General features: G+C 36.3%; 1 protein-coding gene and 1 long non-coding RNA gene across 2 annotated transcripts; one reads left to right on the top strand and one right to left on the bottom strand.

Annotated features, from left to right (window-relative positions):
• Nucleotides 1-776: 776 nt before the first annotated feature.
• LOC134473220 (uncharacterized) lies at nt 777-8,122 on the bottom strand. The gene is made up of 3 exons (XR_010043366.1): nt 8,005-8,122; nt 7,507-7,652; nt 777-2,108 (listed from the first exon to the last, which is right to left on the bottom strand). It is a non-coding gene; the product is annotated as an uncharacterized LOC134473220 (long non-coding RNA).
• Nucleotides 8,123-26,570: 18,448 nt separating this feature from the next.
• LOC100727821 (calcium-activated chloride channel regulator 4) lies at nt 26,571-52,250 on the top strand. The gene is made up of 14 exons (XM_003479056.2): nt 26,571-26,729; nt 30,161-30,301; nt 30,441-30,588; nt 34,113-34,221; nt 35,644-35,821; nt 36,256-36,474; nt 41,096-41,323; nt 42,909-43,086; nt 43,726-43,832; nt 46,740-46,955; nt 47,468-47,735; nt 49,569-49,739; nt 50,618-50,851; nt 51,349-52,250. Exons 1-14 carry the CDS (start codon nt 26,571-26,573, stop codon nt 51,759-51,761), a joined length of 2,769 nt encoding a protein of 922 aa, XP_003479104.1. The 3' UTR covers nt 51,762-52,250.
• Nucleotides 52,251-62,041: the final 9,791 nt, after the last annotated feature.

Genomic DNA, 62,041 nt, shown 5'->3' with positions numbered 1-62,041 from the left:
TTAAGCTGACAAGCTCATGATATTCACAAATATACTTTCATACTGACCTGGAAAGCTAGACTCATATTTAAAATTCTTAGAAAATTCTCAGTGTTGTACTGGAACATGGCAGCTCTGGAGATGAACAGGAGGTACCCTGTTGCCTTCCTACTCCTCTCCATCTGCTGTCCAAATCCCAAGGGCCTCATGCCCATGACTGCAGCCCCTCTGGTCCACACGCCATACCAACTGCTGCCCTTTGGCCATCTTTCCAGCCTGAAGCTGCACATACCCTCGACTTTGTCTGCCCTTGGGAGAACCAAACCTAGGATCCTGGTCAGCTCCAGCCCATGCAGAACACAGAATGAAGATCAGTTACCTGTGCAGGGATTTCAGTTCAAGCATGTGAATTATGTTCTATCAGGGGAGAGGGTCACTCAAAGGATTAACACAACTCCTTGGCCCTGTGCATTAGAGGACATAACCTGGGGGGCCTTATGCAAAATGGAACTGCAAGACCTCTGCTTGGTAGGGTAATAGTATCATGAAGGCTAATATGGTATAGAATCTTTTATTTCTTCCATAATGCTTTTCTTGTTGTGTTTTTATTTTGTTAGCTATCTAATATTTTCCTAAATAAAGAAAAAATTATAATTTTAAAGAAACATAAAAATTTTACCATTCATTTTTATGTTATGCAATGACAATTTTAAATATAGATATATTGTAGTCAGGGGTTATGAGGAGAACAATTAGAATCAGGACACAGAATTTATAATATTATTTTATTATGGTCACCCAGAGTTAAACAAAAGAAATTGCAGGAAATCTGTCCCCAACACTAAAGACATAGAACATTCAGCCAAGGGCCTGGATCCCACAGCAATGTCCTGCATGAATCCAAATGAAAACCTAGAGCCCATGACAATACCTCCCACAAGGTCATTGGAAGTCTAAAGCCCACAAGAAGGATTCATGCCAGTCTGTTTTATGGATCTGCACTGGGAAGGCCCAAAGGTCAGTGGTGGAAGCTAGAAAGTCTATGCCAGTGGGGAGAAGGAGCTGTGCTGGTAGGTTGAGGGTTCTACCCTGGAGCTGAAAAGTCACACTGAAAATAGGAACCGGGGCTTTCTTGAAGAGTACCACAGCCATCCTCAGTGACACGGAGTTTCCAAGCTACCCTGATGATAATAGTCAAGTAAATGCCAGAAAGTCAGCATGACAAACTTCTCCTGGAGATAAAATAGCACACATCTTCCTCTCTGGAGCCAGGAAGCATGTAATGCTCCATGTAAGGACCAGAGCTCCCCGAAAGTGAACCACAGCCACTCTCACCAACAAGGTCCCAAGCTCCTCCAATGACGATGGTCAAACTCACACTGGGGAAGCTAGTTATGATGAGCTCCTCCAGGAGAACAAACAGCTCAAAACAGCAACATTTAGGAGAACCCACAATGCCTAGCTCTTCTCCACGTCTCTATTTATGCTGACAATTTTCCTCAGGTGTACCATCTACACTCAGTAGCATGCTGATTTAATTCAGTGGGTGTTAAGTTGACTGTCAATTTTTAATCCATAACAAGATATAAGAGCACTTAAGTTGTGTAATGAATATACAAACACATGTACTTTGAGGATTGCACATGCCTGTGTGCTTTGCTTGGCCAGAGCATGAAAGGATAGCATAAAACTGGCAAGTGTTTTCATTGCATTTGCTCTCATTCTGCCAATTCTCTCTTCTTTTGGCTTACTGATGAGTTAGGAAGGGCTGACCATAAAGGGAACTATGATTTATTCTACCTTTCTCTTTCCTTTCATGTCTTAATTTTTATAGGTAGCTGGCTGGTATAAAGGAGTAACAACAATAAAAGAGAAATATTTGTTGTTTGTGGTTCTCAGAATGTCATTGCATTCTTTCTGTATTTGAAGAAAGTTCCTGCTTGAACTGAGAGTGCAGCATCTCTGGCTGTCAGGGAGCCTGCTTTTCTGTCCAGAATATGTTGTGCTCACCTAGTCCTGTTCAAGTCTCTGAGCTCCCACACACTGTGGAGTCTCCTGAATTCTGGGCACAACAGGAAACATGCATGTATCTTCTCCACTTCCATCCTCCATGGTCCCATAGCACTTCCCTTACAAAATAAAAGTTCAACAATAAAGTAATTAAGAACTTCAAGAAAACCACAGTAGAGCATTAAAACAAGCACAGAACCCCTCTTGGTAGAGGGCCACATGTGACTGTCCAGGTCTGTTGTCCACAAAGCAAGTCCTGGAGGAAGCAGAGCCAGCGAAGGGGCAGAGCAAGGCTCTCTAAAGGGAAGGAGTGGCCTATCCAAAAGCTGCAGACTTGGGCAACTAAGCTTAGATCTAAATAATCTGCCTGCAGTCTCCGCTGGTAAGTGATGGAGCTGTATTATCTCTGGAAACAGAAGCCCAGTCACGTGGCCTGGGCCTGCACTGTACACAGCTCAGCTTCTCAGTTGTTCTATTCCTCATAGCCAAGAAACATTTTCAGGTTAATTCACTGACAGGCTTGTTCCAGAAGCACAGTTACCATTATGCTAATGCCATTCACAAGACAGGTTAAGTGAAGTCAGCAACTACATTAGTAATAATTATAATATTTAGAATAAAAATACTTATTAGCAATAAGAATAGCTAATGTTTACTGGGCATCTACTAAATCCCTGGTGATCCCCTATGAGTTTCTATTAGAGTATTATATTTTTCTTCACAGAAACTCTGAGCTCAGCAATATTTTTATGCACCTTTAACAAATCAGGAAAATGAGGCACAAAGTTATTCAACAAATTGAGTAAGGCTGTGCAACTTGGCTAGTGACAGAGTCAATTTATTCAACCCAGGCAGTTGTGCTACTTTGAATGACCTCTTTACCTGGATGATTTCTGTGCTAGCAAGGCCTGCCAGTAGGCAGGTAGAATTAAAGTAACTGATCCAGAAAGGATAATCAATATTTATTTCTAGAATACTATAACTGGGAACTTTAATAACATTTTAATACATCTGACATAAATAACTAAACTCGTATTAAAACATAAATAACTAAACATACTTTTTCTTGCATTTTCCTCTTCAGAAAAGACTTTTTAAATACTCTTACTATAGATCTAATTCTTTATTGTGTAGCCAAAATTCCATATGCAGGAAATACTTTATGCAGTTCCATAGGAGGAAATATTTTGTATTTACCTGGATATCCTGTGTACCTTTCTTATCTACACTTAAGACACAACCAGGAATCAGGAAATAAAGGGGAAACCCCACTGACTCACTGAAGGGATTGTTCTCCACGGAGCTATTGACCTTAGCATTGTGTGCAATCAGATTTTCTAACTTACACATGGTTAGTTGCATAGCTTGCTTGCTTTTGTTTTCTGTATGTGTGCTGGATAACGCACTCGTGAAACTTTTTGATTTAGCATAACGTAGTTATGCTAGTTAGTTAATCTAGTTTGCTTTGTTACTCTGTTTCATTTCTGGATTGGATCAGCTCTATGAGGAAGCTCACGTATCAAATATACAGATACCTAGTAGTGAATCAGTGGTCCTGAGTAATAAACAGTGACAAAGGTAACCAAGAAAAACAAACAGAAAATCCTAAGCACTAGGATAGGTGCTTATCAGCTTTTCATATGAGTATGAGAGTGTCTTTCAGTCTTAATTTATTGTACTCTATGAGAAACCTCAATGATTGGGAACAATGCCAACAAAATCCATGTTACCAAAATAAATTATATTTTCCAACAAAAAGTACCTTTAAAATTTAGTACTAATAAGTGCAGTGAGGTACATGTTATCACATGCTATCTTATGGACTGTAAATACGCACTGTCTTTCTGTAAAGAAAACTGATAATTGTAAGAGCCATAAAAATGCTTAGCTCTTGATATGTCAGTTTGTTTTGAGACACATTCAAGAAGAAATAACTAAATTTGCTAACAAAGCTTATTCTTAGCATTATTTTAAATATACTAAATTTAAGATTATCTTAATATTTGATAAGAGTAAATAATGTATTATGTGATGAAATTATGCATATCATTTTAAATGGATTTAATTAACTATAATAAACTGTTTAAAAATACACATCCACTCACTAGTCATGTAATATTAGAGAAGTAATTTCTCTATATAACTTAGTTCTCTGTGGTTGGTACAGAAGAAATACTAAGTTAATGTTGATTATTTTATTACCTCTTTTATCATCTTCATTCTCATTTCAAAATAACTTTTGGTGTGCTTTTTAAAATATCCAATTTTAAAATTTTTGAATAGTAGTTTGATCTTAATGGTTTAACAAATATTATGTAGGTATGTGTGTATCTATAAAATAACAGGTAATTAAAATTTCTTCTTTAAAGCTTAAAATATTTCTGTTTATTAACAACAAACATATTATTTATTATCAGAACAAATATTTTCAATATGAAGACACAAAGCATACAATGCAAAAGCCAAACTACATTGAGAAAGGATTTATTCTACTCATTATATACTCTTTTAGAAAGATAGCCATGAAAATAGTTAAAATTAGGCTTTCGGGTCAAATGAGTTACACTTCACTAGCTGGAATAGTCAGTGATATTGTTTATTCCTGATTAATGCTAGACAATGAGAGACAAACAGTAACAAGAAAAACCAGATTGTCTGAGACCACTTGATCTTGAACATTATATAACAGCCTCATTTCTAGGTGTGTTCACCATACTGAACTTCAGGAAATTACCTCTTGGAATTTACCAGAATTTTGTCTAGATTAAAAGAGTTGCCACAGGAAAAGAAATCCTGATTCTATATTGGTTCCTGAATGATCTGTAGTCTGGGCTGGTTCTGAGTTTCTTAGGGACTTACTTCTTGAAAGAGAAATAATTTAGCTACTTTCTGTATATCTTTGGACTAATAAAGAGGGCCCTTGACTACTCTAATTTCATTACAATTCAAATGCATAATTTGTACTTTGGAAACAATCCCACCATATATTCTGAAAGAAAAATGGAAATGCTTCAATAAACATAAGCTTAACAAGCTATATCCCTTTAAATTACTGTATGAGATGACAGGTCACATAACAATTCAATCAATCTCAGTAGTATTCATTTTTCCAGTCCATCTGTTGCAAGATGGTTCCTTTTTCTTTCATTTCTTACTTTCTAGGGGATGTACTATAGGTCATAGACTCAATCGCACCCAAGAAAAGGTGAATCTGTTGGGACTCACTGGACAGGACTGATGACCTTTCCACACGTGTTAGCATTGCTTTCCTAAAGCATTTTGTTAGCACAAAATGAGAAACCCAAAGTATAAATAATTTAAAAAACAAAAGAGCAGATAGAAGATAGAAAACAGAGAAGTAGATCTTGTAGAGATGAGAAAGGGATCTGGGGGTGCAAAGGGGGAGCCAAGCAGGGGAGAGAAAAGGGAGATTAAAGGAAAAATATAAGAGCTCAAGATGTGATATACATATGTACAATTTCTCCATGGTTACTGTAGGAACTATGCATCACAAATACACTGTGTATCACAAACATGACACAAAGTAATAAAGTGGCATAAAACATCTGGTATTTGTAAGAGCTTTCAATAGGGCAAATGTACACTCATATGCCAGTAGAGACGTTTTCTTGACATTTAAAAAAAAAGTCTCGGTTCTCTATTTCCTTTGTATATAAATGAATCCTCCAAAAAGTCCTTTGTATTTGAAGTTTATTAGCCAAATTGGTTCTATTTTCTTCTGTATGAAGATATTAATTAAGTTTATCTTAAAGAAATGATTCTTAAATCATGAGACCTAGTGTCTTGCTAAATCCTTATCAGTATGGGAATAAATGTTTTAAGAAGCAAATGAGACTTTGAATCTGAATCCTGAAGGAGATTTTAAGATACTTTAAATTTTTATGCCTGTCTTAAAAGAAAAATTCTAAAATAATTTAAAACATTAGCTTAAAAAGTAACACTACTTTCATTGCTGAAACAAAATACTGACATCCAAAATTAAGGAAATAAAGGTTTATTTTGTTCACAGTTTGTGGAAGTTTCATCCATAATCTGCTGGGTCCAAAATAGGGATGGCTCAGGGCAGAGAACAACAGTTAATGGTGGCAGAAGACAGGAAAGCAACAAGAACAAAGAGGAAGAAGCACAAGAAAAACTCTTCCTCTCCCTTATATTGTAGTTAGGCTACTCACATTAAGGTGGATTTACACTCATAATCCCAGCATTGGACCATGAATCAATCACAAACTCTAGAAGCTTGCCCCCTTGACTGTATGAGGCTTTGGGGGACATCCAGACACAAAACAAATAATTACTAAAAAAAAATCATGTTTTAGTTTAATCCATCAATAATAAGTAACATAAACAACCACTCTGTAAAAACTCAATGTTTCATCGAAATTGTCTTTCAATCATTTGGAAGTTCAGTAATCAATCATTGTTTTGACGAGTAACAGCCTGATGTTTTAAAAAGTCTTGATATGAAAAAAGATAAAAAGAATGATTAATTCTTGGAAATATTTCTTCCACTCCATTAAAGAAGAAATTCTTTGGTGTCACAAAGCAGTTTTCTAGATCTCACCTGGAATTCAATGGAAGAGAAACTTGGCAAATATGATAAAACTATTACTGACTTGAAATGCAAATAAAATCTTTCCTTTGTTCTTTTCAGGAAAAGCTAATATGATATTGAGAGCAACCTATTACAGAGCAGCCAGCACCTCACACATTCTGACAGGTTGACACAGGTTTTTCTAATGGAAGTACAGATGTTTAAGAACTCCCACAGGACCATTCCAAGAGTTTTCATGGTTAATGTCCAACTGTTATAACAGGTTCATCCAGGGAGAACATAATGAGAGTGAAGCCCAGGGGAAATGAGACACTGGCATAGAAATGGGGACGTCCAGACTTCTAGGTGCTAGTACTAAATCTCTGATGTTTGAGATAAGAGAAAGTGTATTGGTCATAAAAACACAAAGCAAGTTGAAATGTGTATTTCTTTGCATATATGACAAACTGTCGCAGAGAAAAATAGTGACTATTTCTTTTCTCTTTTTGTATCAGGGTTTGAACTCATGACCTTGTGCTTGCCATGCAGGCACTTGTACCACTGAGCTAAATCCCTAACCCCATAGTGACTATTTCTTTGTGAAATTTTCTTGAAAAGAAAATTATAGAAATTTTCATAATTTTGTATATAAGATCATCTTGCAAGTATGTTTTTAAAATACATCTTGCTATAACTTAAAACTAGTGGTAATTTTACCAGAATCAGAAGAAACAAGAGAATAGTTATTTTTGGTTAATGTGTCCAGTCCTTCGCAAACTTGAATATGCACACAAAAATCACTTGGGGAACTAGTTAAAATGTACTTTCTAGTTCAGTAGATTCAGGGTGCTAGGATTTTTCATTTTAAAGGAACTTCCACAGAGAATGCCCAGGACTTCACTTGGAGAAACAAGGATTGAGACCATCCCCAGCTCCAGTCCATTTCCCCGTCTGACGTTACTTACCTTCCGTGCTGCACTTGATTCACCTAGGGTAGATACCTGATGCAGGAGGATTGGAGTCTTCTCCTGATTACAGTTGATTCATTCCCTGAGGGTGGCATCTGACTCAGAACAGGTTTGTCAGGTGCTCTTGTCCAGGACCTTTTGAACTGTAAACAGAGCATATCAGTGTCTCTGTGGCAACAAAGCTACGTGTTATGATGATCAGGTCTAGAGGTTGTACATTTTCCTCCTGAAAAAGGAAAATTGTTGTAGAAGAAGAGGCCAGTAAATCAAGAGATGGGCAGAAACCAAGCTACAGAATGTTCTTAGTTTTCACTGAACGTGAGCTCTAGGGGCAGCCTTACCTTTACAGTGCCATGTAAGACTTGCTCCATATTCTTTATGTACAGGTATGGTTGAAAAACTCCAGTGAACGTTTAAATCTTTTTAAAAAATTATTACAAAAAAGCCAGGCTGCCGTTAATTCCCCTCAAAGACGCCCCCTTTAAACACACTTACGCCGTCATTCTTGCCACTTTTTGAAGCGTTCAGGAAGTCTCCCTTACATGTCTCTAGTCATACTTTCGTGATTACTTGATGCTCCAAATCTACCTATGATGGTTATTTTGACTTTGGGAAAGAGCCAGAAAGTGTATAGTGTCAGATTTGGTGAGTAACGTGGATGACGACCTGCTGTAATGTTTTTACAAGCTGACCTCTCTGCTAGATGACACTCAGCAACAGCATTTGCTCTATTTTTTTTTATCACGTCTTGTAAAAACATAAAAGAGAACTTGACAGCCTCAGAAAATGGCAAAAACAATGGGATAAGTATGTTCAAAGTTCGGGAAGTATTTTGAGGAGGATTAGTGGCAATGCTGCATTTACTATAATGGGTTCTTTAAATTTGAGCATTCATATATATTTTAATCATACCTTGTATGTATAAACTTACTGGAATTAGTTTTCTGTCACGTACAATGAAAAATGTGCTCCCTAAATACAACACTCATACAATACACTTATTATTTTATAAAATAGTTTCATTCCTTTCTTCCTTGGACTAAATCATTCACTGAAACTTATACACAGAATCTATCTTCTAAATTTTTATTTGTTACCTCTTTGACTGAGTTCAGTATGGTTTAGAGTACTTGAAACACGATAATTGTGGACAAATTTATTTTTCATTGAGCACAATTTGTACTGCACAGGAGATTCCACTTGGAGGCAAGTGTCATATGATCACTGCTCTTCCGGTGGCTCATGGTTTAGTAGGGAAGACAAACAAATAGGCAAAGTACTTTAATATGATGTGATATGTCACAGAAATATAAAGGAGAAAGCACCATTGAAGAAGCAGCATCTTATCCCTAAGTTTTAAAGGATAAACAGAGAACAAAGAAACTCCAAGCAGAGAGAACCAAAGAGGCAAAGGTATAGAAATAAAAAGAAGAAATTTTCCATTTAGAAAATTGTAAATATTTTAGTGTAAATGTAATACGAGTATAAATGCAATATGAATAAGATGCCAGAAAGCCTGTAGGCAGTATGTAATGATCATGGGAAACAGAACAAGACCATGTTTGTTTTTAGACACTGTGCTGAAAAATGTATTGTGAAAAATCAGGATAGTGACAAAAAGTTCTGTTAGGACAGATAGTGAATGTCTGTGTAAAAGTAATAATAAAAATGAAAATTTTCAGGATCAACTGTTATTGCCTGTTACAAATAGCCCACCTTTCTTAATTTATTTTAGACATATATAATTTTGGAATTGTTATAACATTATCATTTTACATGCATATATATGGACAACATATTTTTGCACCTTTTAAAAATCTAAAGTATCTTTTAGAGAATTTCTCTAAAAGTCAATTTAAATAAATTCATGTAGATTTAATTGATAAGCATTATTTTTGTCATCTTCTTTCATATTTGTCATTTTATGGATCCCTGTTTTGGTTTTTCCATTGTCCTACTTTCCTAACTTCTGTTAGATAACGTGCATTTTACTCTGCTGGTTTGAAACTCAGACAATATAATTTTATTCTTCTATTTCAATCTATAGCCTGTTCTTATATTTATAATTCATTCATTTATTTTTATCCTAACAGAATTATAGTATTTGCCAAAGGCTGTATTTTACTTACCTCATTCAGTTCTAACAGAAGTGCTTTAGTAGACTCTTGTTTCCCTGTAGACATCAGTACTCACCTGTCTCATGTTGATTTGTTTTCTACAGCTTAAACCATTCACAGAATAGATTTTTGTTGTCACTAGTTGCTTCTTTTGACAATACATTTTAAAAATAATGACAGGAATATTTTAAAATTATTTACTGATATTTGTTTCCCATATTTTCTTAGTGCTTCAATTTATATTGCTTCTTTCTGGAAAATTCCTCCAACCATACTTTCAACGTGTGTGTCTAATGGTTTGAATCCTAGCGTTTCTGACATTATTTGCACCTTACTCTAATATAGATGTCTCATTTAACAAGTGAATTTATGACAAAGGTATGCTGTTCAGACATACAATCCACCACTTGAATTTGCGACCTATCTTTTTTTGAGTACAGTTCTGTATATCTTGTTAATAAGGCCTCAATATCTTCTTTGTACAGCACATCTTGTTTATATAGTACCTGTACTTTTGCTGACTGTACTGTACAAAACAGTAATATAGTTTTATGTTCTGTTATATATTACAGTACTGCATGTAAGAAGTATGCAAATAAAGGCAAAGTCTTTAAGTGGAAGTTTCCCTTGACTATTTCTTTGTTCTGCATACTATAGTGAACATGCTATATGCAAGTGTTTATTTAGTGACATATTTACTTCATGGCCCAGAAGCAGAAGAAAGCCCAGTCATTAAATGAAGAATTTCTATAGTTAAGTTATAATGGAAAATACCAAGATTCAGTTTTTCTTCTTGTACCTAAGGATGTGAGCGAGACATGTGCTTGGTTGTCTTCAGCATCCAGAGGATAAATGAAGCCATGTGTAAGAGTGAGATCACCAACTGGAGCAGGAAGAGGGAGAAAACAAGGAGCCAAGAATAAGCTGTTAAAAACAAACAAACAAAGAATAAGCTGTTGAGAAGAACCAGCATTTAAGGTGGGGATAAGGAGATGTTGTGAGCCAGACTGGAAAGAAACCGCCAGAGGTTTGCAAATATAATCAGGAGTGTGTCATGGCAACCAAATAAGAAGGCAATTCCAAAAGAGAAGTAATCTCAGCACCAAATATTACAAGGAAGTTAAATAGGGTAAGTGTGCCAAACTGTTCATCACATGAAACAATGCATTATGATTACTAGGTTTTTTTTTTTCTTTTTAAAATGAGAAAACATGTTGTTTTCCGATGCTGGTGAAGTAGGAAGTCAGGAGAGAACAGGATACAAAAAGATGAGGAACAATTAATGTGTCTTCTAGGTATTGGATAAAAATGGAGGATAAAGACCACAAGTACATGGAGACTAGCCTTTAAAATGGTAATATGAACAGGTGTGGTGACACAAATCTCTAATTTCAGCACTCAGGAAGATTGAGACAGAAGGATCCAAAGTTTGAGCTCAATCTGGACAATTTAATGACTTAGAGAGACCCTGTCTCAAAAATAAAAATCACAAAGGAGGAGAGGGTAGAGTTCAGAGCAAAGGTTTAATCCCCAGTACTGAAAAAAGTAGTATAGTCATATTTGGGGAAAGAACCAATACATATAAAGACATTTGTAGATGGAAATTAAAGTATTTGGAGGGGAGTTCATATCTAGAAGCTTCCTAGAGTTCATATCTAAGAGCGTCAGCTTCTAGGACTTGTGATGATAGGTAAGAAGTGAGGTGAGTTAATACTGTAGTAACCATGGTATTATAACTATTAATAATACCAGTCAATAGTAGTAATAACAGTGATCCACTTGCACCAGTAATATTGGATATTCTTTCAGAGTAAATCAAATAACAGAAATATTTGCCTGAAGAAAATAATTGGATGTGTTCAGTTATTCCCCTGCCAAAACAAAAACAGATTTAAGAGAAGAAATTCCTTTCCATAGTTATTTATATAAATGAATATACTGCTTCTAGTGTACTTTTTAGAAAATTTTTTATTCAAAGGGAAAAAAGAAAGAAAAAAAAACAGTATAAGGGTACAAGTAATACAGACTTACAAAAAACGGTAAGCAATCACTAGTTAATAGATTACATATTGTCATCTTAGAAATAGTTTGTTCAAGTTACAGGATTAAAGTATACAAAGTGGGCATTCAAACAGTGAAACTGCAAAAACAGTTGTGTTCAATGATCCAACAAAAATTCAGTAATATGGTCATCTATCTTAACACACTTAAACACACTTACAGTTGTATCCTTTAGAGCACTTTTTTTTCACTCTTTTTTACAACAAAATTTACACATTTTGGGTTTTATTACTCCCATAGTTCTTATTATTTTTTTGGAAGAGAATAAAACCAAATATGACAAAACAAAGCAGTCAGTCAAAACAAAGGATAGACACAGCACATGATATAAAAACAGAATACAAGGTTTTCAACAATGGTTACCATAATGCCTCTTGCTTCCTTAAAAAGAATTGCCTATATCATCAGGTATAATAAAATTGAACAAAACAGAACAAGACCAATAAAACCTAAACATTGGAAACATTACAGGACTTCAAAAGAAGATAATAGTCAAACCAGAATGGGCATCATAGTGAATCTTATTCAAAGTAGTTGCCTATACCCTCAAACTTGATACTATCAAACAGAATGGAACACAATCTAATCAGTCAAAACAAGATAGTAGGGGTAATACAGGGCTTCAAATCAAATTAATAGGAAATAAAAAAGTTACTATAATATATACTGCTAATTTTTTATTTTTCCCCTTAATTAAAAAATAATAATAAAATTAAAAAATAAATAATTTTTAATGAATAAGGGGGAGATTGAGATAAAAGAGGACATAGCAACATAACAATACAGGTCAAAGCATGACAATTTCAGCAATCTAGTGCTTCACCACCAAATAGCCCAACTTAATACTAATTTGCATAGTGTCTCTTTCCTTGAAATATTTGAATATAACTTCATATACTATAGCATCAAACATATCAAGACAGTGTAAACCATGCAAGAGGATGAAAGTATTACAGGGTATTTAGAACCAGCTAACAGAAAATGAACAATGGTTTCTACATTATCTCTTTGCCTATAAAAATTTTTGTTTATACTATCACATAAAATAAAATCCAGTAAGATACAACATGATAAAACCAATGGAGACAGAAGAGCAACAGTTTCGGGGGACTTCAAAACAAAGTGATATTAAAATCAGCACTAGCTATTATAATGTCTTGTTTTCTTCAAAATAGCTGTTCATGTCATCACAGGCAATAATATCAAGCATTCCAGAATAATGGGATTATTACTCATTCCAATTAATGAGTGAAAACTTTGTAAGGCTTCAAAGCCACATAATGGGGAATCATGATTACCACATACTTTTATATATTTGGATCATTTCTTACACTAGGGAAACTATTTGGTATTCATACATGTGAGTTTGATATATTTCACTTATGAGTATGGTCTCAAGCTGCGTCCATTTATTTATAAATATTTCAATGTGATCCTTCTTTATAACTGAGTAGTACTCCATTGTATAAAAATACCACAATTTTTTTTATCCATTCCTCAGTTGATGGACATTTGGGTTGTTTCCAAGATCTGGAGATTACAAATTCTGCGGCTATAAACATTGGTGCACATATATCACTGTGGTATGATGCTTTCAGTTCTTCTGGGAATATGCCTAGAAGTGGAATAGCTGGAACAAATGGGACTTCCAATCCCAGCTTTTTGAGAAGTCTCCAGACTGACGTCCACAATAGTTGTACCAGTCTACACTCCCACCAACAGTGCCAGAGAGTTCCTTCTTCCCTGCAGCCTCTCCAGCATTTTTTGGTGGTGGTTTTCTTGATCCTGGCCATTCTTTCAGGAGTGAGATGGAATCTCAGTGTGGTTTTAATTTGCATTTCTCTAATGACTAATGATGATAAACATTTTTTCATTTATTTATTTGCCATTTGTATTTCTTTATCTAAGAAGTGTGTATTCATCTCAGAAGCCCATTTTTGGATTGGATCTTTGAATTTTGGGAGTCTGATTTTTTAAAATTCTTTATATGTTTTAGACAGAAGTCCTTTGTCTGAGGGAGAGTTCGCTAAGATTTTTTCCAGTTTGTGGGTTTTCTTTTCGTTATGTTAGAGATTTCTTTTGACATGCAGAAACTTTTTAATAAGAGGTGGTCCCAGTTATTGATTCTGGGAAGTATTTCCCGTGGGATTTAAGTTCTGTTCATGAATTCTCTACCTACCCCTATGTCTTCAAGGTTTCTACCCAATTTGTCTTCCAATAGATTTAGTGTTTCTGTTTTAATATTCAGATCTTTGATCCATTTAGATTTTAATTTATTACATGATGATAGGTATGGGTTTAGTTTTAGTTTTTGGCAAATGTAGAGCCAGTTTTTCCAACACCATTTATTGAAGAGACTGTCGTTCTTCCAGTGAACCTGTTTGGCTCCTTTATCAAAGATAAGGTGGTTGAGTGTGTTTGTAGTTGTGGTTGTATCTTCAATCTATTCCATTGATCCTCGGCTCTGTTTTGATTCCAGTGCCATGTTGATTTTACTATGGTTGCTTTGTAGTATAACTTCAAGTCAGGGATTGTGATACCTCCTGCCTTGCCATTGTTGCTTAGAACTGTCTTTGCTATTCTAGGTCTCTTCTCACTCCAGATGAATTTTAGGAGTGATTTCTCTAGATCTATGAGGTATGTTGATGATATTTTTATTGGGCTTGCATTGAATCTGTATGAGAGTTTTGGGTGAATGGCCATTTTTACAATATTTATTTTTCCTATCCATGAGCAAGGGATGTCTTTCCATTTTCTGAGATCATCTTCAGTTTCTTTTTTCAGTGTATTATGATTTTCCTCTGTAGGTCTTTCACTTCTTTCATAAGAGTAATTCCTAAATATTTCATTTTTTTTTTGGTTGCTAGTGTGAAGGGTGTGGCTTCTCTTATTTCTCTGTCAGTGATTTAGTTGTTAGTGTATAGGAATGCTATTGATTTTTGAGTATTGATTTTTGTATCCAGATACATTACTGAATTTATTTATTATATCTAATCTATTATATCTATTAAAACTTTCAATGGAGTTTTGGGGGTCTTCTATGTAGAGTATCATGTCATCTGCAAACCACGATAATTTAACTTCTTCTTTTCCTATCTTTACCCCTTTTATTTCTCTTTCTTGTCTAATTGCTCTGGCTAGTATTTTGAGTACTATATTAAATTGAAGAGGTGATAAAGGACATCCTTGTCTTGTGCCTGATTTTAAAGTAAAGGCCATTTTGTATGATACTGGCTGTTGGTTTGTCGTAGATGGCCTTTATTATATTGAGGTAAAGACCATCTATTCCAATTTTCTATAAAGTTCTTATCATGAATGAATGTTGGACCTTATCGAAAGCTTTTTCTGCATCTATAGAAATGATCATGTGATTCTTACTTTTGGCTTTGTTGATATGGTGGATTACATTTATTGATTTATGTATGTTGAACTATCCCTGCATGCCTGGGATGAAACCCACTTGGTCATGGTGTATAATCTTCTTGATAATTTGCTGCATCCTATTTGCCAATATTTTATTGAGGACTTTTGCATCTGTGTCCATTAGGGAGATTGGTCTATAGTTCTTTTTTTTAGTTTGATCTTTCTCAGGTTTTGGTACTAGAGTAATATTTGCTTCCAGGAATGACTTAGAAAGGATTGCTTCCCTTTTGATTTCATTGAAGAGTTTGAAAGTGTTGGCATTAGGTCTTCTTTGTATTTCTTGTAGAATTCTGCAGTGAATCCGTCTGGGCCTGGGCTCTTCTTTGAAGATAAGGACTTAATTACATTGTCAATTTCATTAATAGAGATTGGGTTATTCAGCAGTTTTATATCCTCTTGACCTAGTTTTGGTACTTCATATGTCTCTAGGAATCTGTCTATTTCTTCTGTGTTATCAAACCTTTGAGAGTAGAGGTTTTCGAAATAGGTGTCGATGATCTTCTGTATTTCTATAAAGCCTTTTTCATTTCTTATTGCATGAATTTGAGTTTTTCTTCCTTTTTTAAAATAAGGTTGGCTAGGGGCTTATCAATTTTATTTACTCTTTCAAAGAACCAACTCTTTGATACATTGATTCTTTGGATTATTTTCTTAGTCTCTATTGCATTGATTTCTGCTCTGATTTTTACAATTTCCTCTCTTCTTTTGGCTTTGGGTTTGACTTGCTCTTCTTTTTCCAGATGTTTGAGGTGTAACATTAGGTTATTTATTTGTATTCATTCTGTTTTCCTGATGTGAGAACTCGGTGCAATAAATTTTCCTCTGAGGACAGCTTTCATTGCATCCCATGGATTCCAGTAAGTGTATTTGTATTTTCATTTGCTTGTAGGTATTGTTTAAATTCTTTAATTTCCCCTGTGACCCACTGATTACTCAAGAGTGTGTTATGCAGTTTCCATGTGTTTGTGGGATTTTTGCAGCAACTGTTATCATTAATTTCTAATTTCATAGTGCTATGATCTGAAAACATGCAAGGTGTAATTTCAACTCTTTTGTATTTTACTATGTTCTGTGACCTAATATATGGTCTATTTTAAAGAATGACCCCTGTACTGCTGAGAAGAATGTGTATTCTGATGTTGTTGGATGGAACACTCTGTACATGTCTATCAAGTCAATTTGTTCATAGGTGTGATTCAGTTCTGTTATTTCTTTGCTGATTTTCTGTCTGGTTGATCTGTCCCTGTGTCAATGGTGTGTCAAGGTCTCCTGTTATAATTGTGTTACTGATAAGTTGGTTTTTCATTTCTGTTAATATTCGTTTTATATAACTGGGTGCTCTGTAATTTGGTGCATATATATTTAAGATAGTTATCTCTACCTCTTAAAGTTTTCCCCTAACCAGTATGTAGTGACCTTCTTTATATCTTCTGATCATTATTGGTTTAAGTTCACATTGACTGCAAACAGAATGACTACTCCCGCTTTTTTTAGGGGTTCCTGTTGCGTGAAGTATTGTTTTCCATCTTTTGACTTTCAGTCTGTGAGTATCCTTTCAGGTTAGATGGGTTTCTTGTAGAGAGCATATGATTGGATTTTGTTTCTTGATCCATTCTGCCAGTCTGTTTCTTTTAATTGGTGCATTAAGACCATTTACATTAATGGTTATAACTATTATATGTTTTTTTATTACTGACATGTTATCTTTCTGCTGTTGCATCTTTATCTTTCTGTTCTGTTTAATTGTCTGCTTTGCTTAGTGGTTTTTTCCTTTGTGTATCTAAACTGTCTTTCAGTATTCTTTGCAGGGCTGGCTTGGTGATCATGAAGTTCTTCAGCTGTTCTTTGTCATGGAAGGATCTTATTTCTCCATCGATTTTGAAGGACAGTTTTTGAAGGTACATCAGTCTAGGCTGGAAATCATTTTCCTTTAGGATCTGAAATACTTCACTCCATGCTCTTCTTAACTTTATTGTTTGTGTTGAGAAGTCTGCTGTGATTCTGATAGGTTGTCCTTTATAAGTGACCTATCTTTTCTCTCTGACAGCTTTTAATATTCTAGTCTTATGTTAGATTTCTGGGATGGTGATTATTATATGTCTGGTTGTAGTTTTATTTTGGTTATGACCATTTGGTGTTCTATATGCTACACTGATCCTGATGTCGGTTTCCAATTTCATGTTTGGGAAATTTTCAGCTATTACTTCTCTAAATATCCTCTTGACATCCTTTATGTTGTCCCTTTCTTTTTCATTAATCCCTATCAATCTTATGTTGTTTTTCTTTGCATCATCTTGCAGTTGTTGAATTGTTATTTCCTGATTCCTTGTTACTTTTAAAAGATCTTTCCTTTCCTGTTCACTAGGTGCAGTCTTGTCTTCGAAGTCTGAAATTCTATCTTCACTTTCATTGAGGCAGTTTTTACAGCTTTCAATGGAATTTTTGATTTCCTGTATATTTCTGTGCATCTGCTTTATGTATTCTGTTTGTTTCTTATATTGCTCATGTAGGTATTCTATCTTTTTGTTTAGTTCCTCCAATTTTTTAACTGTGTCTTCTTTAGATATGTTCAGTATCTCCTTCATTTCTTTTATCATTTCTTCTTTTACCTGGGAGATTATTTCTAGTTTGAATTCCTTTAAAGCTGCCCGGAGTTACTTCTTTATTTCAGTTGCTATTATCTCCGATATTTCAGGTGTATATTTTCTTCTATGTACATCACTCCTAAGGTTTCTTTGGATGGGCTGGTGGTTTGAGATTGTAACTTGGTCTTTCATTTTGTCATTTTCCTATATTTCTGTGTTTCAACTGTTATTCCAAGACTTCCTCAGGCTCTGTTGGAAATCCTCTTCTATGCCCTCGGTTCCTGGTACTCTGGCCACCCAGCTCCCTGGATTGAGAGAAGGTCACTGGAGATGGGGCAGGCTGGCCCATGCCTGGCCCTCAGAATCGATGGTGCCCGCTCGCACAGACCTCCAGAGTCCTCCAAGCACAGCCAGGAGCAGGGAGGCCTCCACAGGCCCACCAGGACCCACCGTGCTGGTCCAGTTCATCAGGAAGCCACAAAGTTGCCTGTCCTGGGCTAAGTGAGGGTCCCAAACTAGCTGAACTCGGGGGAAAGTGGGGCAGCAGGGGGTGAGGGGGGAGGGCTGCCCAGCCTCTGGAACCAATGGCACCCCTTTGCTTGCTTAGAACTCCAGAATCCGCCAAGCATGGTTGGAAGCAGGGAGGCCACTAATGGCCTGCTCAGGACCAACCACGATGGTCAAACTTGAGACTTTTAAAGGTAAATGGGTGCAAGGGCCTGGGGATTTAGTGCAGTGGCATAAGCGCCTGCCTTGCAAGTATGTGGTCATGAATTTGATCCTTGGTACCAATAAAAAAGAAAAAGACACACACACACACACAAAAAGGTAAATGGGTGCAACTCGAGATCATACTCATAAGTGAAATAAATCAGACTTGCATTTGTAAATATTGTATTGTCTTTCTAGTGTAAAAAACTGAAAGAGTAAATAAGATCCAAAATGTACAGTAGATATTGTGAAAATGAAAGAGAAACAAAGGGCTCAAAAGGAAAGGACTGGGATGGGGAAAGGAAAAAAAGAAGGGAAAAGATTGTGTGTGTGTGTGTGTGTGTGTGTGTGTGTGTGTGTGTGTAAGATATGCTACTAATCTTTGTCAATTCAGAGACCAGTTTGTGCTTTGTTAATTCAAAGACCAGTTTGTGCTTCACTATTTGATCAATTTTTTCTTGCTTAAATCTTATACTCTGAGCAACTACTTTGAATATAACAATACACAATATATTAAATGTATTAATTTTCTATTGTTTTGTTTTGAAAGTCTGTATCATTGTTTTATTGGCTTTGTTGTTGTTGTTGCTTTGTTTTTAAAATAAAAATACTCCCGTTTGCTTTGAACATCATTTCCTGTCATTCTTGCCACTTTCCAAAGCAGTGCTGCCAAGTGTTTTTCATGAATGCCTCTAGTTGTACTCTCTGACTGACCTAGCGTCCTAAAGAAGTTTAAAATGTTTGTCTTTCATGGTCATTGTGACTTTGAGGAGGAACCAAAAGTCATGTGGTGCCAAACCTGATTAAAAAAAAAATTGGATGAGGATGCACCATGTTTTTTTACAAGCCAGCCTTTCCATCGGATGAGACTCCTCTGGAGCATTTGCTGTATTTTTTATCACACTTTAAAAAGACACTCATGAAAAAGGCCTTCTACAACGACTTAGCCAAAAGGATGAGTGTCAAAGGTGAGGAGGAGTATTTTTAGAAGGATCAAAAGCAATGTACCCTTTACTCTGTTTTTCAGCATATACTTTTATTACCCCTTGTAATTGTAAAATGAGACCGAGTCATTTTAAAGACTGGGGTGGCTTTGTTCACTGTGACAGTTAGTCAAGGAAAGAAGTACTGATATCATGCCCACCACAGCAAGTGCTTTAGGATCTAGGGTTTTTTTTTTTATGGTAGAATTTTAATTAGAAATCGAGCTACAGGCCATCTTCTACCTCTGTGATTTTGGTCACTCTTTCAAGAACAATTCTGACATGTGTTCCTCTTAATAAAGTAATAAGGTAGACTAGAGAGATAAAATCCTTGAATAAAATAAAATATTACAGCTCTGTCTATCCTTTAAGATCCAGCTTAACTGATACCACTTCTCAAATCTGCACCAGCCCTGACTCACTTTAGGAATCACTAACCTGTGACTCCTCATTTCCTGCCACTATATACTTTTATTGTGACATTCATCTTATATGACAGGTCTTCACAGGTCTTCCCCTTTGTAAATGGCAGATTACTTGAGTAAAAAAACATTTTTATCTCCTGAGCTTATCACAAAACATATACTCCATAGATATTCAAAGGATTAGTGTAAAGAGTATACAAGCTATTATATTTTCCCTACAGAAAATAATTCTACTTTTTGAGAACTATAGAAATTTAGATGTTCTGGATAAGGAGGAGAAAATATGTGAGAATTAGGTTTTGCACTGAAACTGTAATAATTTGTTTTCAATATTCTTCCTCAGATGGAACATAGACCAACCATGAATTGGATCTCTGCCAGGGAAAATGATGTGTCCTCAAGGAATGTAGCATAAGGGTTATGAAAGTAACTTAGAGACATTTGGTTTTGGTGTTTACTGGCTGTGTGATTTCAAACAAGCAGTTAAGGCTCAGTTCTCTCATTTGTAAAATGAGAAATGCTATCCACTTATGGAGTTATGGGGGTAAAATGAGTCAATATATATAAACAAGGTCACATAGTGCTTGGCACACAATGAATGCTTAATAAATATTACTTAATAAATTAAGACATGATGCCTTATGTTAGGTTGCATCAAAGCTGAAGCCTCTGAGACAAGGATTTGTGTATAGCCAATTTACAAAGAACGATCTCAGGGAAAAATGGTACGGGTGTAATGGGGCAAGGTGGCAACAGAGACGCAGCTAAGCTGGGATGATATTACCGGCCAAGTTTTACATTTATGCATATTTTTTTGCTTTTCTCTGACAGCTTTTAAGATTCTGTTTTGTTGGACATCTGGGATTTTGACTATCGTGTGTTATGGGGAGTTTCTTTCTTCATCTTATTTATTTGATGTTCTATAAGTTTTGCTTGGCTGGATGTTGAAATCTTTCTTCATACTTGGTAAGTTTTCTGCAATGATCTCTGTAAACAAATTTTTATTATATGTGTGCTATCTTCTAATTTCTTAGGATTAGTCTTCTTAGCATCATCTCGTATCTGTTGGAAGAATTTTTCTTGTTCTCATCATTTTTAAGGCTTCTCTAAACAAATTTTCATGCATTTCCATTTTGTCCTTAGTTTCTGAAACCCTGTCTGCACATTGGTTATTCCTGCTCTTAATGAATACAATATTCTATCTTTGGGTTTTCTGCTTTGGCACTTTGTTGGTTCATTTGTCATCTATATTTTGAACTATTTTTCACTATCTTTTCTAATTTTTTAAGTTTGTTACGCTCAGATCCACATGGATCAATTTGTTCACTGCTCTATCTCATGAATTTTTTTAAACTTCTTTTTTAATCATTTCATACAGCCAGGCTAACTGGTGTTTGCTTTCCCTCTCAACCAATACCCTTTAGATCATCTGCTTTTGGGAGAGTTAAAAGACTTTGAGAGCCTTTTGTTGTCTTGTTTTGCATCTTTTTTGTGTGTGTTGAGCGATGAGGCCAAATACAGTGAAGAGAGTTTGCTGTTGACATGAGGATCTCTCCCTTAGGCTCTGCTTTCCAGTGATGTATTTTGGGCTTTACAAGATTTGCACAAAGATACTGTTCATCCTTCAAGCTGTACCATTTAATAGGATTGAACCCTGTCACATATCCTCCAGCAACTCCATATATAGGTACTTATCTTTTGTGGGAATAAGATTCTGATCTATCAATCCTTAGTTCTGTGTTTATGAAAGTTGAAGCAACAGCTTTTTGTCACCATGTCAAACTGTTTTCTAGTTAAGATTATAGATACTCTCTGAATGATCTACTTAACAATTTGTTAGAAGGCTTCAGTAGAGACTCCCACTTGGACACAGCAGCAGGAGGCCCATGAGGTTGTCATACTGAGCCTGGGACATGTCTTCACATGCTACTTCTCTGTCATTGGTACTTTGTTTCAGCTGACCTTGGCAAACTCATACCTAGGAAGCCAGGACCTGTCTGTCAAAGTCCATTACTCCAAAGGCCTGGGATGATGACTGTATGTGCAGCGTGGAATGTATCACAAGAAGAATAATCATGGACCGCCCTGGGTCCCAGGCAGTGACAGCAGAATAGCTGAGATCACTGCTAGCCAAGAAATTCTTTAATAATCATGTGCTAAAATATTTCTGTCATATTGGGTATGCTCACATCTACTTAGAATAAATGTTGAGCTCAGGATATAGGGAGTATAACAAAAATAAATAGGATAACAGACTCTGGAGGACAAGTTTCAGCATTGGCTGGTAGGAAGTCATGGCAGGAGATCACAATGGACTAAAATTCAGGTCTCTTCAGTCCAGATTTTGCCAGTAAGCAGTTGTTTTACTTGGACATTAGTATTCTCAACTCTAAATTTGTGGTGATCTCTAAGACTCCTTCTAGATACAAGTTCTCAAAATTCTAAAACTTTGTTACATGACTATTCAAAATAGCAACTCTTAATCCAAAGTCTAGGGGACTTCCTGTATGGAAAATTCTTTTCTGGTACAAAGGGTAGAGAAGTCAATAAAAGAGAAATGAGAGACTAGATTGCTAAGATAAGGCTTCATCAGAAAGCAATCAGCATTAGAAAACTGAGTGTGTTAATCATATAATAGTGGAAAGTAAATATAATTTTTCACAAAACATAAGTATATCACTCTGGAAAGAGAGTAAGATTTATTATAAGTAGTGTATGGAGATACAACTAGAAATGGTAAATAAAAGCCAAATTGTGATGAGTTCTAAGTAGCAAGTAAAAGATTGTCCTGCCAAAGGTAATGATCAGTTTTTGAAAAATTTGGAAAGAAAATGTGGTATTATACATACATCAGCTTCAAGACGAGGAAGGTAAATCAGAGCCAAAATATCCTGCTGGCTAAGAAATTTGTAAAAAGGCTGACAAATTACCCAGGAGTAGAGGAAAAATTCTTAAAAACAGAATCATTCAATAAATACTTTAAAGAAATTTGTAGAACAGAGCACAGTCCTCCACCAGGGACAGAAAATGAAATCATCAGCCACACTGTAACTCCATGCAGAGAACTTGTAGGGAGGTAGCTACATCCCTGTGTTTATGCCAGACTATATAACTCTTTATAGACGTAATTACCTCCCCCAATGGGCTTGAGTGTGCAAGATGAGATGAAGAGTAGGAAAGAGTGAAGTAATGCTTTGGAGTATAGAAAGTATTTCGATTTCTAAGAACTTAACAGTCCAAGAAGGAATGAGGAAGAAGAAAAGAAAAGAGGAAACAGCACAATAAGAAGAAAGAAAATGAATGAAAGAAAGAAAACAAACAAACATGCAGGGAGGGAGGGAGGCTGATGAGCAGTCCTTAATAACGGTGTCCAAAGAATGTTAAATGCTCTGTGATTTCACATTGTTCCTAGTTTAGCGTATTGAGGTTTTAAATTTTCAAAAACAAAACACAGCCATTCCTCTTTCAGAGTATGGAACTGATTACAAACAGACATAGAAATCAGGCGGATGGTCCACATATTAGTGGTGAAGTAAAAGCAACAAGTATGGTCTGACCTAAGACCGTGATAAGGAATTCTAATGCTTCTCCTTCATCTGAGAACTCAGGAATGTATTTCCTCCACCCTTCAAAAATGCTCTCTGAAAAGGAAATGCTTATCTCACTAGGTCCAAGCATAGTTACCCCTCCTATTAATTGGATACAAGTAGTTAGGAAAGAGAGCTAAGCTCAGGTCTGCCTATAGAAGGCAGGACAGAACCTGGCTGCACAGGAATGCATAGCAGAATATACAGCTTACCAACAGAGAGATCCAAAGAGGTGCAGGAAGAAACAGGTCTCACACAATAAATTCCAAACTATTTGCATCCTACTTTCTGTGTTAATGATGAGTACCTTATCACAACGAAAATCCAGAGTTTCATTCAGAAAAAAATGTCAAATGGTGGGTAATCTAGCTTCATGGATCAAAAATAAGCTATTCATTTTAAAGCAAAAATATTAGAAATGTGATTTCTTCTACAAAAATAAAAAAATAAATCCTAGACCACATGACTACCTCACTTACAGAGCAAATCCTCCTCCCATAGGAAAGAATATGTCTAGCACTGCCCTAGCATGTGGTTGGTTCATAATTTAAGAGTCCCATGACAGAAGAACCTTCCATTGCCATGGTAATCAGAAGCTCTTATTCTCCCTGGAGAACTCAATGTTGTTTATCTGCAGTCCCAAAGAAGAGCCTTCAATGAGATATTAAAAATGCAGAAAAACAAAATCACTCTGTTTTTTACATGTGGCATACTATTCTTCCTGTAAAGAATAGATAAAGACCTTTTCTTACAAAAAATTCAATGTGGGAAAACATAAATCTGTCTGTTTATGGCCCTTTGAGGAAAAAAATCTTACTGAGTTTGCAAAATGTCTGAGCATTAATAACACAATAATTGTAAGTTCTACTAAAAACTTAAATGTTTGCCCAATATGTGAATACTATAGCACAGAATCTTTTGATATTGTCTCATGATTTCAGTAGACAATATCAGTACTAAAAGTTTTACATATTAATGAGTTTCACTGATATTTCCTTACATACACATAGTTTGTGCATCATATTGAAATGAATTGTTTTATCTTTATAAACTGTTTTTGACTTATGATGTTATAAGTAGACATAAAAATTGATATTTTGAAGTTAAATATTTGTACACATAATGAAGGCTTTGTACAGAAAACATGTGTCATAATTTTTTGCAAAAATAAAATATTTTTCTGTTTTGTATTATAGCATGTAATCAATCTAAATATCATATTAAAAATTAATAGAAACATTAGTATGACCAGATCTGAAATTAGTGTATAGTATTCAAAGATACTGGGAAGATTTTAGCAAAATAACCTTAGCATTAAGTGTACTAGTTACCTCTAATCTGATATAGAATTAAGAGAAGAAACTAAAAGAAATTAAATGTATAAACAGTGTAAAAACAAATGTCAAATACATCAGCAGAACAAAAGAAATAATTTAGACTTAACTATATATTAAACCTTGTTGGATATGGCCAAAATAGTACTCAATGGATTTACTATCACATTAACTCTGTTTTTGATTATTGTTAGCTCATGTTTGCAGTACATAATAATTATATTATTCGTGGGCAGTTGATACACATACATAACGGAAATTAACTCTTTTTTCATTCCTTTCCCCACCCCTCTTTTTATATCAGTTCACTGGCCAAAGTAATTTCCTAAATACAAACTCTATGTGATGGAGGTCTGCTTCAGGCTTGAAGCTAGCACCGTGTAGTTAGGTAAGAGGAGGAGAGTATTAGGGAGGGAGGTCAATGAGGGAACCAGAAGAAGATTATAAAATATAAGTTTATTAATATCCCATCCTGCACCTACTCCAGGTCATCTCAGTTTCCCGGGGGTTCCAGTGCAACCGCTCCATTCAGTCTCTGCAAGTACAATTACTCTGTGATGCTCCTGAGAGAGTGAAGGAAGCTGTGTGATGCCGCCTGAGAAAGCAGACTGTAATCGCCTACGATAAAACACTGTCCTAGGGATGTGGTCAACATTTCAAAATTATGTTTTTCTCATCCGAATTCTTAAAGACAGTTGATATATTCTATTTTTATTGATTGGATTATTTGTTTGAGACAGGATCCTCTTTGGGGTTCTCATGTGTCCTGGTTAATTTTACTTTAGAGCACTACATTCTCGATTTATCATCATAACTCCTACACTAAATCTTTTTCTTATTTTTTAACTGGTTACATTATTTGCCTCATAAAACAATGCTGCTTTCTTATGAGATGATTAAATCCCTAGCCCTGGATAAGAAAACTAGAAATAGAGTGTGATTCTGCCACTCACTACATGTATGATCTTGACAAGTTTTAAACTCTGCTTGACTCAGATTCTGCATATGTCAAGTGAAGATGATATACCACATACCTGCAAGGATTGAGTGAGACAGCCTGTGCCCTTGTAAATACTGATGAACAATTAACTATAAATGTTATTCATGCTACTTTCACAGTAACCACTAAAGTACCAGTTGTGTTTGTTGTGTATAGATATAAAACAAATTCTGTTCATACTATCCTAAACAGGATTTTAAAAAATTTAATAATTTGAATTTATCAAATCTGAAATTTACCACAGGCATTAAAATTTTTGAGTTTAAATACATTTTACCTCATTTAAGTATTTATACTTATGATTGTATACCATCATTTAGATAAAAAAATGATCTAGATAATAATTAAATTGTTTTACAAAACTGAGCCACATCATTATCACATCTGTTCAATTTATTTTGGACATAGGAAGATGCACACTGAACGGGTTTATACTTCATGAACTGAAATGCTCAGTTTTCACATTACATTCTATAAAGTTCACATTGTATTCTATAAACTATAAAGTTCACATTACATTCTATAAACTGTAAAGTTTATGCCTATATTTAGGGAATTAATGAAAATTAGGAAGTATAAAACAGTATCAGGAAGAAAATGTGCAGTACATTTGATAAACATATTCCATATCTATTATGCCATTTGAACACTTAATTTTCAATAATGTGCAATAAATATTGTGGAAGCTAAAGTCACATATTTTTCTGTATGTGTAATAACATTGACCTTTACACAGTCTCCATCCCATAATCAACAACAGATAATTTTTAGGAGTATATATACATGGAGAAAAACAAGGTACAAGAAAAGCCTTTTGAACATCTAGAGACGAACAATGGGGCTGTTCAGAGCCCTCGTTCCCCTCTTAGTCCTGCACCTGCTGGGGGGCTCAAACGCGTCCCTAGTGCAGCTGAAGGACAATGGCTATGAAGACATCATCGTTGCTATAGATCCTGATGTGCCAGAAGATGGAGAAATAATTGAACACATAAAGGTAAGGAGGAAGGGCGTTTCTTCTGTACCAATCATGAAGGTAAAAAACTAATAATGATCGACTATTATAGAACTCTGAGTGCTACAGGAAAGAAGAAGCAGCCTGAGATAGTGTGGTCAGTGCTGGAGGGACAGAGGGAGATGGAGTCGTGGACAGGGTTCAATCCTATCTCGCCACAAAAAAGCAAAAAGACTCAGGGCATCCCTGAGCCTCAGTTTTCTCATCTGTAAATTAGCTCTTAGAGTCACATGAGGTAAATATTTACTAAATACTCATGGTGTGCTGGAGGAGAGAACAGTGAATTAAAGAGAAAAAGGCCTTTAGCCTCACGGAGTATAATTTGAAAAGATGAATAAAGTGCCAAGTGGTTTGGCAAGAGATTGCTGCAGAGTATGTAAGATCAGGAAAGGAGAATACAGAGGGGGCTGTGGCTGCAATCAGGGGAGGACGTGAGGTACTGCTGTATGTGGGGGAGTCAGGAAGACCTCGCTGAGCATGTGACGCCTGGCCAGGGGCCGCAACGAGTGGGGGAAGAGGCCCTTGGAAACCTGCGGGACCCGAAGAGCATGGAAGTGAGAGGCTGCTTGATGTGGCAACAAAAAAAGTGGTGACTGAGGAGGAAAAATGCAGGAGCTGGACCTGGAGAGACCACTGGGAAGACGGGCTCACTTCTCATGCTCCCATGCGTGTTCGGGGGTCACTGTGACTGAGGCAGAGGGATATGGAGGAGGGTTTGTGGCTCATTCATCCTGTATAAACACTGTGGCCTCACAGAAGTGCAGAAGGACCAGGCAGGGAGTTTGGACAGGTGAGAAGTGATGGTAACTAAGACAGGGATGTTTATGACTCTGAATATATTTTGAGGGTGTCATAGACAAGATTTCCTGATGGTTTAGATGTACGTGGGGTAAGGCAGGAAAGAAGAAAATGTAAGAGTTGAGAAGACTTCAAATTTTGCCTGAACACTTGGAAAGATGGCACTATTATCAACTGGAAAGAAAAGACTGAAAGTGGAGAAAATTTGGTATATTTTAGAAATCTGAATTTAGCCATTTCTAAATAAATATGCATTTCAGACCCTATTCATGTAGATTAAAATGAGAATCTGAATTCACTGTAAAACTTCTAAAAATTGACAGTCATCAACATGTAGATGATATGAGTCCGTAGATGTCAGGAAGGACAGATGGAGGGAGAGAAAATCTCCAAGACAGATCCAATGACTCTAATTTTCTATATTTTTCCAACAGTGGTATTTCATATAGTATAGAGATTGCTACTTAAGGTATTTGATTATTTTCCCTTTTCCTGACTTCAACAGCTAACAATTCCTTATATTCAATTTCTCCTCTCCTGGGTACTAATCTTTACTGTTCAAATCTTCTAAGCTACAGGTGAGACTTTGCGATTCCATGGTTACCATTCTTCATTAATTCTTCATAAATGCTGTTGTAGCACGGAAGTGCTCAATTACTCATGCCTTTTGAATTCCAGGAGCAATAAAGATAACTTTTAATAAAGTACATAGGCTTGAGGAGCAGATAACATAGCTGATTCAGAATTATAGACTATTAGTGTTCAGAGATAAAATTTGGTACAAACATTTATAAGCCTAGAGACCAATATTTGATAGAATTGTTTCTAAAAGCAGAAAACTTCTTAATATGGTCAACTTTTGAATGCTACAGAGAGAAATTTAATTTTGTTCTTTGCAGACATGCCTAGACTTCACATGTTTCTTGATACTCAGTTTTCTACAAAGTGCTTGTATTTATACCATCAAGTAATTTTGAGAAACACCATTATCCACATTATACAGAAAATAAATGAGGATTAGGAAGGAAGGAGAAAAAAAGAATAGAAAAGAAAGGAACAGGTAACCTTATGAAAGAAACAGAATTCTTCCATCTGTCTTACATCAGTCATTCCCACTTGGAGCTCTCCAAAGCTCCTTTCCTAATTCCCTCCCAGTCCTTTTGGCCTTCCATTCTCTGAACTCTGGCCTTCTGACTCATGGTTCTGAACTCAATCAGTTTGCTACATTGTACAGTAAATGTGAGTCAACACATTGGACTCTTCTTAAGGAGAACCTGGAACAAAGCCCAGGAATCTCCCAAGAACTGTTGTATTGTAAGATCACACTAAAGCAGCAAGCATCATGGAAGAGCCTGTCTACCCTGTAGACTGGGATGCTCCAACAAGATAAAGATGATATCATAACCCATCACCTAGAATTCTGTCAGTTATTCAGTGGGCTAGATAACATAGAACAAATGATGCAAATACCCTTCATCCAAATATTTTTCTTTAAATTTAAGTTTATTAATACATTTGTGTAATATGTGATATTCACATTCCTTGTGTGTAGTTGATATGTGTACATAATACATTTTAATTCCCCTTTCCATCCTCTTTCTCTTCCCTACCTCTCCTCTCCACCCAGCTCTTGAATTTTTTTCTTCTCTTTTTGCCAGGGGAAACGTTTACAGTTCATAATGTTTACAATCCTTGTGTTGAGTTAGTACTACATTTACCAGGTCCTTGAAACATCTTGAGTCCTTTTTCTCATTCCTTATCTCTTCCCTTCCTCTATCATCCCTCCATGTCTTAATCACCTTCCCCTCTGAGAACAATCCTGATCCCTACTCTTTTTATATATCTTTTATTTTGCTCTTCACCCAACTATTTCTCCCAACAAATAGTAAGCTTTAAAGAGGGGCAACTTCTTACCCATCATGGTAAATTTAGGTTCAAATTATTTTTAGCTAGGAGACAAACCAACAGTTCTGTGATCAAAGTTGTATTTCTTCTAAGCACTTTTCCATAACTGCCCTCATCATTTTCCCAGCCCAAGTACCTCTCTGGCAAGAGAAGTAGGGAAAGAAAAACCCCTCCTAAGACTATTTCCCACAGACTGTTTTCTTCAGCCTGCATCTGCTAAAACTCTTCTTCACCCAGATTTCTTCTATCAGAAATGATATCAGTGTTAGGACTACTGATGTGCAGACCACATTCTTTCTTTATGCCAAACATAAAATCAAATAATGCAGCAATAATTCATGGAGACATAAAGAAACTGAATTTCAGAGCAATACAAAAATCGAGTAAGATTTGTTACCCGGAAAGTGCTAACAGCACCCTGGGAAGCAAGGAAATGACTCCACAGTTCATATATGTGTTTGTATTAATCAGCTTCTCCAAAAACCAGGCATAGTCTGTTGCTTTTAGAAGTAAGGGGTAATAAGATTGATAAGCCATTCAGAATGCAGGATGAAGTAGTAGCTCAGGACTGAGCTTGAACAGTGGACAAACTGCTCATTATCAGTTGCTTTTGAATTAAAAATGAAACAGAAAATTCCCGAAAAGAACCACTCCTCTCTTATTCCACTCTCACTTGGTTGTTTTCACATACTTTTTCCCTTTGATAACAGGACATGGTGTCCACAGCATCTACTTACCTCTTTGAAGCCACAGAAAAAAGATTTTTTTTCAAAACTGTATCTATATTGATTCCTGAGACTTGGGATGCAAATCCTGAATACAAGAGGCCAAAACATGAGAGCTACAAACACGTAAGTGCCAAAATCTTCTCTAGCAAAAAGGGAAATTTTCTGATGCTCCCAAGTTTTTCAAGGTTTGTTTCAGATTCATTCTGACTATACATTTTCATTTCTGCGCTCAATGTTTAACAACCTTTTCCAACACCCTCAGGCTGATGTGATAGTGGCACCACCGACCCTCCCCAACAGAGATGAACCTTATACCAGGCAGTTCACAGAATGTGGAGAAAAAGCAGAATACATTCATTTCACCCCTGACTTTGTACTGGGCAAAAAAGAAAATGAATATGGACCATCAGGTAGGAAATTTTGTCAAATGTCTAATTTTTATCAAGCAGGTCTGACTCAGATTAAGTGAGAAGACTTTGGATACAGAGACCCCAGGTTATAATCATATCTCTTCTGCATATCAGTTTTGTGGGGACTAAAGAAGTGATCTTCTATATCAAAGCTCATTCCCAATCAAATATGAATTGAGGAGTTTTTACATTTTGCAATTTTTTGAAGTAGATAATCTATGTAAATATACTATGATAGTCAGGGTTTGCAAGGAAAACAATTTAATATAGGATACATAATTTATAGAATTATTTTATAATAGTCACCCAAAGAACCCATACCAAAACAAAGTGCAGGAAATCTTTCCACAAACTAAAGACAAGCAATACAGCCCAGGGCCTAGATTCCCTGGCAATATCCTGCCTGAGTCCAGCTGAAGACCTAGAGCCAATGAAAGGGTCTCATGCAAATTGATCTCATGGATCTGCACTGGGAGGGCTCAAAGGTCAATAGTGGAAGCCTAAAAGTCTGTGCCAGTGGGATAAAGGATCTCTGCCAGTAGGCTGCAGTAGTTCTGCACTGGAGCCAAGAAGTCATGTTCAAAGTAAGGACCAGATCTCCCCTGAAAAGTGCCAAACTCAATGCAGCAACAGCCAGCACGCAAGTTCCTCTAACAGCTGAGTTCATATCAGGAAGCCAGTGTGACAGCCTTCTCCAGGAGATTGAACAGTACACAGTCTTGTCTTCTGGAACCAGGGAGTTATGCCTAAAGGACCAGAGCTCCCCCAAAGTGAACCACAGGCATTCTCAGGAACAAAAAGGTCCCATGTTCCTCTGACAATGAGAACAGCCAAGTTCATATCAGGAAAGAAGCTCAACAATCTCCTCTAGGAGAACCAGTGATAACAGGAGAACCAACAACACCATTATTTCTTTACTTGATCTCCTTTTTATGTTGTTGGCAAGAATCCTCAGATGCGCCATCCACACCCAGCACCACATTGATTCAGTTCAGCTGGGTGTTACAAATGGTCCACCAGTTGTCAATCCACCACATATACTTCATGAAATGAATAATAAGGTCTTTAGAAATTTTCATAGAGCAGGAATACTAAATGTTTTCTCAAGGCATTACTTTGTAGATTTAATTTTCCAGTTCACCACAACTGAATAGTAACTATGAATATATGAGTTCAAAAGTTTTCAAGTGTGTAGTAAACTGGAAACTGCCATGATACCAGTTATTGATCAAGATAAAACATTCATAAACTGGGTTAGTTGATAATACAGTTATATAAATTTTTGTTTCTGGCAGAAGAAATTATCTCTGATTATTATTAGGACCTAGTTTACTAAATCATGTAATTCAATGTCATCTACTTTGATCCATATGTTAAGGCCATTTTTATCAGTGAAAGCATATTACTTTCAAATGGTAAATCATTGATAAGGATAGCCATTTCATATGTCATTATTCAGTAAAAAATTTTATGATCCCCCAAATCTCAGATTCATCTCTCTCCTCCTTATGCTCGGTAAAGTCAGCATTCACTCATTCTCTTGTGTCTGACAAAATTCATCCTGCCCTTTAAGTATTACCCAGATTGGTTCCACATGCCACCCTTGAAAGCTGCATAGCCCCTCCCAACCCAGTGTTGCATCTCACCTAAGTCTCATCCTCAGTTTTGTTCTCTGCAGCCCCTCTAACCCTTTGCATTCTCCCAACTGTTCTTTCTTTCTACTTAGCATGTTCAGCAAATAGTACAAATAACTTAATTCCCCCACAACTCTCATGCTTTGCACTGAATGACTCGGCCAGTCTCTATCTCCCGCCTCCAGCTGTGGTAGATGAGGAAGACTGTCCCAAGTTTTAAGGCCAGTGCCCCTGTTGGCACTCATGACCTTTCCTCACTTTTCTACCATCTTCCATTGCTGTCATGTCTTGCCCTTCCTCTTAGATACTTCTTTATTCACGTACTCACATTTGCAAACCATCACCTAAAAAGCATAAGTCGTTGGGAAAATAGGATGAGGAAGAAAGCCCTCAAAATGTGTGCAATGTAATAATAATTATAATAACAAGAATAGGTCCCTAGAAAGATTATGTGGAATAGTCAAGCAGCACCTCTGTGGTTAGAGACTGCCACAGTTGTGAAGAGTGCGCGCGCGTGCGCGCGCACACACACACACACACACACACACACACACACACACACGAATACCACTAAGATCACAGGAACCAGAAATGAGAAATCAATGTAGATGGTTCTGGAATTCTAAGTCAGAGGGGCGGCTTTTCAGGTGAGCACGGGGCAAGGCAGGTGGGGGAGAAGCATGTCTGAGAGAGGATCCCTTTAAGAAGGGAGCAGCAGGGGCAGGGAATTCCACATTGTCTTTAAAGCAGCTGAATCCCTGTTTCAGTAGCCACCTTTACCTTCTATGATGAAGGTTACTGTCTCACTGTCACTAATATGACTTTGTTTACCAAAAAGTAAACCGTTAATTTTGATGACTAGTGTGTAACGGAGTAACTTAGGGAACCAGTTACAATACAGACTCTCAAGCAGTGGCTTTCGGGTGGGCTTGAGACTGTTTCCAACAGCTTCCAGGGGATGCCCCTGTCCCTGCACTGGGCCGCACTCAGAGAAGGAAGAGCTTAGAGGTGACCCTCATGTTTCGCCCCTGTTCAGACACTTCTGTTCTACTTTCAGGTCTCATATGAGGTTATTTGAGGAAGGGAAGCACACACGTGGCAGAACTGACTATTTTCAGTCTCTTATTTCCATTTCCTCTGAAATTTTCCCTCACTTTTCTAAAACAAAAGTTCTGTTTATTTTTCTATATCTCAAGCTGTGGATTCACTTTTATTCTTCCATCCTCTGGAAATTCTTGTTGAAGATGTTTTACCCTAACTCGTGCTCTGAAAACATCTGCAAATTAAAGACTACTCCATATCATAAAAAGCTTTATATTTCTTAATACTGCATAGTGCCCTTACTATTGAAAAAACTGTTTTATATAAATAATATTACATATACTACATATGAATCACTTCATTTTTAAATTCCTAAAAGCCTATATTTTCTGCAAGAATGTTTCTGAATTTTTGCTTCATTCCCAACCTTGTCAGGAACATTTTTAGAAAATTTTTCCTAGGTCCATCCATCTTAAAACAATAGAATCAGTGTGTATCCAATTATGTTACTGATAGGGTTCTTGTTTGGAGATCTATAAACCATTGTAATGTCTAAGACCTTTCTATCTTCTAGAATAGAAGGAGGAATCCTAGTTCATTCTGTTCATAGGTTATATTCCACACATGACTCACTGATTCACTATGTTCCCCTGGAGTAAAAACATAATATAAGTGGTAAAAATATGTTATTTAATGTGATAGGTTCTTTTATAAACAGATATATAAATATCAGGGGTGATGGAAAACCTAAATGCAAATCCTTTTGTAACTGAAAGATAATCTTCAAATTTTACAGATAAGAAACTTGTCACTTGAATTTTGTTACATGTTTGAAATGTTTTCCCACAGGGAGACTGCTCGTCCATGAGTGGGCCCATCTCCGCTGGGGAGTGTTTGATGAGTACAATGAAGATCAGCCTTACTACAGCGCCAAGTCAAAGAAAATTGAAGCCACAAGGTATAACTGCTTAAATTTTCTTATATAACCTCAGACTTTTAATTGATTTTATTCTCTTTACACTGATTTATTATAGATGATAATCATTTCTCTGTGCCCCAAAGCAGAGGATAGATGCAATATCACAAAATTGCTCTCATTTTTCTAGAAAGTTTATCTTAATGCAGCTAGTTTTCCATTTAAAATATACATAACTGCAGTGGGAAGCATTTGTTGACAATTTGACATATTTCACATATGACACATAGCTGACAGAAATCACTTTGACTGAATGTAGACACCATGTGGATGGACATACTATCTACTGTGAGAAGATTAAAGTTGTTCATGTTACAGCAAAAACGAACAAAAAATAATTAAGCACTGCTGAGTGGTTAAGAAGTTTCAAGGAACTGACTAGGAACACCTTGCAGTTCTATGAAATCCATTTTAAAATGACAAGCAGTACCATTAATAATGAAGTGTTTTTCTTGTTGATTCTGAGATAGAGCAAAAGGGTTGGAGAATCCACTTAAAATCAGGTGCCATCAACCTCAGGATGTACTGTCCTATCAGTGTGAAGGAATTGTCAATAATGTGCAAATTGAAACATACACAATTTCAATACAGACTCTTTCTCAATCTGTTGCACGATTTTTAGAAATATATCTCATAGATTCTATTTGTTTATGTCATGTCCCTCCAAATAGCTTTTTCTGTCCTACACTCATCATGAGTGTTCATATAGATTGGACTATGATGTTAACAAGTTTGGGGGAATAGAAGCATAGACATGTTTAGGAGACTCCATAAATGACTGAAGGAAATCTAGTCATCACTTTCTCACTTTCAAATGAAACGCTATGGGAAAGAGGGACACACGGTCACATCACTGCTTCTATGCTATAGACATTACAATCTGTTGCCAATTTCATGGAAGCACATTTATAATGCCTCCACCATTCTTTATTCTACTGTCCCTTGTGACAGCATCTCACAATCTGCTTCTAGCCACATTTTAGATAAGAAAGTCCTTGAATAACCAAAACACTTGTAGCTCCACTTCATCACATTTGGAGAAGCCTACAGAGAACAAGATAATGTGGTACCTAGAGAAAATGTTTTCACAAGTTCCCACATCAAGCTGCCTGCAGTGCATTCACCAACATAAGGCCAGCAGGAGACAGATGTAAACAAGGGCCTGGCAGGTTCCATTACTTCTGAGAACTCTGTCATGTATGCCATTTAAATGTTTCTAAATCACGCTCTTGTACTATAAAAAATTGCTTTTACTGGAACTCTTAAAATTCGTTATGTGTATAGGAAACAAATGGAACACACAAATGAAACTTCTTGCTATAAACATCATCAAGAATAGAACCACTTAAGATTTTTAAAAATATTACTAAGTTGCCTCAAAGAATAACTGCCACGTATTTTCAGGTGTTCTGCAGGTATCTCCGGGAGAAACAGCGTCCATAAGTGTCAAGGAGGTAGCTGTTCAACTAGAAGTTGCAAAATAAATCCTACCACAAAATTGTATGAAAAAGATTGTCAGTTCTTTCCAGATAAAGTTCAAACAGAAAAGGCTTCCATAATGTTTATGCAGAGTATTGATTCTGTAAGTGTGTCAATCTTTGCTCCTGCAATTTATAATCAAAGGCCACATCTGATTTTATTGAATTGATTTTCTTTTATTGTGGTGCTGGTGACTGAAACCACAGTCTTGCACATGCTAGTTATATATTGTGCTCATAGTGTTACACCCTCTTCTCCAACGTGACTGATTTGAAAATTTGTATCTGGATCACAGGAACATTAAATCTATTAATATAAAATTCTTCAGTCACTGTCTGAGACATTGTAGGCACTTGACTAATGTTGCCTACTATTACCATTTTGCTATGTTTCCTTTAGTATAACACTGATTCCCATTAATTATATTTCATTCAATTAAAGCATATTTGCAGGACATAGTTTAAGTTTTCTGGTTTACAATTAAGTATTTTAGTGTATGGTATACTAAAATTTACTTTTCTATTTCTAACTTTCTAGGTTGTTGAATTCTGCAATGAAAAAAACCATAACCAAGAAGCTCCAAGTCTACAAAATCTAAAGTGCAATTACAGAAGTACCTGGGAGGTCATCAGAGAGTCTGAGGACTTTACAAACACCACAGCGATGGAGACACCACCTCCTCCACCTACCTTCTCACTGCTGCGCATCAGAGACAGGATTGTGTGCCTCGTTCTCGATAAGTCAGGAAGCATGAGTGTAAGTTGGGCCCATTTTTTCTGGGAGTAGAAATGGAGATAATTGACTGGAAAATGCTGTACTTTACCTGTCTCTGGATTGTCCCAAACTACTAAGATAAAGTGCCATCATTTCTTGGAATCATGATTCCAGATACTGCAAAGAACACTTGCAGTTAAGAAACAAAGACATCAGCAGAGTTAAAAAGATCTTACCCAGCTGTCTCCATTGTTTTCTCAAGAAGATAGATGGTTTAATGCAGAGAGCTCATAGTCAAGCTTTGTTTCAAAGATCAGAGCTGGGGATTGAAAATCAAATTTTATTAAGCTAAGGCCCTTTTATTGAAAATGTTTGAAAATCTTGAGGAGTAATAGCTGCTAAGCACTATTCCTGATTTTAAAAAGATCAATCAGCAGTGTACCTCACATAGCATAATCTTATTTGTACCATCTGTATGAGTGACTTCTTCATACTCAAAGTAACTAACAAAATCACCATAAAGAATATTAAAGAAAACATTCTCAAAGTCCATCCATTTACCTATAAATGTCTCAAGTTTTTCCTTTTTTATGGTTGAGTAGTGCTCCATTGTATAAAGGAATCATAGCTCATTAACCATGGACATTTGGGTTGTTTCCATGACTGAGCTAATATAAACTGTGCTGCTTATAAACATGGGTGTGCATATATTACTGTGGTATGATGTATTAAATTCTATTGGGAAGACACCTAGAGGAGGAATAACTGGGTCCAATGGGATCTCTACTCAGTTTTTTAAAGAATCTCCACACTGATTTCCACGTTGGTTGCACCAGTCTACACTCCCACTCACCATGGAAAAGGGCTGCTTTTTTCCCATGCCCCCTCCAGTGTTTGTTATTGGTTGATTTCTTGATGATAGCCATTCTTTCTGGAATGAGATGGAATCTCAGCATTGTTTAATTTGCATCTGTCAGATGATCATTGATTTTGAACATTTTTTAGTATTTCTTTTCTGTTTCTACTATTTCATCTGAGAAGTATCTATTCATTTAACATGCCCATTTTTTAATTGGATCTTTATATTTGGGGGAGTCTGGTTTTTTTCAGTTCTTTGTGTGCTCTAAATATAAATTCTTTGTCTGAAAAACAACTGGCTAACATTTTTTTTTCCCAGTATATGAACTGCCTCTTCAATGTGTTGGAGATTTCTTTTGTTGTGTCTTAAGTGAAATAAATTGAACATACTCATGTAATATTTCTTTGTATCTCTGATGTGAGAAAATGAAAGTGTAAATAAGAAGCAAAATGTAGTATAGATGTTGTGATAAGGTAAGTAATTGTTGAAAAGGAAAGAGAATTCAGGGAGTGGTTGGAAGGGAAAATAAAAATGTTAGATAAGTAGAATAAAATGGAAAAAAATCCTACGTAAAAAAGGAGGCAGAGAGGGACTTCAGAGAAAGGAGAGGAAATGGAGAAAAAAAGAAATAAGATATGTGCAAGTATAAACTTCCGTGATGAGTACAATCATTATGTACATCTGAATTATATCAATAGCCTGAATTTTGATTAGGAACCCAGGAAGATGGTGCATTTGGGGCTGAAGAAATCATGCTGAGATCAGAAATAATTGCAGATTATGGGAGAAATGTAGTATAAAAAAAGGGCAGAGAATGATAGAGATTAATGAAATGGGCCACAGTGACACAGGATTTCAAAGACCGTCGTGAAGTACTGATTCTGTCACCTACAAGTGATCCAGGAAAAGTCACTGGGATGAGAGAGTTCTGATAGGGAGAAGATGAGCAGGGTGATAGCAGATCCGTGTGAAAGACAAAGCCCAGTAGTGGAGAGACCGCAAACACAGGCAGGTAGGAGTTCTTCACAGTGATTGGGATCAAGGAGATTAGAAGGAAATTGGGGTACTGGTTGTGAGGCGGTGGCACAGAGGAGTGGAGTGATGAGGAACTAGAGAAGACAAATATATGAGGAGTTGTACACATTGTAGTATCACCTCAAAAAGGGGTCTAAATTATTTTTAGAATAACCCATTCCTGACAATTTTATGAAACTTTCAGTGTGATATTTTTATACATGCAAATGACGTATTTCAATCATATCCAATGCAGCCATCTAGTTTCATGTATTTTCTGTAAATGACATAATTTCATTCTTCTTCATGCTTGAGTTCAGTCCACTATGTTTATATACCATACTTTCTCATCTATTCATTTATTTTAGTCACTTAGCCAGGTTCCGTATCATGAGTGTTACACATTATGCTGCAAAAATATGAGTATTTAGGTATCACTGTGGTATGCTGACTTTAATGCCTTCTGGTATCTAACCAGGAGTGGTATAGTTATATGGAATAGTAGTTCTACTTTTAGTTTTTAAAAGAAATTCCATACTTAATTTCATAGTGAAGACATAAATTCACATTCCACACCAGAGTGTAAAAAGATTCCTTTCCCTACTCCATCCTTACATGCATTGGTTTGTTGTTTATTCTTTTATTATTTTAAAGAGATTTAAAAAAAGATCAGAACAGAATAAAGCAAATCAGAACAAAGCAATGCAAACAACACAGGTCTTCACAACAAGGAAACAGGGTATTAACAGTGGCTACCATAATTTCTTCAAAATAATTGACCTTATCTGCACACACAATAATATCAAATGTAACAATCACTGAGCTGAGCTAAAATTTTCGTGTAGATTGCTGTGCATTTACCTAAAGACCTGAACATCTCTTTATGTGCTTATCATCCAGTTATATTTCTTCTTTTGAGAAGTAAGCATCTCTTCAGTTCCCTTGCCCATTTATGGATTGGGCTACTTAGATTTTTGGTATTAGGCTTTTAGAGTAACTTATCTATGCTAAACATTAATGCTCGGTCAGCAGAGTAGCTGTGCCATACTGTAGACTGTTTTATGCTGTTGATTGATTCCCTTGATGTGCAGAATCTTTAATTTGACATAATCCCATTTGTGCATTCTTGCTGCTGTTTCTTGTGCTATTGGAGTCCAATTTGGAAAGTTCTTTCCTGTAATTATGGCTTCAAGTATTTCCAGTATGTTTCCTCTAAGTGTTTCAAAGTTGCAAGACGTACATAGGTCTTTGATCCACTAGAAATTGATTTTCAAACCAGGTAGAGATAATGACATAATTTAAAATTCTACACAGGAATATGCAATTTTCTGGGCACCATGTGTTGAAGGAGCTGCCTTTTATCAAATGTATTTTTTGGCTCCTTTGGCAAACCCAGGTGGCAGTCATATGAACATGTTTCTGAGTCCTGTTTTCTATTCTATTGTCCACCTGTCTGTCTTTGTGCCAGAAGCACAGTGTTTTTTAATATATCTTCGTAATATAATTTGAAATTAGGTATCGTAATGACTCCAGCCTTATTCTTTTTCCTGACCATGGCATTGGCTATTCTTTCTTTTTGGTGTTTTCGTATGAATTTAGGACTGTTTATTCTAGTTCTGTGAAGAATGACATTGGTATTTTGATGGAGATTACATTAAATGTATACCTCACTATTGGTGATGTGGCCATTTCAGCAATATGAATTCTGTGAATTCATAAACATGGAAGGTCTTTCCAACTGCTAATGTCTCTCTTCCTCATTTCTTGTCTTCTTTCACTTTTCATGGTGAAATACTTCCAATTCCTTGGTTAGGTTAATTCCTAGGTAAATATGTTGGAAGTTATGGAATAGAATAGTGTTCCTGAGTTCTTTCTCAGTTATTTTGATGGGTATGTAGAAAAGCCATTAATTTTTTGTGTTTTTTTTACCCCATACTATTGTTGAATGTATTTAGCCGATCTGAAAAACCATCAGTGAAGTCATTAGGAACTTCTGAATATAGATCATGCCATCTACAAATAGCAATAATATGGTTTTTCCCTATCTTATTTGAATTCCTTTTATTTTTTTCTCTTGTCTAGTACTCTGCATAAAATTTCATGTATATATTGGATAGGAGAATGAGAATAAGTATTCTTTTCTCATATATGATTTTAGAAGAAATTCTTTCAGGTTTTCTGCCACTCAGAGATTGGTGAGGTTGGTGGTGTGAATCTTTACAGGTTACAGAAGTGCAATTCCAATCAAATCACTGGTGAATAAATTGTGGGGAAGAATTAAGAGGAGAAGACAAAGGCCAGGGTAGGGAATGGGGTTCTCAGAATTTAGCCTCAGCTCAGGCAAGTTTTCCACTTGGGGTAAAGTAGACCTCAGTGAATGAAGCAAGTTCAACTCTGATGAACTCTAAAATATTCTTGATTCGTGGTGAACATTGGTGACTTCATCTGAGATAGCTGGCATATAGGCTAACAGTGTCACTAAAGCATCTCCACCTTGTGAATCATCATGCACATTTTTAACTCAATCTCCATCTTCCTTCAATCTCTAACTGCAGTATTTAGCAGCCGGTAATCATCTCTAGTTTATTAACTCCTTACTAAATGGTGCATGTCCCATAATGCACAGTCATATTTTTCTACATTATCAGTTGAAAAGAGAGGACAATTTTTACCAGTCATAGCAGTTATTATTGAAAAATTCTTATTGGTACATGTATATACTCATTATGTGTGATGCTGTTATCTTCCAGTTGAAAACTACTTGGTTGTTTTCTTTCGCTTTTCATTCAGGCTGGTAGCCGCCTCACTCGAATGAATCAAGCAGCAAAATTGTTCTTGATGCAGACTGTGGAAAATGGATCCTGGGTAGGAATGGTTCACTTTGACAGTACTGCAAGCATTAAAAGTGAGTTAATACAAGTAAGAAGCAATACTGAAAGAGACACCCTAGTGAAGAGCTTGCCTACATATGCTAACGGAGGAACTTCCATCTGCAGTGGGATTGCAAAAGCATTTGAGGTGAAAATTATCATGTTAAGAAAATGATAGCACTATAATTATTTAAATTTATCTAGAATTACACACTTCTTACACAGCTGTGTCTTTGTTGCTCATCTGTCACGCAGTCTCTCACACAAACCTTGGGAAATATTAAGTTGAGTTCAATTCTTCCTGGGAATGGGGGAACCATGCCGTTCCCAACACAGTGACTGACACACTGTAAGTGCTGAGTGAATAAACTCTCACAAGAAAGTGAGAGGTGAAGTTAGGGAGCTCATCTTCATCCCAGGCTTTCATGTTGTACTCAGATTTATAGCAGAAGTGTGAGGGACATGCTCTGTTAATGCCATAAATGTTTAAAAGCATTTATGTATATTTCAGTTTGGTTCAATGCATATCAAAATGTATTTTTCATACATATAACACTTTGTCTCATGGCATGCAAAATTTCTAAAGTGAGTAGTAAATTTTTTCTCTGTTCCAGCTTTGTTAGAGGTCTCTATGTCCCAACCTCTTTTTCACAATTCTACATGTACCTCTTCTCCAAGTCAAAGAAATTTGCTGGTCATGTGACATTTTTTTCTCTTTTAGTGTAGAATCAGATTCTCAAAATGGTGCTCAAGGAAGCCATTGCCAGTTAAAAACTACCAGACAAAATAAAATATAAGTGCAATTTTAAGCTAAATTGTTTTTCTATTCTCTATGGGCAGCTAGATTCAAAACTCCGACTTTCAAATTCTAGGGCTATTATAAGTAAAGGATTGAAACTACAAATAGAACTCAAGAAACTGCTCACTTGATCTTTAGACAACACTAACATGCTTACTCTGTTAGCCTCTATTAAAAGTAAATTAATAGTTATCCAATAAATCTCAAACCTCACCACGTTTAGAACTAAACTTATCTTTCACTTAAAAGCATGCTAGGAATTTTCTAATTTGGAATCAATGACATTTTATGTTAAGGTGAATTATTAATGAATCAAGCTATATAGACCACAGACTTTATATACTGAAGGCTTCTAAAAGGATAATCAAGTTAAAGAAAGTAAAAAAAAAAAGTACTTATAGCTGCATGTCTTGGATATATTTTGGATGTCTAAACTTCCTTGGCTGAGATGAAGCCCTTGTTTAATGCAAGCAGCACTTCCCAAAGCCCTGCTCAAGCCAATGTTCATTTGGATAAATATTCCCTACATCAGCAGAGCAGGAAACATTTATAGCTCAGATTCCCTAGGACAACTAGATGTGTCAGTGTCTGCCTGTAATCCCAGCACTCTAGGAGGTCAAGTGAGACGGGCATACGTGTGAGCCAAAATGAGATGATTTAGAGAAACACTGTCCCAAATTAAAGGGTAAAATGGGCTGGGGATATAGTTTAGTGCAATAGCACTGATTCAATCTTCAGTACAAACACAGGAAAAAAAGATAACACAGATGTTGATTCTAGATTCTGACTTTATAACAAGTCAGTGCTTTATAACAAGTCAGTCGGTGCTTTCTTCTACTCTACGTGTTTTTTTCTTTCTGTTCTCTGTATTTGTCTGTTTGCTCATTGATCTGTGTGACCTACAGTGCTAACTGTGCCTGAAAAATGTTTGCAGGTGATTAGAAAGGTAGACCCCCAATTGGATGGGTCTGAAATAGTGCTGCTGACTGATGGGGAAGACAACACAGCAAAGAACTGTGTTAATGAAGTGACAGAAAGCGGGGTCATAATTCATTTAATCGCTCTGGGACCATCTGCAGATCCAGCAGTGACACAGATGAGCAACCAAACAGGTTAAAATATTTTTATACATTTTAGGCTTTGTGTAAGAAGGCGTTAATCTCTGGGTTGACAGCTGTGCACCTTCTCTTGAACTCCTGCTCTGAGAATACTGTGCCAGGGACAGGAGACCAGAGTCAACCCAGACACAATCTCTGTCCTCAGGATACTTGGTGCCAAATTGTATGGAAAGAAAAGAAAACTGCTAATTAAATCACATCACCAGACAACACTTCTTCTTAAGAATATAGATTAGCACTAATGTTTTGTGTCTGATGTAATTAGCCTGCCAAATCTAAGCACCAACTTCATTAGAACTGTACCTTAAATAAAGTGAACAATTCTCTACACTACTGTGTAAAAACTGGGAACTTAAATACTCAGAATTGTAACCATATACTTTCATTGTCTGATCGTTTGATGTATTTAATCTAGCTGACATTTGATGCTGAGATATGATGGTATCTTATCCTTCCAGGTTATCTTATTTTAAATTAGCATTTCAGAATTAATCTTACAGCTATCTGACACTGGTCTGCTTTAATAGTACATGTGGAAACTGTGACTTTCATTACACTTTTGCCTTATTAATCACTAAATGTGTAAGCACTTATTTTCTAGAAATTAACCTTGCTTGCGCTTTTACATTTTAGGAGGAAATCACTATTATGCTTCAGATAACGCTGAGAACAATGGACTCATTGATGCTTTTGCTGCCCTCACATCAGAAAATGTGGGTCTCAGCCAGAAGTCCATTCAGGTGAGAGCTCCCACAGCGGTAGGTTTGTGTTTGCATTTACCATAGACACGAAAAATAATGTGTTGCTTCTATAACTTTTTCAAAGAGAAATTTTAATTAAAATTAAAATCTGAAGTAGATGTGAATCCTTAATTTCATTAAGAAAAATCAATTTAGTGCTGAAATAAGAGTAAACTATGTCAAAATATAGATTTTTTTCATTTTTCTTAAAATTTAGTTAAAGAGTAGCATTAAAGTCTAATAATAATATCCATTTCCCACGAATACCAGACTTTGTCCAAAAGAAACAAACCCATTTTCCTCTACTTTCCAACAAAGACAGCAGAAATTACATGAAATGGACTTTGCATTTATACAGACTACTTTGGAGATCTGATCTGTAGATTTATCCCGTAAAAGTTTAAAACTTCATCTGACATCTAGCCTGGCAGTGAATAGCAGAAAAAATCATCAAACGTGAGGGACATTTCTGAGATTTTTCAACCCAGTATGAAAAGAATGACGATATTACTGTGTGAAACTGACCAGCAGGAAGAAGTAGGGTTTTTGGAAAAGCTGATTTTGAGGATGTTGCTTTCAACTCAGTTTTTACTTTAATAATTTTGAATGGGTAGTGGTAACTCCAAGTAGCATATTTAAAGTAGACATTTAATAGTAGAAAAAGAGAATATAGGATATTAGATTGAAAGTAGATTTTTATTTAGCCAAATCATGCTCTATGTGGGAAGCATATACAATCTTTGTCATTCAAACACTAAGGCAATTCAATAAAACAGTTGGCTTTCCTCTACTAAGTACTGCCAAGCACTAAGTGCTAAAGAATAACTTCTTTAAATCTCCTCTCAGAGAAGGTCCCATTTTTCTTTTCATTCTTCTTAGAATGCCATCCTCCACACATCTGTTTGACCTTTTCTGGAATATGTGTATGGCCCAGTTCCTGACTCTCTATCCTTTGTGAAATATTATTTCAAGATTCCACATCAGGAAAATATCCATGAAAGTTTGTCTTAATTATTTACTGGAACTAATTTTATATCTGAGGCACTTATTGTGTCTTATTTGACTTAGCTACTTTTTTGTCATGGACACAGAATACATTTAGAGCTTTAAAGAGGAAAGGTTTATTTTGGTAACAGTTTATAGAACTTTCATTTCATAGTCGGCTTACTTCAAAGTGGGATAGCGTGGCAGAGGAGAAACAGCTCATAGCATAGCAGCAGGTGGTACAGAGAGATAGGAAGGAAATACAGTATTCGATCCACACCCCAGTGACCCATTTCTTCCCAACACCACTTTTATTATAAACTGATCAGTGGTATAATTCACTGATGAATATCACACCTCGTGATCTAATCACCTTCACAAAGCCTGACCTATGATCACAGGAGGCTTTTGTGGAACTTCTAGATACAAACTATTACTTTGCATGTCTGGTCATCTCAGGACTTGTCTCTTTATACAAAATTCATTTAGTCCATCTCTAAGCAATGCCAAAATCTTGACAGTCGTGGCTGAAATTCCCAATCCAAAGTCTTTTCAGAGATTTAGGCAAACTCTTAGCTGCGAGTCCCTGAATAACTAAAAGAAAGAATTTACAAGATACAAAGTCACATTCACATTAGAAAAGGTAGGAACAGCACCAAAGCAAGCTTGAAACTCAGAAGGGCCAGCATTCCATCCTGTAGTTCCATGTCCAGCACTAGGAAAATATTGGTGAGATACGAACTCCAAGGGCTTAGCTGACTCCATCCCTGTGGCATTTCTGTTGGTTATAATTCACTGTTTCTATCTGGGGCCAATTTTCTCACTCTTGTTGGTTTTCCTCAAATGTGTCACATTGCTGATTTCTCCAATTTTCTGAGATCTCTGTTCACCTTTCAGCTTCACACTCATGGGTTCACAAAATTCTTTCTCAAGAGTGTGCTGCCTGTCCTCCCAGATCTCCTACTCAAAACAAAATTCCCACCAAAGCATAACATGGCCTGGAGTCCAAATGCCAATGCGGTCCCATTCCCCAGTGAAACCTCCTGAACTTGATCTTTCCCGTGTATGTCTGTCACCAAGTTGGTCCTCGCAGCTCTGAACAGAATCTCCCATCAAGCTGGCTCACAGCATTATAGGGCTCCTTTTCAGCCAGCATCTCCACACCTTTCAAATGGCTCCTGCATGTCAGTTCCACAGGCAGAGTTATAGTAGTAACCCCACAATGTGTCTTAGCTCTTACTACTCAGACACAATTCTTAACACCCAAAATTCTCAGGAGCAAAAGTTTGTTTTAGGTCACAGTTTGTGAAGGTTTCAGTTCATAGTCAGCTGGCACGGCTTATGGCCACAAACCCACTGGCCCAATCTGGTCCCAATAGCACATTTAGCTAGAAACTCATCAGTGGAATAATCCAGAGAAGAGTATCACACACCCATAATCTATCCACCTCCCAATATACCCACCTATATGCATTTGAGGCACAGGGTAGATATAAATCATTACACTACTCAAACATTCTAGTTCCCTGTAAATATCATGAATCATCATGAATTTAAACTGAGGGTAACTTATACACACACATGCACACACACGCCCTCCAACTAATCTTTCTTGGTTGCTGTAACCTCCATTAATATAAAAATTATAGTCAATATTTCCCTATGAACTGTGGAAAAATTGAAAGAATCCTATTCTATTAACGAAAACCATATTCCTGGCTTTGATTGTATAGAGTCTTCTCTTGGAGCCTAGTTGTTGCATCCCAACCTGCTTTTGGAACAGGCTAAGATGGCCCGCCATATACAAGCTTGCTTTCAGAACATAAATTGAGAATTATCATTAAAACGAAAAAGAATAATAAAATTCATTAGCATATAATTGGTCTTATCTGTATTCATTCTTTTTTAAATATATTTAAACAGCTTGAAAGTAAGGGATTAAATCTGAACACTAGTGCCTGGATGAACGACACTGTGACAGTTGACAGCACTGTGGGAAAGGACACTTTCTTTCTTGTCACCTGGACCAAACAGCCTCCCAGCATTTCTCTCTGGGATCCTAATGGAACACTCACAGCAAATTTCACTCAGGACACTGTTTCCCGAATGGCCTATCTCAGCATACCAGGAGATGCAAAGGTGAGTAATCACCTTATAGACTTGCTCTGCATTTTGAAAGTTGAAAATGTTTAATGTCATAATTGTAAATATCAGTGATTTTACAAAATGTCGAATGAATACAAAATACTATGTACTTTCCATATTGTGAATTCTGTAAGTAAGAACCATAATGAAAATGAGAAAAATCTCATGTACCAGAGGAAAGAAAACAAGGTAATCAAAGAATAATTCTGTGAAGAGGTATAGAAAGAGTCTAGGCTACTTGATGTGCAGATTTTCCTTGAAGTCAAACTAAAAGACCAAAACCAAGACAAACTTTGAAAATATATTTTTTGAGTTCAGATGTTACAATGCAGTCACTAGTTGGGGTGCACTGCTTAACTGTCTCAGTTGGAAACTTTACAAAATCGCAAAACCATCAACATCTGTTTATTCTTCTCCAAGTATCTATGGTGTATATTAGAATTGCATAATCAGATCACAGGATATAATTTGACTATGAATACTTATATTTTCATTGAACATTTCAGGTGGGCACATGGATTTACAATCTTCAAGCCAAAGCAGACTCAGAAACACTCACTATTACAGTGACTTCTCGGGCAGCAAATTCTGCCGTGCCTCCAATCACAGTGAGTGCTAAAATGAATAAAGACACAAACACCTTCCCGAGCCCCATGATTGTTTATGCAGAAGTTCAGCAAGGGTATGTGCCCATTCTTGGAGCCAGTGTGACTGCTGTCATCGAATCAAGCAATGGACACACAACAGTTTTGGATCTGCTGGACAATGGTTCAGGTAATTTACACACTTTTATGAATCAACCCATATTTTATAGTTCAGGGTATGTTTTGGGTCCCTGTTGCAGTGTTGCAGAATAGCACAGGAACTCAACGAATTCAGACAGATAATGGAGGAATACAAGGACCAGTAGGACATTTTATCAGGTAAAATCTCAAAGTGCTTAGCAAGTATGTCCAATATGGCTAGATGGAGCTAAGAGGCCAAACCTGGGACCCTGGCATAGAAAAGGAAAGGAGCAGAAGTAATTTCTAAAATCAGGAACAAAATGCAGACACAGACCAGAGATCTGAGGCCTTGTGACAGCTAGAACTGCCACAAAAGAGGAGGGCTCATCACAGGGACATTAGATACCAGGATACAAGAAGCAATGCTGGACTTATCTGTCTTCCTGTTCTTAATGGGTGAGTGTACCTTGCTCCAGAGTCTGAAACTTCTGTTAAAATTCAGTGAACAATGCAATTTATTCAGTTATGTTTTAATCTTATCTTCCACTATGGTTGACACATTGTTGTTGGATGAACCTTATTGTCTTTTTCGACAACTCTCTCTTCTGTCTGCAAAACTATTACACATTAAAACTTACCTTCGTGTTGTTTTATTTTTTGGCGTTTTTTCAGATGAATATTTGATTAGCTGTGAAACTGCCTAATTTGGAATGCCTTTCCCTAAGTAGATATTGGTACTAACAATGGCTTAGAGCAGGGATTCTGACACTTTAGTGCAGGGATGGTGAACCTTTTAGAGATAATTCCCCAAACTGCAACCCCAAACTCACTTATTTATTGCAAAGTGCCAACACTTCAATTAAAGTTGAATATTGAGGGTTTTGTTTAGAAAAACAACTACATTAGCATATATTATCTTAAAACACGTAACACATTGGCATAAGTCCACCATCACTGCTTTACTGTGTAAAGGAATCATCTGGAGGCTTTGCTAAAACATAATTCTGAGGTTTTCCCTAGATAGTCTGAGAAATTAGCATGTCTAAAGTTTGTAGTTGTGAGAGACACAGATACTCTGACATAGAATGTTAAATGTGTTTTGGAAATATGTTTTGCAATTTCGTATTTGATTCCCACGCTAATCACAAAGTACTCAGTAGTCCTGAGCTCTTTCAAATGTTTATTCAATAGTAAAGGTTGTTTTCCTCTGTCAGACTAGAGAATTAATGTATGAGGATAACAAGAGCAGTGAAAAATATAGAGGAATTATTGAAGGTAAGGCAAAACAAGTACTTTTAGTTGAGGATACTAAAAATAAATCCTCCAAAGCATGGTTTTTTCATAGTGAGGACCCTTTAAATTTATACAGAGATGGGACAATGAATTTCATAATACAACCATTGCCAGAGAAATGGTAAGAGATTATTATAAACTATATTTAAATTGATAAGGTAAAGAAAGATGTGATGTGTAATTATTTATTATAAATATAGAAATCAAAATGTGTGTATATGTGTTATAGAGGAATAGCTATAAAGACACTAAAAATAAAAACTAATGGGCATTGATTCATCAATATATTGTTTTATCAGAACATTACAGAAATATTCTCCAGAATGTTAGGGGATAGGGATTTAGCTCAGCGGCATAAGCGTCTGCCTTGCAAGCAGGCAGTCGTGAGTTCAATCCCTGGTACTGATAAAAAGGAAAAAGACAAAAAAAAAAAAAAAAAAAAACCAGGAATATTCTCCAGAATGTTGTTCCCAAAATACCTCCTCTAGTATGGATGATACACTTACTGAGACCAATGCTTGTCTCAGAAAATGCATATATTTATTGTCTTATTTTCAGTAATAATTTGTTTTTTCATTTCTACAACTAGGTGCTGATGCTTTCAAAGATGATGGGGTCTACTCCAGGTACTTTACAGGTTATTCGGAAAATGGCAGATACAGCTTGAAAGTGCGAGCTCACGCGGCAACAAGCTCTACCAGGAGAAGCTTAAAGCATGCGCTGAGCAGAGCCGCATATATACCAGGCTGGGTAGTGGACGGTGAGTGCCTCATGCTACCTGAAACCTGTGCTGGCTGGAGTAATATTTGCAATTTGGTATGAGAGAGGGGGCTTCCTTTCACAACTCAATACAGATGTCCTGTTTTTGAACTGGGATACTCAGGTAATTGCCTCCAAATTCAGCTTTGGAAAGAAGTCAGGCCCTTAGTGAGTACTCAGATAGGCCAGCTGGTATTATGTTACTTTGGAACACCTGGATGATATCAACAATGATATACCCAACTTTCAGCTCAGGACACAGAAAACAATCTAATATATAATAAACATAAATACAAGTCAGATGCAGGATTTTTCCTTCAGATTATACATGGTCTAACATTAAATATTTAGAATGCCTCATGAAGTCAAAAGAAAATCCGTGTTAGTAAGGTGATGCCAAGCATGTGCACTGCAGTCTTTGCTATCTGTCCCTTTTTTCTCCCCTGATCTTCTGACTGATTCTCCAAGGCTTTTTGTTAGCAGTTGCAATACCCATAGTATTTGCAGCAGAGAAGGAAGAAACTAGAAATACTTGGAAGGGATCTAGAAATTTTCCCAGGTATGTTTCTCACTTGGAGATAATTTGAGAGAACAAGGGCATACATTTAATTATATAAAATTATTCTTATTAAATATGCCATCATTCCCAAGCAATTTATTACCTATTTTTACCCTATAACATCTTGTTTAGGATACTAATGACAGAAGTCTCCCATCAATTTGAATCTTAATATTGTGTCACAAGTCTTAGCCAAAATGTATCTGTGTATATGGCAAAAAAGAAAAGGACAAATGAGATAAGGGAAGTGTTTCACTGTGTTTAAAAAAGACCAGTTCACTTTTGCCCATTTGAAACTGGAGACTATTTATTTCATGTAGGGGAGATCGAAGGAAACCCACCAAGACCTGAAGCTGATGAGAATACTGAGACAATTCTGGAGAATTTCAGCAGAACAGCATCTGGAGGTGCATTTGTGGTATCAGGGTATCCAAATACTCCAGTCACTGACCCATACCCACCCAGTCAAATCACAGACCTGGCTGCCACACCTGAAGGAGAAGAGGTCACTCTAACATGGACAGCACCAGGAGAGAATTTTGATGTTGGAAAAGGTAGGAACAAAGTGTCGTGTGTCTTATTCATGTAGTTAAAGATGCTCTTTGCTAAAGCAAGGGTATAAGAGTAACTTAAGGGAGAAGGGTACCTAAGTGACAGTTCAACATACTGTTAACTTTAGAATTTTTGTGTCAATCAAACATGACACATTTTATCTGGTCCTTCTTTTCATACTAAGATAGTAGCATTTGGCAGAAATGTAGCTTTTATTAACAATCACTGAGACCTCTGATATAAGAATATATTTGGGGTGGTTGATTTTTTAATTTTGGTTTGGTTTGATGTTTGTTTGTGTATTTTGAATTTTTTGTTTTTTGGGGTACTGGGACTCGAACTCAGGATCTCACACTTGCTAGGCAAGTGCCGTACTGCTGAGTTATATCCCCAGCCCAAGGGTATACTTTGTATAACTGAAGAATGTCTTCAGGAATAAATGGAAAGAAATTTAATACAGCATTCTACAGTTACTGAACTAGATGTAATTTTTTCTTAGTTGAACGATATATCATAAGGATAAGTGGAAGCATGATTGAGCTGAGAGACAATTTTGATGCTGCTCTTCAAGTTAACACCACTGACCTGGTGCCAAAGGAAGCTAACTCCAAGGAAACCTTCACATTTAAACCAGGAAATATCTCAGAAGAAAATGCGACCCACATCTTCATTGCCATTCAAAGTGTAGACAAAAGCAGTCTGACATCAAAAGTGTCCAACATTGCTCAAGTGGCTTTGTTTATCCCTGAAGCAGATCCTGATCCTGAGGAAAATAATTCTTCTGGAGTTAATGTTTTTGCTGTGGTGTTGTCAGTAGTGCTGTCTGTTGTAGTTGTAAGCATTATTTTAAGTACCGTTATTTGTGTCATAAAAAAGAAAAACTCTTCAAGCAGCCCTGGAACACATTTGTAAGAGCCAAACCAACATCAGTAAAGGAAATTCCTGAATTTTTAATTTCATCCAGTGAGTTCTCAAACTACAATAGAAGTCTAGAAGAGTTATTTTGATAAATATAAATACTATGTAGACATGTGAAAAAGCTATCAATTCTCAATGTTAAGAGTTTTATTCACTATTTTATCATAAATTATGAGGAATAAAGATCCTTTTTCATATTGACCTTTAGTTGTATATTATTTTTGTGGTGAACTGCTTTTAAAATTATGCTCAAATTTTATAAAGAAATTAAAAGTGTCATTTGATTATTCAAAATACATGTATAAAAATAAAGTATATAATATTTGGGAAGAATGTATTGAGTTTTGGTGCTATTGTTTTTAATTGCTGGCATTATGGTCACTGAAAATCTCTAGATATACACTACAACTGATGAGTTCATTTTCACTACAATTTGTAATTATGACGATACTAGTAAAATAAAATTGGATACTGCCTGTCGAACCAGCTTTTCCTAATTTCACTTCAATATAAATATTAACCTCTTTTTTCTTAAAAAATCACACCTGTCCCTATACTTTTTAATTATAGGAATTACTGAAGCTATTATTGATTTTATTTTCAGAAAAAAATAAAGTATACTTAAAATACATTGCAATTCATCATTCAGAGTCACAGTCCTGGAGTTACAATCATAATGATGAGTGAGACCAATTAAAGAAGAGCAGATTTACATAATGGCCATATTTATAAATTTCTCATCAAGCTTGGCATGGTAGCACATGCCCAAAATCTCAGCACTTGGATGGCTGAGACAGAACAATTACCATGAATTCAAGGCCAGCGTGGGCTACATAGTGAGAAACTATCTTTAAAAAAAAAAAAAAAACAGCTGCTGTCATGGTCCAAGGTATAACAATATAGGTTTTCATTACAATTTCTGGACTTCATACATTGTATAAGAAGTTTTACCTCCCTATTTCAGCAAGGTACTAGAGAGGAACTAAACAAACGTATCCACTTATTTACTTCCTTAGCTCAGTAATTTTGGTCGGAATCATTCTCTGGTTTGGAAGAAAACTAAAATGAAAGTCATATAAGGCGAGTCCCAGGGTCACTTTTAACAATTTCCCCGCATTGAATAGACTTTGATCGCCAGAAGTAAATTGGTTTGATAAAACAGGTTGACAGAGCTTAAATAGGAAGTAATCTCAAAGGAGAAAGAAATACTTGGGAGACTACTGATTACCAGGCAAACTTGATTGTTCCCACAGCATTTGGAGGAGGAAATAAGTTACAGCAGCTGGGACTGTGCTTTTGGCATGGACATTCTGTTGGCAATGTTGGTTCTTCTAGCAGGTAATGCTTGTTCAGCCAGGGCAAAAATGTAGAACACAGTTAAGTGTTAAACACCTGGCCTTTAACCAGAGGAAAATGAAGTCCTAAAATTTGTATTGGCAATAGAGATATTTAAAATGGTCAGAATTTCCCCATGTCCTTCCCATCTACCCACCCCACAGCTCCTTTGGCAAGTTTATCAGTTCAGGTATTTCCCTCTCTGATGCTCCAGGGCAATAACTATGTATAGGTAGACCCAAAAAACGAGTTATTCCCTTCCCCCGGTCAGGGCCTGATGTAGTTCTGTTTCTAGGTCTGTCAAATAACTAGCTTTGAGTAAGTAAGGATAAGAAAAATAAATGTTTATTATAGTCATAGTCCGGAAAGGTTGCATACTTTCTTTTTGTTTTTGTGTGGGTTTTTTTGGTACATTTTTGCAGTACATAATGATTGCAATGACTGGAGTCAGATCCCACATGTACATAAAACATCTGAATTCTTTTTTCATCACTTTCCCTTTCCTACCTTCCCCTTCTACTCTCTGTTAAACCCCCTTCCCCTTTTGCCATCCCTTTTTGGATTTTGACTTTCTCATGTAAGGTAAGTAAGTCATGTGATGTTAAACTTGTGTCTCTCATTCATTAAAATTAACATTGTGATTTCAAGATACATCCATTTTCTCCCAAATGATTCAAGTGTATCCTTTTTCATGAGAAAGTAGTTCTTCATTGTATATAAATGCCATATTTTCTTCATTCATTTGTTCACAGAGTTATAAGCTGCTTTCAAAATTTAGCTATTATGAACTGTACTATTATAAATATGAGTATGCATGTATCACTGCAGTGTTACATATTTTACCTTTTGGAATGATACCTAGAAGTTAAATGTAATTTCTGTTTTTACTTTTTTAAAAAATTTTTTTCTGGGGCTGGAGATTTAGCTCAGCAGCATAAGTACCTGCCTTGCAAGCATGTGGTCATGAGTTCGATCCCCAGGACTGATAAAATTTTCTTTCTTTTTTTACTTTTTGAGGAATCTCCATACTGATTTCTCTAATTGTTGCACTAGTTTACATTTCCACCAATAGTGTAGAAGGGCTCTTTTCTTTCTGGAAGCTTCTGTATCATTTGTCATTGTTTGATTTTGTCACCAGAACCATTCTTTCTGAAGTAAGGTAGTATCTACTATGTTCTTTCAATTTGCATTTCTCTAATAGCCAGAGACATTGAATACTTTTTCATGCATTTATAGGCCACTTGTAATTTTTCTGAGAAATGTCTATTTCGGTTGCCCATTTTTGATTGGGTCTTTCATTTGGGGAAGTCTATTTTTTAATCCTTTAAGTATTCTAGGTATTAGTCCTCTGTCTAAAATAGCCAGTAAAATTCTTATGCATATGTTGTCTCTTCTGACCACTGTTTGTTTTCTAGGCTGTGCAGAAGCTTTTCATTTTAATATGATCCTATTTGTTGATTTTTGGTATTTTCACGTACCATTAGAATACTAGTCAGAAGGCTTTCACATATGACTATGTCTTTAAGAGTTTTTCCTATTCCATCTTCCAGAATATTAAGTGTTTCTGCTTTAAAATTTTGATCTTTTATTCATATTGATTTTAGTTGAGTACATAATGAAAGATATGTCTAGCTTCAATCTCCTACATGCACTTACCCAGTTTTCCCAGCACCATTTGTTAAAGAGGCCATTTTTCCTCCACTGTGTGTCTTCTATCCCTTTGTCGATGATCAGATAATTGCATGGGAGGACAGGCTATATGCTTTGTGTTTCCCAGTCAAAATAAAAAGGAAAGTTCTCCTTTAAAAAGTTAATAGAAATTTCTAACTCACTAATGGGATGGATAAAAAAAAATTAATAGAAATTTCAAGATGCCAAGAACAACAACTTGAACTAACCTCAGAGCCTTTCTAAGCACAGAGCCTTGAACAAATGAATAGCCACATGCATACAAAACCAGCTTGTCTCTATCACAGCAAAAGCTAACAGCAGTGACTATACCATAAAGTGTCCTCAGGAGCTGTTCACGTAAGCCACATGACATCACTCGTGATCTGAGTTGGTCTAGTTAATTATGTGAAAGTACCAGCGTTAGTAAGAGAAGCTTAGGCACAATGATTTTAGCAGTCCTAGAAGACGGAAATCAGTCTAAGCTGTCCCAGTAAGGAATAAAGGAATCTTAAATGAAAGATCACAGCTCCTGTACTAAACTCAGACACTCAAATATATTCAGGGCAAAATGAGCAATGACATAAGAGGGTAATATCTCTGGACACAGGAAGTCTACAGTGTCACAAGATAAACACCTTCACCTATAGATCTATGTTGTAGGACTGAGAAGTGATATACAGTCATAGTTTCAGTTGTTCAGCCATATCTATCCTATACTTCTGTTCATGACTGGTATTATAGAATAGAGTATCTAAGAGTGCCTGTGTAAATAGTGAGACCCAAAACCAGAGTAATAACTATACCAGCGTAAATAGGCCTCAGAAAAGCACAGTTCAAAGAAACACAGAAATTAGGGTGGTCAACTACATCACCCTTCCCCTCAGATTCTGCTGTCTAGTACTCAAAATGAGTTCTAAAGATGCACACATTCTGTTACTCAAGGCTTTATGTAGTCCCCTTACTGGATCTGCACTGGCTGCATGATTTGCCTTAATTAATAAAATACAGCAGGCATGACAGATTTTTCCACTTTTGTGTTCTTAGGGACCCTATCTAATCTTTCAAATCCCAACTAGGGTAGTGGAGAGTATTGGAGATTCTAAGACTACCAAGAAAAAGTTAATTCTTTAGATTTTTCCGCTTGTAGTCACATGACTCTGATCATAAATAGAAAAGGAACTTCCCTTTAAACCCAAAAGAATCATAAGAAAATAAAATTATCATGGTTTTAATCCACTAGATTTGGAAATTGTTTTGTCCAGAAGTCTAGATCAGCATAACTGAAAATACAAATTCCATCCAGGAAAAATAGCCATTATGACTACTACTGAACAGGGAAGTTTATTATAAGAGCTAGGATGAGGAAATAAAGGACTAAAGAAAGGATTTGAGCATCAGAAAAAGTCTCATGAGCCTACCTCCAGCACTGGAGTTGATGTTGGGTGTTGGATTCTGGGTCTAGGTATAACCAGTAACAGAATTGGGCTTGCAAAGGGGCTGCTTTAGAAGTTTGTAGACTCCTGCATAACTATCACCTCTGAGAGTTGTTGTCAATTATCCTATGGTGAGCCTGGGACCACTATAGGTCGGCCCAGTCAGGGTTCTGAATGAAGAGTCAGACATTGAACAAAGGAGAATAAGGTCACCAGCCTACCTGCATCTGTTTCTTACTGCTTCTTATCATCCATCTTCAGACCATTATAGTTGCTGCCTTATTTCCTCCCAATTTCAAGTACACTATTCTTTCATCCAACTCTACCAGAGAATCATAAAGTTTGTAGATGATATAGGCCCAATTGTCCTAAGTTGCCTGAGCAAAGACACTACCATCATGGAAATATGCAACTGTGGGAAACTCTGGATGGCAAGAAATTTTCATATGTGCTAGTGAGGGGCTCTATCTGTCCTCAGGCCAATAAAAAAGACAGTAAGTTAGATGCCCTGAGCTCCTGTGACATGGCAGACTATCCATAGTGGTTTCAGTCCATCTGTAATGAGTAATGAGTCTAAGTAAAAATAATTTAAGATAAAACCACGAGATTGTTACTTAACACCTGTCAAAATGGTATTATCAGAAACATGAAAGCTCACATGTGCTGGTAAGGATGTGGAGAAAAGAAATCCTAGTACACTGCTTGTAGGAATCTAAATTAGTACCAGTTGGGAGATCCTTTTAAAAATCAAAAATAGAACTGCCATGTTTTTATACTTTGAATCTTGTATATCTCCCAAAGACAATCTGTTAAAGACTTGGTCACAAGCCAGTGGCAATACTAGGAGGTGCTAGAATCTTTAAGAGCTGTGGGCCAGTGGAAGAAAGTTAGGTCGTTGTGGTCATGTACTTGAAGTCAGTAGTGACCCCAGCCTCTTCATCTCTCTTCTTGCTCCTCAGTCATCATAATGTACACAGCCTTCCTCTACCAGGGCCTCCCACCATGACATATTTGCCACCACAGGACCCAGCAATCATGGACTGAACCATCTACAACCATGAGCCAAAATGAAGCTTTCTTTCTCAAATGTTGAGTATTTTTCCCAAGGGCAGGAAGACAAGTAACACATGTCACCCAGTAATCCCACTATTAGGTATATATTGGAGGAGAAGAAATCATATGTTGATGAGGTATCTGTACTCCCATGATCATAGCAGTATTATTTAGAGCAGCCAAGAGGTAGAACCATCCTAAGCATCCATCAAGAGATGAATGTACAAGGAAAATGAGGTTCATCTAAATGTCAGGTTAATACTCCTTTAAAAAGGAGAATATTCTACCACAGCAACTACATGGGTGAACCTGGAGAACACTATGTCAAGTGAAATACAAAGAAAAGAAAATTCCAAGTGATTTCACTTAGAAGTGGAATCTAAAAGGCTGAACTCAAAATGCAAGAGTAAAATGATGTTTAGCAGTGGCTAGGGATTCAGGAAGTTGGAAAGATGTTGACCAAGGGATACAAAATTGGAGTTAGACAGAGGAGTACATTTAAGAGATATATATTGTATATTATGTTAATATACAATAACGATATATTGTTAATTGAAAAATGGTGAGAGAATAAAATTTAAATGCTCTAGCCTCAAAAAGAATAAGTATATGAAGTAATGCACACATTAACTACCATCATTGACCTATTGTGTGGCATCATGGACTAAACACGGTCACACACTCTAAATACATGAAATTTTAAATATATATAAAAAGAAAATTCTTTTTTAGGAAAAATTCAGTCCTCCTGAAGGTGCAACCTAGCCAGAAGACAGATAGAAAACTAACCTCAAAATATGAATAATTAGAAGCTTCAAAATGCTTTTAACCTCATTTAATGATGTATTTTCCATAAGACTCATCAATTTCTGAGGCAAGTAACATCCCAACTAATCATACAGTGTCTTCCCATTCAGTTTCAGATTTACAGGGGCTCATAGTTTTTGCCCTCAAGAAAGGATCCTTATTGTATTGTCAAAATGAACATACTTCAAAAACAGATACACAGATTAACGCAATTCCAATTAAAATATCAACAGTACTTACTCCTTACAGAACTAGAGAAAACAATTTTAAAATTCACATGGACCAGAAGAGACCAAATATAATAAAAGAAATCCTGTGCAACCAGAGCAAAGCAGGAGCATCACACACCTGATATCAAGGTATACTGAAAAGCATGGTATTGCCACACATGCTCACATGCACACGCACGTCACACACACACACACACACACACACACACACACACAAAGGCATATGGACCAACAAAACAGAAAACATAAAATTTTTTTGAGACAGAGACTTTTTGTGTAGTTCATGCTGGCCTTGAATTCATTATGTCGAGGCTGGCCTCTTGCTTCAGCCTCTCAATTGCTGGCACTACAGGCATGTATTACCGTGCTTAGCCCTAGAGAATACAAATTTATTCCCAGACATATTCAGCTATTTGATCTCTGATAAAAAGGACCACAGCACACATTGAAAGAAAGCCTGTTTAACAAATGGTCCCGGGAAAGCTGGGTACCTGTTTACAGGCATTTGTAGCTGGACTCCTATCTTCACGTATACTAGACTAAGATAAAAATGGATCAAGAATATAAATATTAAAAGACAAATAATGAACCTATGGAAGATAAAATATGTAAAACATTTGAATTGGGGTATAGGCAAGGACTTTCTAAACAGAACTCCAAAGGCCCAAGAAGAACAAGAATCAACAAGTGGGATTATATCAAATTAAAAAGCTTCTGCACAGCAAAGGAAAAAATCAGGAGGTGAAAAGACACTCTACAGAGTGGTAAACTTTTTGCCAACTATTCCTCAGACAGAGGACTAATTTTTAAAATATATAAAAATCTCAAAAGAAGTTATATCAGCCAAAACAAAAGATGTAACTTTTTTTTAAAAAGTGGGTGATGAGATGAATAAACATATCTTAGAAGAACAAATGGTTAATAAACATATGAAAAGTGCTTAATATCTCCAGTCATTGGACAAATGCAATTAAACAACACTATGATTTCTTCTGACACTAGAAAGAATGGTAATCTTTAAGAATTCACAAACGCTAGCGTTGCTGCAGTGAAAAAAAGGAACACTTCTACATGTTTGTAGGAGTATAAACTATCTAGTATTTCCATTGTGGAAATCATTATGAAGATTTCTCCAAGAACTAAAATTAGAAACTCCATTCGACACAGCTATGCCCCTTCTAGCTATTCTCCAAAAAGAATTAAAGACATCATGTTACAGTGATACATGTATATGTTTGTAACAAACAATTCATATAATAGCTTATTCCTGGAAGCAGCCTATATTTCTATCAACAGATAAGTGGATACAGAAAATATGATATAAATACACAAGGGAATACTAGTCCTCTGTAAAGGATAAATTCAAATCATTTGTTGGAAAATGGATACACCTGGAAAATATAATGTTATATTATCCACCACAATAGTATAAAATATACACCTCAAAAATACAATGTTGAGTGAAAAAAACTCAGGCACATAAGCCTAAATACCATGTGGTATTTCTCACTTGAGCAAGGAAAAATATAAATAAAGAGCAAAATAATTGATGGAATGAAGCACAGAGACACATCTTTTGCAAATAGGAAACGGTCCAAGACAAAGAAGGCAGGGGGATGGGAGAGAGGAAAATAAAAAGATTTAAGATGTGCCAAAAAAAAAATTTTTTTTTTAAAAAAAAGATGTGTCATGTACATGGGCCAAATGTCCGAGAACAATGAAAGACTATATGTGAAAAACATGAACTAAAATAATAACAGTAATAATGAAAATAGGGAAAGGTTGTCTAGAACACAGGGAGGAAAGGGGTGGGAAGCAGAAGGAAAATAGAAAAAGAATCAAGACGTGTTATATACATGTACCTACTCCCCAAAATAAATGTAAACTTCATGTATTACTGACATGAACTAATAAAATAAAATTTAAAGAGTAAAATCAGATAACGTAGCTTTTATTCTAAAAATTAATAAGATTTCTCTTTTGGAAAAGAGTTTTCTTTGTTCTCTTTTTTATTTTAAAGAGGATAAAACCAAGAAAAATAAAACCAATCAAAAGTAAGCCAGTATAAGTGACACAGGACTTCAAAACCTTATGAAATCAACAATAGTTCCCGCAATGCCTTTTATGGTCTTCAAAATAGCTGCAGATATGTTCAGACATAGAAAAAATCAAACAGAACAGAATGCAATTGAAACAATAAAAACAAAACAATAAATGCAATAAAGGACTTGAAAGCAAACCAATACTAAATCCAAATGGTTACCATATGTCTTTCTACCTTTTAAATAGCTGCTCATGCCATCAGATTTAACATAATCAAATAAAAGAAAAGGAAAGAAAACCCAACCCAACAAAACAAAGAAAATGGTATGGTTTCCAGGCAGAGATCACTTCCTAGTGAGGCCTGGTCTCTCCCCACCAGTCTGGGAATGGCACTGACTCATGGAAAGAGGTTAGGCCTGGCTGTTCCTACTCAGGCAGTGGCCCCCACATGGAAAAGATTTTTCAAACTATGACAACTTTATAAAATTTACCCCCTTTACATTCACTTGATCTCTTTTTAATAAGTATGGCTGAATTGCTCCTGACACAAAACTAATCATGGATGGAGGTGAGGAAATATCTCTTCAAAATAAATGGCTTTTGGAATATTCATTACTTAGAACTACAGGAACTGGAAAAACACCAAACTTCAGAGTGAAGTTTCTGAATTACCATCAGCTGTTACAGACAGGTGCTCAAAAGGAATGCTGCTGTTATCAATCCTTTCCCTAGAGAGTTTCAGCAACCAAAGATTGACTTTCATCACTAGAGAAACTCAAGAGAGGTCTTGTCACAATCAGCTGTTTCCCTATGATCCCATTCATCCTTCCCCCGAATTATTTATTTTAAGGGTAAGTGTCTTCTTCACTATCTTACCATTATACCTATTCTAGGAGGGAGGTGGAGTCAGGTGCCATTACCCTTTTTTTTTTAAGTTGACCTGCTTGAGAATCATAATTTCTGCCTTCAACCATTGCAAATATTCCCAACAAAAGATCCAGTGGTTGATTTGGGACCCTGTAAAGTTAGGAAGTTATAAGGAGTCTCTCAAGTCAATTCAGGCAACTGAAGACCAGAAAAGAGAAACTTCAGGCTGGATTGTTCCAGGAGGCTTTAACAAGAGGTAGGATTTAAGCCAGATACTGACAAGTAAGCAGCAGTATGGAAAAGGAGTGTGTTCAAGTTATAATGGTGGAAAGCAAAATTAATTTTTCATAATACATAAATAGACCATTTCCATAGAGATAAGAATTAACCATTGGTAGTATCAGGAGATAAAAAACTGAATGTTGTAAGCTGGAACCAGATTGTGATGAGTTCTGTCTGAATAGCAAGCAAAGGATTTTCCTACCAAAGATAAAGATCTTCACTTGAATATTTACAAAGGAAATGTAGCATTAAAGGTAAGACAATTTGGTGACGTGGTAAACAGTCAGAACATTATGCTGACTATGACTATTTGCAGAAAAGTCTTGAGAATTGAATTTTTATACTATTTACTTAATACTATAAAGAGATTAGTGGACCACAGCACTGTCCCCTACCAGGAATAATATTCTTCAGCCCAAGCCCAAGCCTGTAGAGAGGCAGGTATACTCTTCCAAGATCTAATAACCTCTCTGACAGGTTTGAGTGTGCAAGTTTTGGGGGAGCAGCAGGAAAGAGCAGAAGTACTGCTTTGAAGAATAGAGAAAAAGCACTT

Source organism: Cavia porcellus, unplaced genomic scaffold (assembly GCF_034190915.1).
Source record: "Cavia porcellus strain 051 isolate PalLab524CR breed Dunkin Hartley unplaced genomic scaffold, mCavPor4.1 scaffold_1, whole genome shotgun sequence".
NCBI lineage: Eukaryota > Metazoa > Chordata > Mammalia > Rodentia > Caviidae > Cavia > Cavia porcellus.
This window is presented reverse-complemented; position numbering and strand designations above follow the sequence as displayed.

Excerpts from the sequence above, each read along its gene's own strand:
- LOC100727821 (XM_003479056.2), top strand. The coding sequence starts at position 26,571 with ATGGGGCTGTTCAGAGCCCTCGTTCCCCTCTTAGTCCTGCACCTGCTG. Across the intron at positions 36,475-41,095 it reads ATAAGTCAGGAAGCATGAGT|GCTGGTAGCCGCCTCACTCG; the intron begins GTAAGTTGGGCC and ends CTTTTCATTCAG. Across the intron at positions 47,736-49,568 it reads TCTGCTGGACAATGGTTCAG|GTGCTGATGCTTTCAAAGAT; the intron begins GTAATTTACACA and ends TTCTACAACTAG.